We start from the raw sequence: 72,089 nt of genomic DNA, 5'->3' as shown, positions 1-72,089 counted from the left end.
GCCCCAGGGGCTCTGAACTGTGGAGCGTGGATTGGCGACCGCGGGTCCCCTAGCTGAGTCCCGGCATTGTTTCCACTTACTTGTGCCCGGATCTTCACTTTCATCTATCCTATCCGAGCACCGTTGGTGAACTCTTGTTCTTTTCCGAGCCCGACGTTGTTAGGTTCCAGAGGCCTACACAGTCGTTTATTTTCACGCTCTTCGTGGCCCTTGTCATCCTCTTGGCCGATACCTTCATTTTTCGAAATGTCGGATCCTTTATATTTCTTTTCTCTCTGATTAGTGTTATATAGAGGATGGTTGCCCAGTTGTACTTCCTCCTAAAACAATAATCACTACCACCCCGTTTGTTTACAGTCGCTCTTTATTGGTCTAATACGACAAACATCATTTTCCAAAGCATGTTTTTCCATCCGATAAAATGGCGTCGTTCTTCCATCCATTTGACGTGCACTCGCTGACTGGTTAGGAGTAAAAGAAAGGGAGGGACCACGAAGGCCGGAAGAGAACACGTTTTGACCAAGCGAGATGAGAGGGAAAGATTAACCTATAAGGAGTACGTGGGAGCAAGAAGAGCACCATGGGTATGTACCACAAGCAGGGGTGTACTCTAACATAGCCACAATGTCATGTACAGCTGCCCTGCAATGCTCAGCACTTTTCCTATGCGCTTTAGTTGCTTGTTGTGCATTCTCTTGGACAGGTGAGTTTTGTTACTTCTGCTCTGAAAGTTTGTTAAAGTGTGCTTTGCAGATGAACTCACTAGCATGTCTGCTTATCTCAGCTTCAGTATCTCTCTAAACGACTCCCTGTAAACTCGTGACTACGTGATATTTCTTCACGCTGAAGGTCTTGATCGAAATTCCATGCATTAACGTCTTACACTGGTTACTACTCTGCTATTTCAGTTGTGCATTAGGGGAATACATTTGAATCTGGGCGATTACGATATTATTTGGAGTGCTGTAAAATCGTATATTACACTGTGATTAATTTAAACCGGGTGGTGTCTACTCTTAAAAAGTAACCTTTCTTCCGGTTAACTTAAAATTCTGGATTGTTACAAACATTATTTATAGGCTAGAAGTGAAGAGTGAATTCAAACTCAGCTCCAAATGATGCGCATTTAGAGCGTACATGAGCATACATTCCCCAAGAACGAAGTGTAGAAGAATCCTTTGTCCATCCCTGTGGGTGAGAGGAGTTATGATGCATCCACGGTATCCCCTGTCTGTCGTAAAAGGCGGCAGGAAGGGCACCTCATGTAGTCTCATTTCGGGAGCGTGGGTTGGTGGGTGTCGTACTGTTTCTACTTACTTGTGCCAGTGACTTTCCTATCCGAGATACTTTGGTCAACACTTGTTCTCTTCCCACGGTGATTGTATTAGATTTGTGAGCCTAGGAAGTCTCTCATTTACACACCTTCCGTGGTCCTTCACTTCCCCCCCCCCCCCCTGATTTGTGTTAATAGAGGATCCTCCACTTTAATCATCTCCAGCGTCATCATAAGTAGCACATGCTCAGATTAGGTCTGTGAAATGTTTATGCATCAAGCAAATGGAATTCATAATTTGTCATCACCTGGCGACTTGGCCGTGCGGTTAGGGGCGCGCAGCTGTGAGCTTGCATCCGAGAGATAGTGGGTTCGAGTCCCACTGCCGGCAGCCCTGAAGTTAGTTTTCCGTGGTTTCCCATTTTCACACCAGGCAAATGCTGGGGCTGTACCTTAATTAACGCCACGGCCGCTTCCTTCCCACTCCCAGGCCTTTCCTATCCCATCTTCGCCATAAGACTTATCTGTGTCGGTGCGACGTAAAGCAAAATTTAAAAAGATCATCATCATCGTCATGATACTCATCATAGCGTTTTCCCACACGTGCAAGGCACCTTCAGGATGCAGGCCAACGATCATAAATCTTTACCAGAGGACGCGCGCCGCCTGTCGCAGTCATCTTGTTCTGCCTGTCCTTTTCAATAAGAAGCGCCTTATTGTCTTCCGCAGTTCGTAGCCAGAATTCATCCATTCTCACGTCATCATTTCGTCCGTTTCGTAACAATCTATCAGTATATTAGCGTTGTTATGCTGCAGTTCTTGATGTAAAGCTTGGTATTGTGTCGTAGAAGGCGATGGTGTTCATAATCGCAGTTCTTCTATATAGAACGGTTGTCTTGTTAGCTCATAGCTTAGTCTCCAAGGAGCGTTTTTTGCCGTTCAGTCTTTCTAGTGTAGCTAAGTTATCGCTCGATAGATGTTCCCAGATAACATCTGTATCAGACGTATGTCATGATAGTGGGGTCTGTACGTAGACATTCTTCTCTCAGCAGCATGCAAGCAAATACAGTAGAGACAATACGCGACACTCGGCGAGATATCGAGGGACAGCTATTAGAGCTCTCTCTAGCGGGTAGACCTGAAAACTACTGATTCTCTCATAAGAGCACGTGTATTTGTGCGTGAAGTTTTTGGTGTTATTTATGCGTTTTCAGTGAGTTGACATAGTGTGTGTCATTCCTTGATATCTCCTCTCAACATGAGGGGAAAGGTATGTGCTGTGTCTGGCTGCAGTAACTATGAAGTAGAGAAGAATGCGCGGTCTTTCTTTCGCTTCCCTCGTGACAAGAAAATGTAAGTAATATTGAGTTTGCATATATATTCTTCCAGTGACAAAGAGATTTTTATAGTAATTCATAATCTTCTGAGCTGCTCGACCAATATTTTAACTGGATTAAAATATAATACGCATATTTTATTGTATAGTGCAGCAGCTAACCTTCAATACCGATGTGTTGTTGTAGGTGTGATCTGTGGGTTTTGAAATGTCACAGAAGTGATTTGGATAAGGTGTTGATTTGGATAAGGTGTACAAGAAAGAAGCGACGTTACGCTTATATAAGAATTATAAGCTCTTTTCACATCATTTCCAGGCCAGCGACTTTAGAAATCCTCGACTGTACAACCAAGGGCATGTTACATTTTTACTCTAATTGTACGTAAATATTCCTCAAAGCATCACTATCGACAAAATTTACATACTTTTCTTTCTTTTATCCCTCTTCTCACATTAAAGCCGGGATTTTATAGATTTTCCTTCTGTTAGTAGGCTTCATGTCAAGAAGAAAATTGGCCACCTTTTAAATTTTAATTGAATGCATCATGTATGTAAGGAATGTGCCGATATTTTTATTGACAAGTGTCTTAATATGATGATACAATGTTTTTTAAATGAGAAAAAAGACCATAAAAGTTCAGGCAGGAATGCTAAAGCAAAAAAAAGTAATGCATAAATGAAAGATCAAGCCATTTCACAGCAATCCATTTCACATCTTGTTTATATATCTAATTTTAGTCTTTAAAATAACCCTTTAAATAATTCTTCATTCATTTATCCGGAATTGCTTTAGCAACTTCGAAGTTAATATCTCAATAATACTTTATTTCTGGACGTAATTTATTTATCCATTTTCGTATATGCATTTCCATTGATATTTGAATTCAGGTCAAGTCTCCAGGAGCGCCACCGTCCAATTGTGTCCCATTTTAACAAAGACAAATCCGTAAGTGTCGCGTATTCCCTCTACTGTATTTGATGTAAGCTATTACATCGCCCTCTACTATGACTGTGCTAATACGCCTTCTCATTCGCCCACTCACACATGTAAACGAGCGAACACGGCGCTTGGAGCGCTGAGAAGCTGGCATTAGTTTGCTTGACGAGACAATCTCGGTGATCATTGCTAAAAGTGCTGGTGTAATTTGAGCCAATGTTTACCTTATTTGGATTGTTTCTTAGATCGTGAACCATCTAAATGTGTAAGTTATGTGTATAATATTGTTTACTGATGTGTGCCTTAATGTAAGATGAAAAACAGATCGGGAAGTGGGGTTTCGTTTCATGAATTTCCTCACAACGAGCAACAACGACATAAATGGCTAAATATTATTTCAAGAAAGGATTTCTCGCCGAATTTCAATTTGAGATCATCGAAACGATATGTTTACCACACCGAATAAATACACACTTTCACGCTACGTAGGAGATATGAACTGCGAGACTGGAATAACTCTCTAATAAGTTAGTAAAGGAGCGCCACTTAGCAGAAAGTTAGTGCCTAAATGAATGTGATCGTTGGTAGTCCATCGAACAGCAGATGTTATATGATAAGAAACTCGATACCTTCTTTCAACAGAGAGACGCTTCATTCCATGTTGAGCGAATAAAAAACTATTCAAGATGACTGTCATGCAAGCGAAAGTAGAAATCGAATTACCCTAGTCAATAACCTTTTATGTTATTTTTATATCTGCTGTGACTACAAAATAAATGTTACACCAATATTTTTCTTCTTTAAGAGGCCTTTAGGTACAGAGCTACATATTTTAACACTCAAAGCAATAAGGAAGTCGAAGCTTGCGGTTTTTTCGTGTTGCGCATTGTGAGTGACAATCATAAGACTAATGTTAACAGGATAAGGAGAATGTCTTCTTCAAAACACGTTAAACCGAAAATCTGTCATCCTTTTGATAGTGTAATTCCTCTTCTTGCTTTCGAAAATGGCACATTCTGAAAAGTAAGAAATTATTTACTCACAAAATCTATGTTTGAAGGTTCCCAGGTTATAAATTGTGACTTTTGAAATCAAGAAACTGTATCAGATGCAATCAAATGAAAGTGTGAAATCGGTTCATTTTTCTTACATGCAAGAATATCGAGTCGTCCAAGTTTAAGAAAATGAATGTGTGGCGCGCGAAATATATTTTGGCGACAGAAGTAATAACCGCCCTAGAATATTTAAAAGATCATTCGTATGCAGATATGCACGCTATTTCAGTGCAGGTACCACTGTCAAATAGGCCTACATGTCATCGATAAAAAGTTGATTCGGCATACAAGCCAGTAGCACAAATGTAGCAACATTGGAGCTGGACAAGATTCTTGATTCTTTTGACTATGGGCGCGCAGCTGTGAGCTTGCATTCGGGAGATAGTGGGTTCGAATCCCACTGTCGGCAGCCCTGAAAATGGTTTTCCGTGGTTTCACATTTTCACACCAGGCTGTACTTTAATTAAGGCCACGGCCGCTTCCTTCCCACTCTTAGACCTTTCCTATCCCATCGTCGCCATAAGACCTATCTGTGTCCGTGCGACGTAAAGCAAGTAACAAAAAAAAAAAAAAAAAAGATTCTTTTGACAAGATCAAGGTGTTCGACAGTGCCTGCTATTCCTGTATTCTTAAATAATATAGCCACATAAATAGCATAGATCTTTGAAAGATTTGAACGCGAGAACGCGAAACATTTGAACAGGAAAGTGTGTGAAATAATTTATTTTACAGTATTTACTACCTACCGTTAACATTATTTTGTACGGTTTTTCCGCTGCAGAGGGGTACGTTATTCACTGAATTTATTTATTAAGGTGTAAGGTGTGATTCAAATATGTTTATTGAGTGATTAACTATATATTTGAACCTAAATATACAAAACCCTTAACGTGTGCTGTAATGCACAATCGTGTTTCAATGCCAGCGAAGCAGCGCTCGGTGGCAAAAATGGGAAGTAGGCCCATATCGCTCATATTACTGTATTAGCTGATGTACCCGTGCTTCGCTACGGGATTCTCAGAACGACTGACTTGGTGGTTTTCCTCATTGAATTCAACATAGGTCATTACAAAAACGTCAGTAGGAATGTAGCGATTGAAAGCAATGTTATCATATAAAATACTCGATCAAATGAAAAACCGCACACTTTCTCACTTTCAACGAACAGTACTACGGTGCCGATCTAAGAGTCCAAAGTTCCAGAGCTGGAATAACCAGGTCGCAGACTGCCGTGAACACTCCTCTGTCATTATTCCGTTAAATATGCACACTACTCATTCCAATCAGTGCCTCAGAGTAGGGATTGAATAGCTCGAATGCTATGATGAACCAGTGTGTTACGTACCAGATATATCAGAAAATGTATGAACCAGAGGAATGGCATGCTAAAGAAGAAAGTTATCTTACATCCCAACTACTTCCCGCCAATATACAGGCAGACTGTTACAGTCGGTACGACCAGGCGTGTTGCCCGTGTGGTTAGGGGCGCGCCGCTGTGAGCTTGCATCCGGGAGATAGTGGATTCGAACCCCACTGCCGGCAACCCTGAAGATGGTATTCCGTGGTTTCCCATTTTCACACCAGTCACACCAGGCTGAACCTTAAAGCCAAGGCCGCTTCCTTCACACCACTATTCATTTCCTATCCCATCGTCGTCATAACACCTACCTGTGTCGGTGCGACGTCAAGCAAATTTAAAAAAAACCTTGGTACGCTGCAGTAATCCTATCTATCGGGGATGAGAGGAAACAGAAGACAAAAAGCACATCACAACAAACAATGGCCAATGTAATGTTATTGTTGATAAAGTTTATGAGCTTTCTATATTGCAGCCCTTCACATTAGTTTTCTTTCGACTCTGCGATATTAGGGTGTCTTACAAAATTATTTATATCGTAGACTGTAGTTCCTTATTCTCAGACTTTACATACCGATTTTTAATAAATTCTGTTTACCCACTTTCTCGTGACCCGGCGCTGATATGGACTTAGTAACAAAAATCCACATTCATGTATACTGTATCTCTGATTATATGCGGTACGGTAACAATGTATAAGACATAAGTGATCGGAAAATTAATAACTTTTTACATAACTACTACTAACTTACGACATAACTAAAGTTATGTTAGTTATGTAGTGTTTATCGATACGACCACTAATAACATAAATAACTTATTTGAGAATTACATTTCAGGCCTTCCCCAAAACTACCATTTCACTCAACGTGAATAAAATAATTTGTAGCCTAGATTGCAGTGGTTCATCACCCGACATTACTTACCGATTTTCATTAAATTCTCTTCAGCCGTTTTCTACTGATGCGTGTACAGACAGACAGACAGACAGACAGACAGACAGACAGACAGACAGACAGACAGACAGACAGACAGACAGACAGACAGACAGACAGACAGACAGACAGACAGACAGACAGACAGACAGACAGACAGACAGACAGACAGACAGACATTACGGAAAAGTAAAAAATGCATATCCTTGTTACTGTGGACATGACAGATACAGAAATATCATTCATTTCAAATTCTCAACAATGTACAGGAAAAACACTTATTTTATATATAGATTACATTTCAGGCCTTCCCATAAACTACCATTTTTTCTCAGCGTGTATAGCCTATATTGTAGCGAATTAATTCCCATCTTTGTCTAGCGATTTTCATTAAGACACGGCCACTAATAACATAAATATTTGAGAATAAATTTCAGGCCTTCCCCTAAACTACCATTTCACTCAGCGTGATTAAAAGAATTTATAGCCTGGATTGCAGCGGTTCATCACCCGACATTACATTCCGATTTTCATTAAATTCTCTTCAGCCGTTTTCTCGTGATGCGTGTACAGACAGACAGACAGACAGACAGAAATTACGGAAAAGTAAAAAATGCATTTTCTTGTTACTGTGTACATGACCGATACAGAAATACCATTCTTTTCAAATTTTGAGCAATGTACAGACAAAACTCTTATTTTATATTTATATAGATTGGGAAGGCGTATTAGCGCAGTCATAGGAGAGGGTGATGGTTATTAGGAACGCTCTGCTATGTGTTGAATATATTTGGAAGCTGCGAATGAATAGAGAATCAAAGAGTATCTAGAAGGAAATATTAATCTTCAGTGATCAGAGGAATTGTACACTCTCTGACTCGACTGGTAGTAATCGAACATGCAGTGACATTAGTAAGGATGAAAATCACATTTATCACAGTATTAATGAAAGTGTCAGTCGATTAGCAATCTGCTAAGTGCAAAATGTATTGCGCGTTAGGGTAAGCCTTCGTCTGCAATTATTGGTGTGATTATTTAATGATTCGATTTTATCATTACTCAAAGTTGTCTGAACTTAAGAGACCTCTCATTCATCGGCAGGTCCTTCCAGAAAGAATAAAACAAAAATAAAGCCAATCGGTCCAGTAGAACGGACGGATGGATTTGTCAGAGCTGTTTAGAGTAAACTCTTTTAATATGCAGAACTAGATTAATGGTGTCCTTCCATTTCTGCCTCGACAATTATCGTAATCCCTGGCCCTCCTTTTCAGTGTGTTAAGTGGTTTTGGCAAGTTTGGTGGGTACTACGATCAGGATATGTTCGAATTAGCAAAGTCGGCTTTATTTCATCTTTTCTGTACCATAATTGTTTACGCACTAAATTGGTTCCAAACTTTGCTATTGGCTCTCGGCGTCCGTCCTAGCTGTCCAACATTCGGTGCCATACAGTGCAAAGATGTAGATAGCCGACCTGGAGACCACCGCTTTGAGCCGGATTGTACACCACAGTGCTTCCAAGCCACATTAACTGTAGCTGCCACTGACCCAATCACTTTGGAAATGCGAACCAAGTTATTGGAAAATGTCCGCCTTTTTCTAAGTGTTGTCAATTGATTTGAATGATTGCAGGAGTGAAGAACCTCTAACGATTTAGTTTTCCTGGATGTTCAGACGGAGACCAAAGTAACTGAAGTGGACAGGACTTGCCTCTGCATGTCATGTCTTGTTCTCGCAGGAAGCGTAAATCAGCTGTAAGTCCCTCGTGAGGGTGCCCACGACCGCAGTGAGCAGAACTGGTGGCAGTGCTGAGCCTTGAAGCACCCCAACCGTCACTGGGAAGGTCAGTCGACCATTGCACACGGCTTCTGATGTTCTTGTGGAGCATTTTGACCCAGACGATGAGTCTGTTGGGCAAACAATGTTCACGGAGGGAATACCAGATCTCTTGGTGTCGGATGCGATCAAAAACCTTCTTGGAGTGGCATGTGCAGTGGCTGAATCTTCTCCCGATGTTTCTCCGAGAGCTGACGGTCTCAAAAATGGCATCGGTCGGTCCACATCCCTTAACGAAACTACAGTGGTTGGTGGTGAGTTGAACCATGTTTCGAATTCCCTGATGAAGGTTTCTTTCATGGTAGAACACAATCAGCTGGTTTAACTTGTTCTTGAAGATGGGAACTGTTATACTCGTTGACCAATCAGCGGGTACGCACGCACTCATCCATTATGGTACTGAAGAACTCAGCCAGCCACGCAGTTCACACAGTTTCAAGGGATCAGTGGCCAGATCATCTATTCCAGGTACCTCCATGTTCTTCAGGATGTCCGCTATACAGGTGACTCCAGCAATAGGTATGGACAAGATCTGTACGATCGTTCGTTTTGTGATATTGGATTTTGTAATGCGTCTTTTGCGATAATTTAACTTATTTTGTAAGAGTTCTATGCACCCAAGTAGCATCTACTGTTCTTTGAATACACGTCATTTTCACTTACTAACGATAAATAAATCTACATTTTCTGTCGTTCGTCCTTTGCTGATTAAAGCAGGTATACGCAGACGGTAGAAATCACGATTACAACCACTTATTATATTTCGAACAAGCTCTAGTTATGCACAAAAATGGGTCTAAGTAATGACAAAGGAAAAATATGTTAACCAAAACAATTATTAAAAAACGCTTCTCCTTGTCTTGAAAAAACTTGCAAAGTGGAACTTATCCTCTTTTAGAAATAATCAAGTCAATTGATCTTTGCACCATCTACCAAAGGCCTTGCGCCTGTAACGCAACTCCTAGCAGACAGCATATGGTCATTCTTTTCTCGACGATATTGCACAATTCTTATAGGTGAAACGTGAAACTTGAGTTTTCTATTTTAAAAACAAGGATGCAGATCTATTTAGAGCGGAGAACAGGTGTAATTGTTTATGCCAACTTCAAACGAACAAAAAGGAATGACGCGCTTATTCCCAGAGGCGACTTAAACAACTGGCACGGTTTAACTCATAGCGAGATCTTGTCAACAAACGCACAAATTGGATTATATTGTCAAGTTCTGACAAGGCTGTGGAATATCTTTAGCCACGAACACTAGTCAGTCGTTTTAAGACAGCTCAACACTGGTATTTTCGTTAACTCTTCAGCTGATCTGAATCCAGTGTGTGTTGTAATTCACTGGGTGAAGATTATGATAAATCGCCTGAAAAATTGAAAGTAAACTACTTCGAGGATTGTTGCACCTGGGATTCAAAATTACATCTCTTCCATTTCCTAGGGATCTCAACTTGGCATCGTGGTATAGTGATCATGAGGCCACTAGCGGAGTCTAGTATTTCCTCCACTTGTGCTGGATCTCTCACTTTCATCTCCCCTCTCCAACATGCCTTGGTCAACCATTTTACACTTCTGTTCCAAATGGTATTAGATTTGTAAGACCTAGAGAGCAAGCGATTTTTTGGCTTTTTCTTTCTTTTGATAATACCGGTTCCTACGGCAATCGAGCGTTTACCGCTTTCCGATTACAGCTGAGACAGGAAAGTTCTCCTTAGAACTATGATGATCGCCACCACTAACCAACTGTTCTCCCATCCTGCCGCGGAGCTCGACCGAGAGCTCAGACTGTAAAGCGCTGGAGGCTTTGATGTCAGCTCAGTGTCATTGTAGTTCATTCGAGGGTCCAACTGCTATTCCGCTGAATGGATTTATGTTATCCTTCTTTAATTAAACGGTTTGGACTCCAGATCTATCACAATGGTTTTGACTGATTTTTTATTATATAAAGTATATCATAAATTACCGTTTTGACATAGATATGCCTTATGACTGGCAGTGATCTGAAATTAGATACACTGAATGTGTAAGGTGATGCTACCTAGCTATATCACATGTCTGGTGGTGATCTGAAATAAGCTACACAGAATGTGTAAGGTGATGTTACCTAGCTATATCACATGTCTGGTGGTGATCTGAAATAAGCTACACAGAATGTGTGAGGTGATGTTACCTAGCTATATCTCATGTCTGGTGGTGATCTGAAATAAGCTACACAGAATGTGTAAGGTGATGCTACCTAGCTATATCTCATGTCTGGTGGTGATCTGAAATAAGCTACACAGAATGTGTGAGGTGATGCTACCTAGCTATATCACATGTCTGGTGGTGATCTGAAATAAGCTACACAGAATGTGTAAGGTGATGCTACCTAGCTATATCTCATGTCTGGTGGTGATCTGAAATAAGCTACACAGAATGTGTGAGGTGATGCTACCTAGCTATATCACATGTCTGGTGGTGATCTGAAATAAGCTACACAGAATGTGTAAGGTGATGCTACCTTGCTATATCTCATGTCTGGTGGTGATCTGAAATAAGCTACACAGAATGTGTGAGGTGATGCTACCTAGCTATATCACATGTCTGGTGGTGATCTGAAATAAGCTACACAGAATGTGTAAGGTGATGCTACCTAGCTATATCTCATGTCTGGTGGTGATCTGAAATAAGCTACACAGAATGTGTGAGGTGATGTTACCTAGCTATATCACATGTCTGGTGGTGATCTGAAATAAGCTACACTGAATGTGTAAGGTGATGTTACCTAGCTATATCCCATGTCTGGTGGTGATCTGAAATAAGCTACACAGAATGTGTGAGGTGATGCTACCTAGCTATATCTCATGTCTGGTGGTGATCTGAAATAAGCTACACAGAATGTGTGAGGTGATGCTACTTAGCTATATCTCATGTCTGGTGGTGATCTGAAATAAGCTACACAGAATGTGTGAGGTGATGTTACCTAGCTATATCACATGTCTGGTGGTGATCTGAAATAAGCTACACAGAATGTGTAAGGTGATGTTACCTAGCTATATCACATGTCTGGTGGTGATCTGAAATAAGCTACACTGAATGTGTAACCAAGAGGAAAGACACACTTATGGTCATTTGACTTTCCAAAAGGGAACGTTAAGACCATTTTCTAATAAGAACGCATGGTACTCAGTTCGCCGATTGGCTGCGAGGTAAGGTAACCACCAATGAGTTTACATACATACCGATGTGCATTTAATTATTCTTTGCTTCTTCGAGAACTGCCGTGTAAACGAGTCATAGTGCATGTGAAATAGTTTTCAGTTACGCTTCTCCATTTTATGTAGGGATAATTGTTATTTGACAGTGTTTGTTCTTCTTTGTTCAGTACAGACAGTATGGTCATGACATTATGAATGGGAAAATTACGTGGACTTGATTTACAAAGCTATTCTTGCAGACTTCATGTTTATAGATCTATGGATAATGTAATAAATGTACTACCTTAATACGGTTCGTACGGTGGTAAAGTTGAATCACATTCCATTACCCAATTATTTTCAGATCGTTCATTTAGTTTGTACAGAAATTATAACAAAAAGTTTTAAATTTAGTGACATTCCTTTAGTTGGAAGAGCAATCGTACTTAAACGAGAGTTTAGACGTATCTTGCTAGTATTTCCACATGCCCTTAATCAAATTATAATTCAAATCTGCATTAAATATTTTCCATTTCGGGCAGATTTTAGGATATTTCAGTTGTTTAAAAACATGCTGGTTAAAGAGGCCAGATTATCACTTCAAATTGCTAATGGAGGTCCTGTCACCTGAACGAAGAATGTTCAGAAATGTCCAGTTTTGTTCATTTACCATCAAATATAGTAGCAGAAGAATATGAGGTTTCACAACATTTTGGAAGATAATGTATATCTTCAGATGATGTCTCAAACATTTTCTAAATTTGTTATTCTTGTTCAGAAAAAGTGAATTGCGGTGAAATCAGTGATTAAATTAAAAACCTTCTACTTGTAACAATAAAGACATACAGATTAATAACAGAAGAATAAAGTAAATTCTTCATTTACAAATTTGGAATTAAATAGTTTGGCCGTTGCAGACCGACTCATTGAAAGCTATTTTGTATAGTGAGTATGGGTAGTGTTGAGGACGAGATCAAATTACTTGATTCCCGTTCCTAGGTGTAGTCGATTGTAAACTCACACTTGCTAGCTTATAGTGTACATGAGTCTTAATACCGTGGGTATAGCCATAGGACTTTACTTTTATCTCTAAATCGAACAAGGTTAATGTCACTTTTCACTTTTGATAATCCCACGTGCATTAGCTTCGGTTCGAACTTCGCAAGCCAGCGAGAATACCACTCGACTATCAGTCCCCCCGCCCCCCACGTTCAATATCAGTGCATAGTCCACTGAAAATAAGAGGGAGAACGTAGGCAAAAATAAATGAAAATTTTTCTCTATCAAGATAAAACCATGGGTAACTTCAGATGCAGTCCCTGCTGTTAAATTACTCCGTTCCGTGCAGGGAAGGACTTGTGGTAGGTTCCCCGGAGCCGGTGCCCCACAGGCTCAGAGCTGTCTTTATCTGTGGCTCTCTACTAATTTAACTCCAGTTCGTACAACTTCCCTGGAGTCATCAGAAATCTCGCTATGGTTCTCGCTTACATGCAGATGAAGCTGGAAGAGGTGGCTGGCAGAAATTCTGTAGAGGGGTCGTACACAGCGACTGTGTGATGGTTATTGGCGAACTGCAATTATCGAGCAAAGCGCGGCATTGATATTCTTGAAACTTAGGTTTATAAACCTAAATAAGCACGGAGTGAAACTACAGAAATACGCATCCTCTTAATACACTATCCCGGATAATACGTCATACAACTTAAGTCCGAAAAGTGGGCGCCAGGAAGTGTTGTTTTGGGGTCTATGCAATACTCTTCAAGAAAAAGCGACACGTTTAACATAAATGTACCATTGCACATTGGACTATATGCTTCACAGACAATCTTACCGCGCTGACTTAATCCGACCGCCGGGGAGCTTCGTCACGATTATCTGATTTAGAATGGTTCATCACGATTCAAAGTGCTGCAGGGAGGCAATGGCTCATCTGATCGGAATTCTGATGTCACCGGCATAGAGAGATCTTATAGCGATCTTATGGTAAGGAGTGGAAAGGAAGCGACCGTGGCCTTAATTGAAATGCAGGCCAACTATCTGCGTGGTGTGAGAATAGACACCACGTCAAGCCATCTTCAGGTCTGCCGACAGTGGGGTTCGAAACCAATGTCTCCCGAATGGAAACTCATTGTTGCGTGACCCTAACCGCACGGCCAACTCTCTCGGTACTAACTAATAGAGTAGACATCAAACATTAGTAACAAACACATAACCTCGTCTGGGAGGCATCATCCGCCTGTCGTAAGAGGCGACTAAAAGGGGCTCCAGGGGCTGACAATTGAGAGCGTGAGTGGGAACCATGGGGCCCTAGCTGAGCATGGGATTGCTTCCACTTACTTATTCTAGTCTCCCACTTTAGTCGTTACTTACCCGGTTGGCTCCATCGCACGGCCATTTCGCTCGATATGAAAACTATCAACACATATATACCGGTAGTGTTTTTATTTGCTATTTGTTTTACGTAGCACTGACACATGGCGACGATGGGTTAGGAAAGGCCTAGGAATGGGAAGGAGCCGGCCGTGACCTTAATTAATGTACAGCTCCAGCATTTGCCTGGTGTGAAAATGGGCTGCCGACAGTGGGGTTAGAACCCACTATCTCCCGGATGCAAGGTCACAGCTGAGCGCTGCTAATCGCACGGCCAACTTGTCCGGTACCGGTAGAGTGGTGTGTGAGCTTTGAAATAACGCCAGAGCTTCATCAAGAGAAAAAAGACCTCTCAGTTTTAATTAGTGTGGTGATGAAGGGAGAGTACAGATCTCTTCATATGGGTATGAGGGTCTTAAGTGGACCTAGAAAGTATGTGCAGGAGGGAGCGAATAAGTCACTAGTAAGACCTCATTTAGGGAATGACTCCGGTGTAAGGGACAACCATTGGGAGTAACAGGACGAGCTGCTCGACTAAGCGGTATGTTCAGAGCTGTCAGTGGCGTAGAATGACTTTAGTAGACGAATAAGCTTGAATAGACTTTTAAAAGTAGGAGGATCATTATATGAAGAATTTAAGACGACAATTATCCGTTCGTGAGAAGAGGGATTACAGATTGCAATAATTTACTAAGGGATATGTTTGATATTTTTGAAATCACTTAAACTGCCGCCTTGGTGACAGCCGGGCAGATTAACTGACTGATTGTACTAAATAGCTAGCAATTTTTCGTTTGTGACCTGGAATCTTGGTTAATGCCCACCTATTAAAAATAACAAGTAAAGATGGGTGAAGTCCAATTCCTCAAAGTATGAAGGTACCGCCAAAGGAAAGAAAAGGGCACCGAAAGAGGTGAAAATGAAAACCTTCCAAGGCCTCCCAAAACCCTCGCCGTCGGGGTTAGAAGAGAATAAGAGTTGACCAGATAGGATAGGTGAAAATGAGTAACCCGAACCAAGTAAGTAGAAGCGTCAGCTATGAGCCCTGTGGTCGCCAATGGGCCAGGATAGCCAAATGGCATATTCATTGGTTTCTCAACAGGACGATCGCCATGTGATTCGCAGTTAATGTGTGTGGGATTAATGAAATGATATGGCCCAGTGCTCTGGAATTTATTTGGACTCGTGGCCATGACCACGATGTCGACCATCACGTAAATCTGGAGGTCATGTGGCTATGGTCACGATGTCGACAATCACGTAAATATGGAGGTCATGTGGCTATGGCCACGATGTCGACAATCACGTAAATCTGGAGGTCATGTGGCTATGGTCACGATGTCGACAATCACGTAAATCTGGAGGTCTCATGGCCATGGCCACGATGTCGACAATCACGTAAATCTGGAGGTCATGTGACTGTGGTCACGATGTCGACAATCACGTAAATCTGGAGGTCTCGTGGCCATGGCCACGTTGTCGACAATCACGTATATCTCGAGGTCTCTTGGCTATGATCACGATGTCGACAATCACGTAAATCTGTAGGTCATGTGGCTATGGCCACGATGTCGACAATCACGTAAATCTGGAGGCCATGTGGCTATGGCCACGATGTCGACAACCACGTAAATATGGAGGTCATGTGTCTATGGCCACGATGTCGACAATGACGTAAAACTGGAGGTCATGTGGCTATGGTCACGATGTCGACAATCACGTAAATCTGGAGGTCTCGTGGCCATGGCCACGATGTCGACAATCACGTAAATCTGGAGTTCTCGTGGCTATGATAACGATGTCGACAATCACGCAAATCTGGAGGTCATGTGGCCATGGTCACGATGTCGACAATCGCGTAAATCTGGAGGTCATGTGGCTATGGCCACGATGTCGACAATCACGTAAATCTGGAGGTCATGTGGCCATGGTCACGATGTTGACAATCACGTAAATCTGGAGGTCTCATGGCTATGATAACGATGTCGACAATCACGCAAATCTGGAGGTCATGTTGTTATGGTCACGATGTCGACAATCGTGTAAATCTGGAGGTCATGTGGCCATGATCACGATGTTGACAATTACGTAAATCTGGAGGTCTCGTGGCTATGATAACGATGTCGAGTCTCACACAAAATGGTGATGGCGACAATTATTGCTTTAAGGGAAAGTATAACTGAGTAACCATGTTCACTTAAGATTAATCAGAAAGAATATAAGAAAATACGAAAATGATAATATCTTGACGATAGTCTGTTGTTGTTATTGGAGCCATGAGCTAAACACTCTCTCTAACTGTATTTGTATCTGCAGACAAGTCAGAGGTCAGCCAAGCAACGAGGTGACCGACTTTTTCTGCTCGTCCAGTTTGTTCTTCAATTTACTCCCCTCCACTGCGCCAAGTGTTTCGACAACAACGCAACTCGGAACTTTACTCATTTCGAGTCGCCAGAGAGTATTAAATTTCACGTTATTAGAAACAGTTTTTGAGATAACGAAATGGAAGAAAAAACGTGAAGTACAAAATATATCCCAATATAAAGACTAGGGGGACGTAGGCGGACAAAATCCTCAGTTAACAGACTTCTGATGAAGATTTAGAGGATGTGAGGTAAGTAAAGAGTTGTCAGATGTCATTTAAATATTAGTCCCTATTTATTTATTTATTTATTTATTTATTTATTTATTTATTTATTGATTTATTTATTTATTTATTAGGAAGGAAGTGACTGCGCGATTTGGGCCACGTAGCTATCAGCTTACGTTCGGGAGGCAGTGGGTTCGAACTACACCGTCGGCAGCTCTAAATATGGTTTTCCGTAGTTTTCCATTTCCACATGAGGCAAATGTTGGGCTTTGACTTACTTGACTTATTTCCTGTTACTCCTCTTGGAACATAGGGCTTCCGTGAAACACTTCCATCTGTTCCTATTGTTGGCTAACCTCTTCACTTCATTCCACGTTTTTCCCACTGTTAGACATTCCTCTTCGATCGTCTTTGTCCAGGTCTTCTTCGGACGTCCGTGCTTTCTAGCGCCTTGGGGGTTCCAGTCGTGCGCTGTCTTTTCAATGGCTCCAGCGGGCTTCCTTAAAGTATGTCCTATCGAACGCCATTTTCTCTCCCTTATCTGCATTTCAATTGGCTGCTGGTGAGTTTCTTCCCATAGATCTTCATCTGAAATAACATTCGGCCGTCTTCTGTTGATGATACGTCTTAGATAGCGATTCACGAAGACTTGCAGTTGTTTAGTCGTCTTCTGGGTAAATTTCCACGTTTCACAGCTGTAAAGCAGAACGGACGTAACATTTGTGTTAAAAAGTCGTAGCTTAGTTTTTCTAGAAATGTTCTTATTTCTCCATATAGGATACAATTGAACAAAAGCACTATTCGCTTTCCTGATACGACTCTTAATGTCTTCTTCTGCTCCTCCAGTCGTAGTAACCATACTCTAAATATATATGAAGGAGTCTACTTGTTCTACCTCTTTATCATCTATAGACAATTTATCATCAATCATGGAATTGACCCTCATCTCCTTGGTCTTATTAATATTCATTGTAAGTCCAGCATCCTCTGCCTCCTCCTTCAACCGCTTAATCTTCTCTTACATATCTCTGAACCGTTGAGCCAGTAGGCAGATGTCATCTGCGAAAACAAGGTCTTCTAACCTATCTTGTAATCCCCACTGGATCCCCCTTTTCCGACCTCGATACACTCTCCTGAGCACACTATCCAACACAAGTAGGAAAAGCGTCGGAGAAATAATACAGCCCTGTCGAACTCCCGAGGTCACATCTGTTGGTTCCGTAAGATCTCCCATATGGAGAACCTGACATTTATAACCCTTGTACATATCCTTTATAATACTCAGAATCTTTTGTGATATACCATATTCTTCAAGTGTTTCCCACATAACTCTTCTATTTACAGAGTCGAAGGCCTTCTCAAAATCAATTAAAGTCAAGTAGAGGGTGTTCTGCCATTCTGCACTTTGTTCCAAGATGATTCTCATAGTGTTTATGAGATCGACACAGCTACAGTGTTTAGGGAAACCAGCCTGTTCCCTTCTAAAGCGCAATTCCACAACATCCTTCACCCGCTCTAAAATGATCCTTGAAAGAACCTTACTTGGTACCGACAACAATGAAATTCCCCTCCAATTATCACAGTAATATCCCCCTTTCTTTGGTATCTTAACAATCAGGCCTTTCTTCCGTTCAGCTGGTAGCTTTTCTTCATTCCAGGTCTCAATATCTGCTTTAAGAATTTCTGGCGCGATATTATCCATGCCGGGTGCTTTTCCAGTTCTTATCTGTTTCAAGGCCTTCTCTATTTCTGAACAGGTTGGAGGATGTAAATTTATTCTTGGGTCACTATCTACTGGTTCCATTTCTTGGTTACCATTCCGTTCTGTATCTCTATTGAGCAACTCTGAGAAATGTTCCTTCCATCTCTGTAGCTGTTCTTCCCGGGTGGTCAGTAGTTCACCTCTCTTGTTTTTAACGGGTTTATTCCTGATAAATCCTCTCCTTGACAGTTTATTTGTGATACTATACAATACCTTAGCATCTCTCCTCGCTGATGTCTCTTCTGCCATTCGTGCTTGTTCATCTACCCACTGTATATGATCTTTTCTTACGCTTTTCTTCACACTCTTATCAGCTTCCACATATTCCTTTCGTGCTGCGGCTTTCTGTTGTCGTAAAATGCGACTCGGGATTACATTTTCGAGCGTCGGTTTGCGATCAGTTTTCTGCCACTTACTTGTGTGAGACTCCTGGCTTACCTCTCCTTGTCAACTCTTGTTATCTTCTGACCCCGACGATATTAGCTTTACGAGGTTCAACGTTTCTTCTTTGCTGATACCTTCATTATTCGAAGTGTTTTACGTCTTCCATTCTTCCCTCCTTTTTGTGTTATTAGAGGATGGTTGTCCAGCTTTTCTAGGTGTTAAAACAATAATCACCACCACCGTCACCCTCCTTGTACTCTATGACCGCTGGTGCTTAAACTGTTTTAGTGGAAATTCTTCCGCACATAATTTATGACCCTAACTATTTCTTTCTGTATTCTGGACCTGTATGGTCACCTGAGATGCCACGTAGACGCCGCATGATTTGAGTATGCGTATTTATAAGGTGGTTAGGGTCCCACCTGACGGAAATTTACAGACCACTCACAGAGTATTTTCTTGTGGACCGATCGCCGGAAAACGTAACAGGCTATGACGTTACTTATTTATTTACTATTATGTGCCCGCGGCTTTGCCCGCGTTTATTAATTCAACCGTTAGATGTTCTAAACTCTTTATTTAAAAGCAAATTAAAGCATAATATTTATTAACTCACATCTTTTTGACGTAAATTGCATGAAATACATTATTTTATTTTTATTTTATTTTATTGTTACTTTCAGGGCTTAAGATACCGGGTTGATGGATGGTACAGATAATATTAAAACCATGTAAAAGACCATGTTATATAATACAAAATATATTGTTTCCTTAGAGCTTCGGAATAAAATATAATCATGTCCTTCCATTTGGATGTAAGATGTATACTGTATTGTGTTTGCCCTTCGAACTCTTGAACAATCCACGTACAGTTGACAATGGCAAAAGCACCGTTTTTGAAGATGGAGTCCTACGCCTTAAGCGATTGTCCTATGTCAAAATTTCAGATCACTGTGTGTCGTAGATTTGACTGGGCTTCGCACATATACACACAGACATTTCCGAATATTACGGGCTGATGGCTCCTCGTGTCGCGGACCGAAAATGGCTTCCTACTCAACAGATGCTCAGTCATGATGGTGGCTTCAATAATATTCATCAGTTTCAGAGCCGTGTTCATTGCAAAGGGAAGGATTCATATTCCTGAGAAGGATAATTGGTGCCACAATCGTCCACCCCAAGGTGTTCGAGGGTACTCCAGTTGACGTCAAATTGTTCAAAATCTCTGTCGCATAGTTGAGAGCCTCATCTGTATGACATGTCGTATCAATAGACTTTTCAATTTATAGAAAAAACCGGATAATTCTTGTGAGTGTTGCTTGTTGATGACGTTGACAGCTTCATGCCTTGGTGCAAGAATTGCTCTTAGAAAACCTGTGCCCACCTATGACAAACTTTTTAGATCTTTGTTTACCGTGGATTTGGCTGGGCATCGCACACATAAACACAGACAGACAGACAGACAGACAGACAGACAGACAGACAGACAGACAGACAGACAGACAGACAGACAGACAGACAGACAGACAGACAGACAGACAGACAGACAGACAGACAGACACTTCCTTCTTTATATATATAGATTTTTGTATACATTGTAAGTCGTAGGGAGGGTTTGGTATTAATTAATGTGTAAAAGGAATTTGTGTCATTTTATTCGGTAATCTCCTGGAGCAGGGACTCTCAACTCGCGAACGTGCTTTGGCGACCAGTTACTTATATCAGGATGCTCACCTTCATCTTCCACCTTGGTGAACTCTTGTTCTTTTCCGACTCCGAAGATCTAGGGAATCTTTCAATTCTCACGCCCTTCTTGGCTCATCCCTTTCTTTTACAGGTAGCCTTGCTTCATTCTTCGAAGTGTCGGAACTCTTCCATTTTCTCTTTGATTATTGTTAATACAGGATGGTTGTATAGTTGTACTTCTTAAACCAACATTCGCCGGGTTGAGTGGTTCAGATTGTTGATGCTCTGGGCTTCTGACCCCAGATGGGCAGATTCGACCTTGGATCAGTCCGGTGGTAATTGAAGGAGCTCAAATACGTGAGTCTCGTGTCGGTAGATTTACTTGCAGTCAAAAGAGCTCCTGCGGGACTAAATTCCGCCAGCTCGGTGTCTCTGAAAGCCGTAAAAATGTCGTTAGTTCGACGTAAGGCAAATAACATTAATATTACTAAAGCAATAATCACCACCACCACCGCCATCACCACTCTTAAAATTCTTACGGTTATGTCTACTGTACCTTCTACTGCTACGTTTGGTGTCAAATTTTCTTCAGGTCCACAGTATCAACATCCCAATAATTCTGAAGAAAACCAAATTATAAAAATTCGCAGAGTTATCGGGTCTGGGAATTTTACAAGCAAACATTTAGATTTAAAAAGAAGGGGAGTGTCGATGAAGATGACTACATACCCGATCAGTACTCGCTAGTCATAAACCGCACGTGTAGTCACTTGTAGGTGCCAGACGAGAAACTGCCGAAATGCCCTGTTCTTTCGCCCGTGGCGGCAGGAAATGACGGCCGAGATATAAAGCAGGGAGAATTTCCGGTCAACTCGGTGGTGACGTCTTCAACCGAGCAAGATCTGACGCTGCCTAGGAAATTGGATAGATAGGGATGAAAGATGTTTATCCTCAACAGTTTTGATATATGGATCGCATACATCTGAACAGCCTCAGAGAGATCCAACGGGTATATAACCTTTCAAAAATGAGGAAGTAAGATTCGAGAATTTATCGTCCCACTTGTGAGTGCGGTGTTACGAAAGGTCGTTCCACAGTGAACTCTTTTTGTGCATCAGATCCTGGGAACAATTGGGTGCGTGTGACAGAGAGATCCATTTCACCTTCTTCTTCTTCTTCTTCTCCTTCTTCTACCAATGCTTTTCGCACACACTGCAGACAAGCGGCAGGTTTGGTCTTGTCCCTGTTTTACGACAGGTTTCTATGTGTATTTTGATTATGCAGAATGGTCATATCAGACGAATCAGAAATTGGTAAATTTTGAAATTCAGAGCCACGTTAAATATTAACATTAACCGTTGTCTAGCTCAAACATGTGATCCGCCCTGTTGGTCGTCAACGAGAGACGCACAGAGACGTCACCATGCAATGCAGCTGTGAATGCTCCGATGGATACTGGCTATCTCTCTTCGAGACCAATAACACCGTTCGGAAGCAATTTAGTGTGTCATTAATTACAGAAAGATGAGAGAAAGCGGGCATATCCTGAGGGCTGTACCCTTCACAGTTGCAAAAACCACTCACCACCTGAAAATCAAAAGGCAAATACTTCGTGGGTGGCCAACACAGAGATGAAAGGACACCTTAATAAGGATTCACGGAATCGAGGGCTAACACACAGAATAGATATTTGATCGAACGAAGTGGCGTTCAAAGTTCCGAAAAGCGGGCCCTCTATCTGCGGGAACATACTCCAATGAAGGTTATTATTATTATTATTATTATTATTATTATTATTATTATTATTATTATTATTATTATTATTATTATTATTGTATGTATGTTGGGTATTCAGCCCGAAGGCTGGTTGGATCCTCAACAGGTCCACCATTAGCTGTCATAGATGGCCTAGGTGGCACTGAAGAGGCTTACTAGGAAAATGAGGAGTGAAGTAGTTTCCCGTTGCTTTCCTCACTGAGCCAGAAGTTGCCATTGCATATCAGTCTGCCAAGCCCACTGAAATGCGTGCACCAACCGACCCTATGAGCGACATTTTCACACCATTCATAGCAGGGACTGGCGGCATAAGGAATGGCATTACTAGCATCGCTCATACCTCAGTCACTTTCATATTGTCAAAGCCAAGGATAAGACAGAGACAGATCAAAATTTATTCCAGCTCATACCAGAAGACATAGTGCACTGTAAACACTACATCTTGCCAGGAAAGGCAGATTATTATTATTATTATTATTATTATTATTATTATTATTATTATTATTATTATTATTATTATTATTATTATTATTATTATTATTGTACCGGGCGGTACACCTCCACCCCGCTAATTCAAACCTTGCGCCAGTTGAAACTCCTCTGCTGGAGGAAGTCTGAACTTTATCAACTGTATTAATTTTCAAGTTTCTCAGAAGATGTCACTACTTGGAAATTTTGAAGTTTCTGAACTGGGTCGTTTTCGATGTATTTTTGTTTTACCTGTAGTAAGAAGTGTGAACTTTCTCTTCTAGAGGACACTACTGAAGAACTACAATCGTGCACCCTAGTGCGAAGTAAAAGAACTGTTTTTTGGAGAAAGTTTTATTTCAAAAGTTTGTTCCTTGTTAAATTTCCTTCTGTTATTGTTTAAGTTGGCTGTATACCCCTTTCTTTCCCCTTGTTTTGAATTTAGCCAATTCCGAATTTCTTTAATGAATTTATGACCAATCAGGTGTATCTTCTCCAACTTGAATATCTTGCTTAACCCTAGCCAATAAAGATTTTGTGGGAGGGTGTTCTCATTCCTGAAACGCCTCGAACTTTCTGCGAGAGTATATAAACTGCTGATTTTCGGGTCTCCGGGCCACTTCTGTAACATCTTTCAGTGTGTAAAGTACGTAGCAGGGGGCGGGAAGCGCCTCTTTCTTCGGGCAGCAGTTCATCCACAAGGTAATGGCCTTTTAATAACTTCTTTTCTTGCTAGCTCAGCAGTTTAACTCTCGGGGCGGGTCCGAAGCTTTTCCACCATGTAACATTTCCCTAAAATGTAAAGCCTCTTAGTATCTATTCTCTTTTAAGCTACATATTGGGATAGAGAGTGCTTAACCCTCTCGAGCTCCCACTCATATTGTTTTGAGGTGAACTTATTTTTCACAACCAATTCTTCCTTAACGTAATGTAAATTGTTTCCTTCTAAAGTCACCTCTTTAGTATGGGATTAGCCCTTGCATTAGCGGCCTAGAGCCAGATTAGGTTTTAAACAAAATGTATTAGGAGTGCAGATCGCCTCCTCTCAAATTGGTATTTTAGAGGCCATGTAATTAACCTTTTCTCTCTTAATATTCCTCAGTAGGTTGGGTATTTTACACCTGTTTTCGTGTCCGTGGAGGACAACTTGAAAGTGGAATTTGGTGTGGCCTTTGATAGGCTTAGGGTTTGAGAGCGAGTGGCTCTTTCTTGAAAATTGAGTGTTGTATGCCTGGAGGAGGCTTTTCTGTGTAATTTAGAGCAAGTGCTCCTGGGCATGAATGGGGTTTTCTGCCCCTCTGTTAAATCTTGTTTTGGGGTAAAGTTGGGCTAGTTGCCCAAGAATTGTGAATTTGGGGCTCGAAGCCCAAATCCTGTAAATACTGTAATTGTACTTTTGTTGCCTTGCTACTCTGTACCTGCCATGCTTGTTATTTCTTGATTTTGCAAAGAAAATATAACCTTGTTAAATTTTAAATTAACTTTAATTTCGTAGCCTGAGACCTGTTCACCCCCGCACCTTCTTTCACCTCTGCTGTTCCACAGATACCTCGGAACAATTATTATTATTATTATTATTATTATTATTATTATTATTATTATTATTATTATTATTATTATTATTATTATTATTATTATTATTATTATTCCGAAACCCAGGATCAGTACTTAACGTTTCCTCATTAAGATAAGGAGAGGTAAGAGTGCTTCTTAGGTCATTAGCAAGTGAAATCCCTCCAAAACCGCCATGGAGATGGGAACATGGAATTTACGTACGCTATTGAAAGCGGGAAAACTGGATGAAGTGAAAGACCAGATGAGGAAGAATGAGATAGATATATTAGGTATATATGAGACAAGATGGGAAGGAAATGGAGACTTCTACAGTGGTGAGTTTAAAGCAATTTATACCGGGCGAGTTGGCCGTGCGCGTAGAGGCGCGCGACTGTGAGCTTGCATCCGGGAGATAGTAGGTCCGAATCCCACTATCGGCAGCCCTGAAAATGGTTTTCCGTTGTTTCCCATTTTCACACCAGCCAAATGCTGGGGCTGTACCTTAATTAAGGCCACGGCCGCTGCCTTCCAACTCCTAGGCCTTTCCTATCCCATCGTCGCCATAAGACCTATTTCTGTCAGTGCGACGTAAAGCCCCTAGCAAATAAAAAATAAAAAATAAAGCAATTTATAGCGTTGGAGAAAAAAGAGGAAAGCATGGAGTGGCACTTGTAATAGGAGGAAAATGATCAAATGGTATTTTCAGTACCTACCATGTCAGGGACCGGTTAATGGTGGTGAAAATTAATACTGCACCTGTGGACTTGGTAATAATTCAGACATATTTCCCAACATCGGATGATGATTTGGAAGAAATGGAGACTATTTACTGAACCCTTGAACTTACCATTCCATCGTTGGTCGGCCACGGCTGCTACAGTAGAACAATCTAGAACTCTTAAATCATGGGTCGTTGCGGGGATAAATTCGGTCACGATCTTAACCAAACGATGGGGTTCAGAAGAGAGCCTAACTACTTGAAATGAGGAGCAAAATGTGCTTACTAACTTTTATTAAATTGAAATAGCACGATAACATCATTAATTTAATATGCATTCTTGCAAAATAAAAAAAAAAAAAAGATTGATTTTTGAATGTTCCAAACACAGTCACATTACATAACGTCAATTTGTTTCTTACACTATCGAAGAGTTGCTTCGGAGAAGTTAATATGTTAGTGGACAGCGAAACTGAAAAACTGAAAAAGGGAAGACCTGAAAAACGGGCACCTATTATTCCAAACGAGAACTGAGAGTTAATCCACACGATCCGTGGAAAATCTGACTTTCAACAAGTAGAACGCCTGATTTTCTCTCAATTAAGGTTATCCACCAGTCGAATACCCTTCACGGATACGGAACACCCGCCGAATGGACCCTTAATCGAACCAAACTGACTATCAGTTGCTTTGGATAGGTTGCGAAATATTATGTGAAAGCATGGTGTTCACTACGAATTTACAGCATCATTCACAATTGAAATAAAATTCCACCATGTATTTGTCATTCATGACACTCTTAAATGAGAAGGAAATCCCGATGCTAAATGTGCATCACCCAAAACAGCTGTTCGGAAGGAACCAACAACAACATGATCCATGAGGATCTTACGTTATGTCGTTCTAAAGGAACAAAACTGCGAAATGCAGGAAACACTTATTCATCATGCATTTAGAAGAAATGCCAAACACTGAAGTTAATTAAAAAGTGGAAAGTCACTAGAAAGGTATTATTATCGAACCGATTTTCAGGTTAGAAAGGGGTTTGTTGTGCTTAATAAAATTTACCAGTCCACGCTAAAATTTACTACAACTTTAAGGAATTCTTTCCCTTGAAAAACAATGCTACTCGTACAGATCTATCGATTTATTGTCTGTCCCAACACACTACTTATAAAATGATTACTTACTTCAACTATGAATAAAAATGAAAGTACGACAAGATTGAAAATAAAATATTGTCACTGGCTGACGAATCGAAACCGCATTCGCAACTCAAGTCTCACACTAATACACTGAGTGTCGATATGCACACTATCAAACGAAACGGACGTCAAAACGATAAAACAATTAAGTCCGTAAAAATAAATTAACATCTCGAAGTCATTAAAGCTTAACACGCACGGAGAATCACAGTAAAAATATTTAATCTATATCGGGCCGATATCCAACATTTGGACAACCCTCACTCGTCGATAGCGGTCCCGTTATCTCAGTGGAGAGCTACGCATTGACCCTCTTCATAATCATATCATACTGTAGATGCTACCTTCGTCCAGGCCACTTCAAAAAAAACAAAAGAAACATCTAAACTGAGACTTGAGTGTGTACAGCTGCCATCCCAGACCTATCGTCGGGCTCACTTGAAATCTGTACATCCTAACGCTAATCACTATGTACATGATGCCTTCCAAATTCTATCGTCGGGCGTGAACTAGGACGTCTCATCATCAGTGACACCAAGGATAACATGTGACGTCCTAAATCTATCGTCGGGCGTCAAAATGGGTCGTACCACGCATCCCTTGACATATCAGGCGAACTAGCAATTTCAAACAACTCCGACATTTAATACTAAATCTGGTCAGACAAATAACGCACGACGGAACCAACGTCTCTTACTATCAAATGAATGCAAGTCGAAAAATACAGTAAGACTCTACCTCATTAAAATACGTGAACTCAAAAATAAATATACGTGACGAACGATTCTCCACCTCGAACACAATCTTAGCCTGTGCATTGAAGTTTTAGGGAAGCAAATGAAAATTCCCAACACACGTCTACCATTTAGTGGATGTCTACAAAATAATAATCATCACTACCGCATTCAAAACTCACAAATCGCCTATCGTCAATTCCAACTATTTTTTATCAATGATCTATCCAGTGAACAAATTCAATACAACACCAACCGTGTGTCCAAAGTGCTCTTTTTATCCTTGAGGTCGCATCATTTTAATATCAAACGGGCTTTAAGTAGAAAATCGCTTTACGTTTACTACCAAGATTTAAACATTTTACTACAGTCGTTTTCACTTGGGATCTTTCTATAAATTTACGGTGCTTCACACAGTAGTCGTCTCAAATTCGGATTGATTGCGGAAAACAATACAGCCTGCCTCAGCACAGCCTGTTTCCTAAATACTTCCTCTGCAAAAATATAGCTTGTCTCAAACTCCTTCTCCTCGCTTTATTCCAGCGGTATCACTTAAAATCCAAGCTTCATTTCATCCATCTCTCTCATCTCCACGTACATATAAATTCGTCGCTCTCAATCCCCTTCTCTTATATTTCCAAGACCCTTTTTCATAATTCAATCCGCTGGTGAAAACAACCATTATTAAACACATCTCTTACTTTACTATTATTACGACTTTCAGACCTCGAGAATCCAAGAGCACACAGCGACTTCTCGTATCATTGATATACACGATGTCTCAAAATTTCCTTCCCATTAATAATGGTAACTATCAAATTTTACTGAAATTATCTAAATATGCCTGCGATCCTTGCAAACAAAAAAATATACTGGTTAAATGCAATTTTGACATAGAAAAATTTCTTTATCCCGCGGTAGACATTATTATTATTATTATTATTATTATCGACAAACATTTCTGAATTCAACTGACATTTGAGATTAAGATACTCGCCACGACTAATTTACACTTATAACTTTCCAAAAATCCACGTTTTGGACAATATCTCATCGAACATTTAACGCCAAAATTTAAACGTCGCATTTTACCGTTCTTGACATGAAATTTACACACTGAAATTTTCACACGCTGACCAAAAATTACATCACCTTTCGCCTGATAATTACGAATATCAACCCGACAATCATCTTGAAAATTTTGTTGGGACAGAACAATTTAAACTAACTACAACATAATATAAACATAGACAGACCTGCACATGGTACCATTCCCAGCATTCTGGTCACATCGTCACCAGCAGACCCCGTGCTTAGCCGTACATTTTCACAGATAACATTTTCATTTCCAAAATCTCACTCTTACAAACACTACCCTTCTCACACACGATATTAAAATTACCACATAAATCAGGCACTTTCTCTGTAATTTGCACCACGACTTCCCTCGTTCTGCAGTCGACTACAACTGTCTGACTCGTTCCCAGAGTCTCTCTCCGTTACTCCAATAAAACAGGTGTTCAACAGATAAAGGGAGCAGAACTACTCTGAATAGCTTCCCCAAACCCTCTTCACTTTCAAGCGTACATGAGATGATAGTAGTATAATGCAGGGATTCTGCCGCCTCCTCCGCCGCCCGCGGCGCGGGAAATTTGAATTTTGGCGGGAAATTTGAATTTTGGCGGGAGATTTGAATTTTGGCGGGAGATTTGAATTTGTAAACAAAGCCACGTGCATTTTGACAGCTGTCATTGACAACAACGCATCGCTAACCTCACTGCTGCCATCTTGACGGGCCTAAAACTCACTAGTGCCAACTTAACCTAACTAGCATGAGGTAAACAAAGCCACGTGTTTTTTGACAGCCACGTGCTTTTTGACAGACAACAACGCATCGCTAACCTCAGTACTGCCATCTTGACGGGCCTAAACCTCAGTAGTGCCAACTTAACCTAACTAGCATGAGGTTAACAAAGCCACGTGTTTTTTGACAGCCATGTGCTTTTTGACAGATTTGTAAACAAAGCCACGTGCTTTTTGACAGACAACAACGCATCGCTAACCTCAGTACTGCCATCTTGACGGGCCTAAACCTTAGAGGTACCAACTTAACCTAACTAGCGCGAGGTAAACAAAGCCACGTCCTTTTTTGACAGCTGTCATCCGCCATCTTTAAACCACAGAGCACTGTGCTGCCCTCTTTCATCACCTGTCATCGGCAGTGCTGCCATCTTGGCGGGCCTAAACCTTAGTGCTACCAACATAACCTCACTAGCTCGAGATAAACAAATCCACGTGCTTTTTGACAGCTACGTGCGGCTGTCATCCGCCATCTTTGAGCATCGTGCTGCCCTCTTTAGCTACTTACCTTTGAAATGTGGTACATCATCCGCCATCTTGCATCCGAAACCTCAGTGCTGCACTCTATGTAGTGACGACAAATTCCATGTGCTCTTGTTTGGAAACAAAGCCACGTGCAGCTGTCATCCGCCATCTTTGAGCACCGTGCTGCCCTCTTTAGCTACTTACCTTTGAAATGTGGTACGTCATCCGCCATCTTGCATCCGAAACCACAGTGCTGCACTCTATGTAGTGGCGGCAAATTCCACGTGCTCTTGTTTGGAAACAAAGCCACGTGCAGCTGTCATCCGCCATCTTTGAGCACCGTGCTGCCCTCTTTAGCTACTTACCTTGGAAATATGGTAGGTCATCCGCCATCTTGCATCGCAAACCTCAGTGCTGCACTCTATGTAGTGACGACAAATTCCACGTGCTCTTGTTTGGAAACAAACCTATGCGCTTTTTTGTCAGCTATCATCCGCCATCATTAATCTAGAGAGCACCGTGCTGCCCTCTATGTGGTGGTGGTAAATTCTACACGCTTTACAAACCCATGTGCTTTTCTGACAGCTGTCATCCGCCACCAGAGAGAACAGTGCTACCCGGTGGCGGCAAATTCCACGTGCTCTTGTTTGGAAACAAAGCCATGTGCTTTTTTGACAGCAGCCATCTTTAATCACCGTGCTGCCCTCTTTGTGGTGGCGGTAAATTCCACGTGCTTTACAAACCCATGTGATTTTCTGACAGCTGTCATCCACCATCTTTAATCTAGAGAGAACAGTGCTGCCCTCTTTATGGCTACTACCTTAAGCACGTAGTAGCGGGCAATTTGAAAAGTTCTGTTAGCTATCATCCGCCATCTTTGAGCGCCGTGCTGCCATCTTTAGTTGAAATGTGGTGGCGGATAATTTGAAAAATGCTTTTTGACAGCAGCTATCTTTGAGCACCGTGCTACCCTCTATGTGGTGGCGGAAAATTCTACATGCTTTACAAACCCACGCGCTTTTTTTGACAGCCATCTTTAAGCAACAGAGTACAGTGCGGCCCTCTTTGTTGTGGCGGCAAATTCCACGTGCTCTACAAATCCACATGCTCTTTTGACAGCTGTCACCCGCCATCTTTAACCAACAGAGCACTATGCTGCGGGCAATTTCGTTAGCTGTCATCCAACATCTTTAATGAACAGAGCACCGTGCTGCCCTCATGCGGGGCAATTTCGTTAGCTGTCATCCACCATCTTTAATGAACAGAGCACCGTGCTGCCCTCATGCGGGGCAATTTCGTTAGCTGTCATCCGCCATATTTTAATGAACAGAGCACCGTGCTGCTCTCTGTAGTAGCAGGTAATTTGAAAAGTTCTGTTAGCTGTCATCCGCCATCTTTGAGCACCGTGCTGCCCGGTGGCGGCAAATTCCACGTGCTACGCGCAGCTGTCATCCGCCATCTTACAGTGCTACACTCTTTAGATAATTTAAAAAGAAAAATTCTACAACAGCCATCTCTCGACGCTAATTGCACAAGATGGTGGCTATACATGACTCCTTAAAGGTTCTTATGCAAGATGATCGCTATACATAGACACCCTTGGGATGCTTACGCAAGATGGCGGTTATACAAGGCTCCTTATGAGGGATGCTTGCGCGAGATGGTGGTTGCTCTTATGAGGCGGCTTAAGGATCCTTGGCTAGAGACGCCCTAAGGATGCTTGCGCAAGATGGCGCATGCAAGATGGCGGCTATACATAGCTCCTTATGAGACAGCCAGTACTCAATACAACATGTGATCAGAACATTGATTGATGTGTTCAAAACACAAAATAAGTAGAATCGAACAATGTACTCGATACAACATGTGATTAAAACATTGTCTGGTGTGTTCAGAACACTACATAAGTAGAATCGAACGCTGTACAACATGTTAGGGGATACCTTTGTTTAGATTGAAACATAACAAGACTAGAATTGAACACAGCACTGGATACAACATGTAATCAGAACATTGATTGATGTGTTCAGATCACTAAACAAGTAGAACCGAACACTGTACAACATGTTAGGGGATACCTTTGTTCTAAGAAGATCAGATTGAAACATAACAAGACTAGAATTGAACACTGCACTCGATACAACATGTAATCAGAACATTGATTGATGTGTTCAGATCACTAAACAAGTAGAACCGAACACTGTACAACATGTTAGGGGATACCTTTGTTTAGATTGAAACTAACAAGACTAGAATCGAACACTGCACTCGATGTCGTTACATGTGATCCGATACAACATGTTAGGGGATACCTTTGTTTAGATTGAAACATAGCAAGCCTAGAATCGAACATTGTTTGATGTGTTCAGTACAACTTCAATGATTAACACACACTGTGCACATGTCGCATAGCTAAAAACACACTGTGCACATATCGCATACCTAACACTTCAAATGATTTGCTTAGTACGAAAATAAAAAAATCTATACCGCGTAGCTAACTCGTTCATCACACTGCTAAGACGCTTAGTAATTGTGAATACACTCATACGAAAATCAAGAAAGCACACTGCGTAGCCAACTCGCTCTGCTCACTCGCTTAGTAATGGCAACACTGATACACACACGGATAAGAATGTTCCGAGATACTTACATGTTTTTTAAGGGGGGCTGAAAGATCATAAATTATATGTACACATGTTGTCTCCTCCAAGTTGTAAGATGAAATAGACGCAGTACTGCGAGTTTCCGCTCTAGCTAGCGAACGGAAGTAGCATGATATCTCAGCAAAAAAAAAAAAAAAAAAAAACAAAACGCGTGAGCTTGCAAGTCAGACACAACGATGGATACCGCGATTGAAATCCTGGCAACTTATGCCGTCGGGAAGGGCATCCCGCGAGCATCTAGCTGTAAAACCCCGATTCTAGACAGATTCTTAATCCGAGTTCTTTGACGTCAGGAAGGGCAACCGGTCGAAAACAATAGTGTATGATGTAAGAGGCTAGATACTCCCAGTTTTGCATCAGGAAGGGCAACTCAACAAATTCTTGCGATTTAAAATCTTAGTCAGGAAGGGCATCCGGCTGTAAAACAATAGTTCGTGATACAGCGATTTACAATCTAAGAAGAGCATCTAGCTGTAAAACCCCGATTCTCGACAGATTCTTAATTCGAGTTCTTTGACGTCAGGAAGGGCAACCGGTTGAAAACAATAGTGTATGATGTAAGAGGCTAGATACCGCCAGTTTTGCGTCAGGGAGGGCAATTCAACAAATTCTTGCGATTTAAAATCCTAGTCAGGAAGGGCATCCGGCTGTAGTGATACAGCGATTTAAAATCTAGCTGTAAAACCCCGATTCTCGAGTTGTAAAACAGATTCTTAATCCGAGTTCTTTGACGTCAGGAACGGTAACCGGTCGAAAACAATTATCGAACACGCATCGCGAAGGCAAGAGTGTGCAGCGATATGCATGTTTAGACTTGCAGATTACGAAAGAAACATAACAAGACTTGAGTCTTAAAACAAATTCTTGCGATTTAAAATCTTAGTCAGGAAGGGCATCCGGTAGTAAAACAATAGTTCGTGATACAGCGATTTAAAATCTAGCTGTAGAACCCCCGATTCTCGACAGATTCTTAATCCGAGTTCTTTGACGTCAGGAAGGGCAACCGGTCGAAAACTATTATCGAACACGCATCGCGAAGGCAAGATTGTGCAGCGATATGCATGTTTAGACTTGCACCCGAGTTCTTTGACGTTAGGAAGGGCAACTGGTTGAAAACAATTATCGAACACGCATCGTGAAGGCAAGAGTGTGCAGCGATATGCATGTTTAGACTTGCAGATTACGAAAGAAACATAACACGTCTTGAGTCTTAAAACAAATTCTTGCGATTTAAAATCTTAGTCAGGAAGGGCATCCGGCAGTAAAACAATAGTTCGTGATACTGCGATTTAAAATCTAGCTGTAAAACCCCCGATTCTCGACAGATTCTAAATCCGAGTTCTTTGACGTCAGGAAGGGCAACTGGTTGAAAACAATTATCGAACACGCATCGCGAAGGGCCCTTCCTGACGTCAAAGAACTCGGATTAAGAATCTGTCGAGAATCGGGGGTTTTACAGCTAGATTTTAAATAGCTGTATCACGAACTATTGTTTTACTGCTGGATGCCCTTCCTGACTGAGATTTTAAATCGCAAGAATTTGTTGAGTTGACCTTCCTGACGCGAAACTGGCAGTATCTACCCTCTTACATCATGCACTATTGTTTTCGACTGATTGCCCTTCCTGACAACTCGGATTAAGAATCTGTCGAGAATCGGGGGTTTTACAGCTAGATGCTCTTCTTAGATTGTAAATCGCTGTATCACTACAGCCGGATGCCCTTCCTGACTAAGATTTTTAATCGCAAGAATTTGTTGAGTTGCCGTTCCTGACGCAAAACTGGCAGTATCTAGCCTCTTACATCATACACTATAGTTTTCGACCGGTTGCCCTTCCTGACGTCAAAGAACTCGGATTAAGAATCTGTTTTTTTTTAAGACTAGTTGTCCTTCCTGACACAAAACTGGTAGTATCTAACCTCTTACATCATACACTATTGTTTTCAACCGGTTGCCCTTCCTGACGTCAAAGAACTCGGATTAAGAATCTGTCGAGAATCGAGGGTTTTACAGCTAGATGCTCTTCTTAGATTGTAAATCGCTGTATCACTACAGCCGGATGCCCTTCCTGACTAGGATTTTAAATCGCAAGATTTTGTTGAATTGCCCTTCCTGATGCAAAACTGGCAGTATCTAGCCTCTTACATCATACACTATTATTTTCATCCGGTTGCCCTTCCTGACGTCAAAGAACTCGGATTAAGAATCTGTCGAGAATCGGGGGTTTTACAGCTAGATGCTCTTCTTAGATTTTAAATCGCTGTATCGTGAACTATTGTTTTACAGCCGGATGCCCTTCCTGACTAAGATTTTAAATCGCAAGAATTTGTTTAGTTGCCCTTCCTGACGCAAAACTAGCAGTATCTAGCCTCTTACATCATACACTATTGTTTACGACCGGTTGCCCTTCCTGACGTCAAAGAACTGGGATTAAGAATCTGTCGAGAATCGGGGATTTACAGCTAGATGCTCGCCGGATACCCTTCCCGACGGCATAAGTTGCCAGGATTTGAATCGCGGTATCCATCGTTGTGTCTGACTTGCAAGCTCACGCGTATTTTTTTTTTTTTTTTTTGCTGAGATATCATGCTACTTCCGTTCGCCAGCTAGAGCGGAAACTTGCAGTACTGCGACTATTTCATCTTACAACTTGGAGGAGACAACATGTGTACATATAATTTATGATCTTTCACCCCCCTTAAAAAACATGTAAGTATCTCGGAACATTCTTATCCGTGTGTGTATCAGTGCTGCAATTACTAAGTGAGTGAGCCGAGCGAGTTGGCTACGCAGTGTGCTTTCTTGATATTCGTATGAGTGTATTCACAATTACTAAGCGTCTTAGCAGTGTGATGAACGAGTTAGCTACGCGGTATAGATTTTTTTATTTTCGTACTAAGCAAATCATTTGAAGTGTTAGGTATGCGATATGTGCACAGTGTGTTTTTAGCTATGCGATATGTGCACAGTGTGTGTGTTAATCATTGAAGTTGTACTGAACACATCAAACAATGTTCGATTCTAGGCTTGCTATGTTTCAATCTAAACAAAGGTATCCCCTAACATGTTGTATCGGATCACATGTAACGACATCGAGTGCAGTGTTCGATTCTAGTCTTGTTAGTTTCAATCTAAACAAAGGTATCCCCTAACATGTTGTACAGTGTTCGGTTCTTAGGATAAAGGTATCCCCTAACATGTTGTATCGGATCACGTGTAACGACATCGAGTGCAGTGTTCGATTCTAGTCTTGTTAGTTTCAATCTAAACAAAGGTATCCCCTAACATGTTGTACAGTGTTCGGTTCTACTTGTTTCGTGATCTGAACACATCAATCAATGTTCTGATTACATGTTGTATCGACTGCAGTGTTCAATTCTAGTCTTGTTATGTTTCAAGCTGATCTTCTTAGAACAAAGGTATCCCCTAACATGTTGTACAGCGTTCGATTCTACTTATGTAGTGTTCTGAACACACCAGCCAATGTTTTAATCACATGTTGAAGTTAACGACATCGAGTACAGTGTTCGATTCTACTTATTTTGTGTTCTGAACACATCAATCAATGTGCAGTGTTCAATTCTAGTCTTGTTATGTTTCAATCTAAACAAAGGTATCCCCTAACATGTTGTATAGCGTTCGATTCTACTTATGTAGTGTTCTGAACACACCACACAATGTTTTAATCACATGTTGTATCGAGTACAGTGTTCGATTCTACTTATTTTGTGTTCTGAACACATCAATCAATGTTCTGATCACATGTTGTATTGAGTACTGGCTGTCTCATAAGGAGCTATGTATAGCCGCCATCTTGCATCCGCCATCTTGCGCAAGCATCCTTAGGGCGTCTCTAGCCATGGATCCTTAAGCCGCCTCATAAGAGCAACCACCATCTCGCGCAAGCATCCCTCATAAGGAGCCTTGTATAACCGCCATCTTGCGCAAGCATCCCAAGGGTGTCTATGTATAGCGATCATCTTGCATAAGCACCTTTAAGGAGTCATGTATAGCCACCATCTTGTGCAATTAGCGTCGAGAGATGGCTGCTGTAGAATTTTTCTTTTTAAAATTATCTAAAGAGTGTAGCACTGAGGTTTGCGATGTAAGATGGCGGATGACAGCTGCGCGTAGCACGTGGAATTTGCCGCCACCGGGCAGCACGGTGCTCAAAGATGGCGGATGACAGCTAACAGACCTTTTCAAATTACCCGCTACTACAGAGAGCAGCACGGTGCTCTGTTCATTAAAAGATGGCGGATGACAGCTAACGAAATTGCCCCGCATGAGGGCAGCACGGTGCTCTGTTCATTAAAGATGTCGGATGACAGCTAACGAAATTGCCCGCAGCATAGTGCTCTGTTGGTTAAAGATGGCGGGTGACAGCTGTCAAAAGAGCATGTGGCTTTGTTTCCAAACAAGAGCACGTGGAATTTGCTGCCACAACAAAGAGGGCAGCACTGTACTCTGTTGCTTAAAGATGGCGGATGATGGCTGTCAAAAAAAGCGCGTGGGTTTGTAAAGCATGTAGAATTTGCCGCCACTACATAGAGGGTAGCACGGTGCTCAAAGATAACCGCTGTCAAAAAGCATTTTTTCAAATTATCCGCCGCCACATTTCAAAGGTATCTAGCTAAAGATGGCAGCACGGTGCTCAAAGATGGCGGATGATAGCTAACAGAACTTTTCAAATTACCCGCTACTACATGCTTAAGGTAGAGGCCATAAAGAGGGCAGCACGGTGTTTAAAGATGGTGGATGATAACTGACGAAATTGCCCGCAGCACGGTGCTCTAAGATGGCGGATGACAGGTGTCAGAAAAAGCACATGGCTTTGTAAAGCACGTGGAATTTGCCGCCACCGGGCAGCACTGTTCTCTCTGGATTAAAGATGGCGGATGACAGCTGTCAGAAAAGCATATAGGTTTGTAAAGCACGTGGAATTTACCGCCACCACATTTCAAAGGTAAGTAGCTAAAGAGGGCAGCACGGTGATTAAAGATGGCGGTTGACAGTTGTCAAAAAAGCATGTTGATTTGTAAAGCACGTGGAATTTGCCGCCACCACAAAGATTGCAGCACTGTTCTCTCTGGATTAAAGATGGCGGATGACAGCTGTCAGAAAAGCATATAGGTTTGTAAAGCACGTGGAATTTACCGCCACCACATTTCAAAGGTAAGTAGCTAAAGAGGGCAGCACGGTGATTAAAGATGGCGGTTGACAGCTGTCAAAAAAGCATGTTGATTTGTAAAGCACGTGGAATTTGCCGCCACCACAAAGATTGCAGGACTGTTCTCTCTGGTTTAAAGATGGCGGATGACAGCTGTCAGAAAAGCATATAGGTTTGTAAAGCACGTGGAATTTACCGCCACCACATTTCAAAGGTAAGTAGCTAAAGAGGGCAGCACGGTGCTCAAAGATGGCTGCTGTCAAAAAGCATTTTTCAAATTATCCGCCACCACATTTCAAAGGTAAGTAGCTAAAGAGAGCAGCACTGTGATTAAAGATGGCGGATGACAGCTGCACGTGGCTTTGTTTCCAAATAAGAGCACGTGGAATTTGCCGCCACCACATAGAGGGCAGTACTGTTCTCTCTAGATTAAAGATGACGGATGACAGCTGTCAAAGGTAAGTAGCTAAAGAGGGCAGCACTGTGCTCTCTGGATTAAAGATGGCGGATGACAGCTGCACGTGGCTGTCAAAAAGCACGTGGCTTTGTTTACCACGCGCTAGTTAGGTTAAGTTGGTACCACTAAGGTTTAGGCCCGTCAAGATGGCAGTACTGAGGTTAGCGATGCGTTGTTGTCTGTCAAAAAGCACGTGGCTTTGTTTACAAATCTGTCAAAAAGCACGTGGCTGTCAAAAAGCACGTGGCTTTGTTTACCTCACGCTAGTGAGGTTAAGTTGGCTCTACTGAGGTTTAGGCCCGTCAAGATGGCAGTACTGAGGTTAGCGATGCGTTGTTGTCTGTCAAAAAGCACGTGGCTGTCAAAAAAACACGTGGCTTTGTTTACCTCATGCTAGTTAGGTTAAGTTGGCACTAGTGAGGTTTAGGCCCGTCAAGATGGCAGTAGTGAGGTTAGCGGTGCGTTGTTGTCGATGACAGCTGTCAAAAAGCACGTGGCTTTGTTTACAAATTCAAATCTCCCGCCAAATTCAAATTTCCCGCCAAAATTCAAATTTCCCGCCAAAATTCAAATTTCCCGGAGGAGGCGGCAGAATCCCTGCATTATACTACTGATGATATAAATAAAACCTGCTGTTTATATTTCAACCAGCCTACACTTTCCTAGTTCGTCGGCAAACGTTCAGAACCTTTCCAATCACTTTCTCTTCTTATCCGAGTATGTGGACCTTAGCCACGGACATGTATTTAATTATTTGTCGATCAATCTGGCGCGAATTTCCAATGACGACGGGCACAAGCTCCCGCGGCTTCAAGTTCCAGATCGACACTGAAAAATCTACGGTGGGGGGTTTCTTTTATAATCTCAGGAGGGACGCTATCCCCACTATGAGGCTTGATTGTGTAATCTGCCAATTTTGCGTCTAATAGACCAATTTTGATGAGACTTGTCCCAGAACTCCGGACAGACTTGCACTTATCTTAGATGTTAATCTTATAATTTTACTACACTCACAACAGGGGAAATAAATTATTTCTGCCCGTGCGTTTCGCGCGTTTTCTTCATCCCCTGACCTTGGCACGTGTAGCTAGTTCACTGATCTGATACTGATATGTACTTAGGCTTAACTGCATTTAAGTTTTTCCCTGGGGGCTCTGTCTTCACGTAGGGTGTACGAATAATTTTGCTTATTTATTTCCTTATTTGCTGTATTGCCAAAATCCCTCGTTATGTAGAATTCCATGAATTTAAAGAATTGTCGGGCGCTCGAGTTCCACCGAGGTGTCCCGGTATTTCACGAGCTTGCCGTCAGATCCTTCCCACGCGACATCGGGGCTCTTAGGAGCGCAACATGGCTGCCCTCAAACACAAAAGTAGTTTCTTGATATCAAATAAATATTGAGAAAGAAAAATATTTTTCTCTCCGTAGAATTATGGGTTCAGTATGAAGATACTAAAGAAGTATTAAAACTGTTAATCAAAGAAAAATATAATGTCGCAATAATGGGTGACTTTAATGCAATAGTGGGATCCCATACAGGCAATTAGACAGTGGGAAATTTTGGTCCGGGGGAAACAAATGAAAGAGGTTAAACTTTGGTAGATTTCTGCAGTCAAAATGATATGCTTATTACAAACACATTATTTGAACTTCCTCTTAGAGGAAGGTACACGTGGGAGCCGCCAGACAAAGGACGATTTCAGATAGATTATATACTAATGAAGCAAAGACACAGGAATCAGATAAAATCAGCTATCCAGGTCCTGATACCGATAGTGACTTGTGTTAGCCAAGTGCAACATTAGATTTAAAATAACGAAAAGATCTATCAAAAAGAAGTGGAGACTAGAAGGACTGAAAGAAGCAGCAACAAAGGTGGCTTTTGAAGAATGAACCAATAAAGCAGATAATGGAAGTGATGAGCCAAAGCAGTGGAATAATATCAAGATGAGGATAACTGAAGCAACAAATGAGCTTTTACGAAAAAAGGAACTTAGGGCCCAGAAAACCTTGGATGACAGAAGAAATACTAAACCTAATTCAAGAAAGGAATCAGCTCAGGGAGGAAAACAATGTAGATGACCACAAAATGATTAAAAATCAGATCACAACCAAATTCAGAGAAGAAAAAAGAGAAATGAACCAAAGCAATTGCAGAAGAGATAGAAGAAGAGATAAAAAAGGGAAAACAGGATCAAGTTTATAAGAAAATCAGTGCGCTTCAGTACAAAAATAGAACCAAATCTGCAGTAGAAAAAATAAAGAAGGAATATTACTGACAGAAAATGATAAGATATTTGCTAGCTGGAGAGAATAGATAGAAGAACTATACGATGATAAGGAGTTCAAGAGTGAAAATAATCTAATAAGAGGAATCGTGCCAGAATACTTCACACAATGCAGAACCATTACCATTCCTAAAATTGGAAGGGCAGTTGACTGCACCAACTATAGAACACTATCAATATTAACAAATGCCTCCAAGATACTCATTAACATAGTTAAGAACAGAATAAAAGGAAAAGTATATAAGTATGTTGGAGAAGATCAATTTGGATTTAGAGAAGGCAGAAGAACAAGAGGAGCAATTCTGGCCTTACGCATGTTATTGGAGAGAAGGATGGAAATGAATAGAACAACTTATCTTACCTTCATTGACTTAGAAAAAGCTTTTGACACTGTGAACTGGGAACAACTGTTTAGAACTATGAGGAAAATAGAACTCGACTGGAAGGATAGAAGAATGATTAATTAACTGTATCTGAACCAAAGCACAAAAATAATCATCAATCAGGTAGAAGAAACGGACAGGATTAGAAAAGGAGTTATACGAGGTTGTCCCCTATCACCATATTGATTTAATAAGTTCAATGAGGAAGCCATTCAGATCACGAAGGGAATAAAAGTTTTTAATGGTGAAAGGATACATTGTATCAGATCTGCAGATCACATCGTATTTATTGCAGGCTCAGAAAAAGAAATGAATAGAATGATAGAAGTCCTCTCAGACATTCTTAAACTATGGAAATTAAAAGTAAACAAACGGAAAACGGAAAGTTATAGCAGTACGGAAAAATATGGAAGAAATTAAAACCGATATAAAAATTGACGAAGTCAGAATTGATCAGGTGAAACAATTCTGTTATCTTGGTAGTATGATAACAGAGGATAATAGACGCTTCCTGGAAGTAAAGAGAAAAATAGCATCGGCAAAACAGGCATTTGTGATTAAGAAAAACATTTTAACCAGCACACACATGAATATAGATGTCAGAAAATCCTTTGCGAAATCATTTGTATGGTGTACACTTCAGTATGGAAGTGAGAGTTTGACTCTGGGTAAATTAGAAAGGAATCGACTTGAAGCTGCTGAAATGTGGATATGGCGGAAAATGAACAGAACGAGCTGGACGGGAAGAAAAACCAACCTGGAAGTCTTAAGGGAAGTTAAAGAATAGAGACGACTTTTAAACGAAGTGGAAAACAGGAAATTAAAATTTATTGGACATGTCATCAGTCACAACCCTTCCATCACTAAAGGAAGAGGAAGACCTAGGATGAAGTATTTGGACGACATCAAGAAGACAATTACATGGAACCGAAACGAACAGCCAATGAAAGAAGAGAGTGGTTGCTTCGACAAGGCATTAGCTTTTGGAATATTTATTGAGTTATTATTATTACGTATCGGCCCACAAAGGAGCACGTTATCTTCCCTAGGCTTTGATCTTTACCCAGTGCTCCTTCATTCGTTGCCGGTATTTCTCTTTTCTTTCCTTCGTCCACGTCTTTCCCGTCTTCAACTTTGGCCTTTCTTGAAAACCCGGGTGGTCTTTTAGTTTCCTTCTGAGTGGGTTGCGTTCTTGTATAGCTTCATAAGTGATCCCATCATATGTTGGCTGGGTCTTTTTATCTTTAATATAGGTGTTCCGTTCCTGATCCGGTCGGATGACTGGAAACAGGCTGTGGATTATATTAATAATAATAATAATAATAATAATAATAATAATAATAATAATAATAATAATAATAATAATAATAATAATAATTATTATTATTATTATTATTATTATTATTAAATTGTTTGTGTCATTTATCTCTGTTCTATATTTTTTGGACATCTTTCTTTCTTTCTTTCTTTCTTTCTTAATCTGTTTACCCTCCAGGGTTTTTCCCTCGGACACAGCGGGGGATTCCACCTCTACCGCCTCAAGAGCAGTGTCCTGGAGCTTCAGACTATGGGTCAGGGGATACAACTGGGGAGGATGACCAGTACCTCGCCCAGGCGGCATCACCTGCTATGCTGAACAGGGCCTTGCGGGGGATTGGAAGATTGCAAGGGATAGACAAGGAAGAGGGAAGGTAGCGGCTGTGGCCTTAAGTTAGGTACCATCCCGGCATTTGCCTGGAGGAGAAGTGGGAAACCACGGAAAACCATTTCCAGGATGGCTGAGGTGGGAATCGAACCCACCTCTACTCAGTTAACCTCCAGAGGCTGAGTGGACCCAGTTCCAGGCCTAGTACCACTTTTTCAAATTTCGTGGCAGAGCCGGGAATCGAACCCGGGCCTCGGGGGGTGGCAGCTAATCACACTAACCACTACACCTCAGAGGCGGTCTTTTCTGGACATACTGTAGTAAATTAATATTAATAGGCCTAGTAATAATAATAATAATCTTCTTCTTCCTCAGCTTTTGTCCCTCCTGCTCGCGGGGTCCGCTACATGGATTCGTTGTCTCCATTTAGTTCTGTCCTGGGTATATCAGAGTGGAGACTGACGCTCTTCAGATCCTTGTGAAGGGTATCGGCCCATCGCTGTTTGGTCTCCTACCGGTGACTTCTAACTTCGCGATAGTGTCGGCGCCTGACCTTAGTACATGTACAAACAATAATAATAATAATAATAATAATAATAATAATAATAATAATAATAATAATAATAATAATAATAATAATAATAATAATAATTGTACCGGGCGGTACACCTCTACACCGTTTATTTAAAAGTTGCGCCAGTTGAAACTCCTCTTCTGGAGGAAGGTTGAACTTTATCTACTCTATTAATTCTCTACTTTCTCAGAAGATGTCACCACGTGGAAAATTTTGAGTTTTTGAACTGTGTCACTTTTGATGTGTTTTTGTTTCGCTTGAAGTAAGAAGTGTGAACTTTCTCTTCTAGAGGACACTACTGAAGATCAACAATAGCGCACCCTAGTGCGGAGTCAAAGAACTATTTTGTTGGAGAAATTTTTATTTCAAAAGTTTGTTTCTTGTTAAATTTTTTTCTGTTATTGTTTAAGTTGACTGTATACCCCTCTTTTTCCCCTTGTTTTAGATTTATCCAATCCCGAATTTCTTTTAGTAATTTCTGACCAATCTGGTGTATCTTCCCCCAACTTGTATCTGTTGCGGGGTCCTATCCAATAAAAACATTGTGGGCGGGTGTTTTCATTCCCCTAACGCCTAGAAACTTCCGCGAGAGTATATAAACTGCTGATTTTAGGGTCTCCGGGCCACTTCTGTTCCATCTTTCAGTGTATTAAGTACATAGCAGGAGGCGGGAAGCGCCTCTTTCCTCGGCGGCGGTCAACAATAAGGTAATGGCCGATTAATAAATTCTTTCTTTTCTTGCTCAGCAGTTTAACTTTCGGGGCGGGTTCTAAGCGTTCAACCATGTAACCTTTTCCTAAAATGTAAAAACAACTGGTATCTATTCCATTTTAAAACGACATATCGGGATAGAGAGTGCTTAACCCTCTCGAGCTCCCACTCACATCGTCTTGAGGTGAACTTATTCTCTCAACCAATTCTTCCGTAATGTAATGTAAATTGCTATTACGTCACCTCTGTAGTATGGGATTAGCCCTTGCATCAGTGGCCTAAGAGCCAAAGTAGGTCTTAAAAACCAAGTGTATTAGGAGTGCAAGTTCGCCTCCTCTCAAATTGTTTTAGAGGTCATTTAATTAACCTGCTTTTCATTTAATAGACCTCAGTAGATTGGGTATTTTACCCCTGTGTTTATGTCCGTTGAGGACAACTTGAAGGTGGAGTTTGGTGTGGCCTAGGAGAGGCTTAAATTAAAGAGCGTGTGGCTCTTTTGGAAACGGAGTGTTGTATGCCTCGAGGAGGCTTTACTGTGTAATTTGGAGCAAGGGCTCCAGGGTTTGATTGGGGTCTTCTGCCCCTTTGTTAAAATTTGTATATCGGAAAGTTGGGCTAGTTGCTCAAAAATTGTGAACTCAGGGCTCGAAGCCCAAACTCTGTAATCCCTGTAATTGTACATTTCAAATTGTGTTTCGGCTACTAAGTACCTGTTCTTTGTTATTACTTAATATTGAAAAGAAAATATAACCTTGTTAACTTTTACATTAACTTTGATTCCGTAGTTTGAGACCCATTCACGCCCGCACCTTCTTACACCTCTACCTACCACCAAAACACGGTAACAAGTGGTAGCAGAGCGTGGTTGAATGGGTCTCAATTTAGCCCCTTTTGACGGCGAGACATTGTTTTGATCCGAACTCTAACCATTTTCTCAGTTGCTGGCATTTTTGAGTTTTCCAAAATTGTTCTGTCATCATGCCCGGCCCTCGCGATGTTCTCCTCCTTAACTATTTTCGCAAAGAGGAGTTGATATATGAGTTAACTATCAGAAACGTTCAGTCTGGAGGCACGGTTGCAATAGACACTAACAAGCTTAGAGAGTCCCTTGATTTGCCCATTTCCATCCCCAATTTGGGAGAGAAAGAAATTGACGACTCTCTTTCCACGATCACGGAGAATATTACTGGGCTAGCTTCCGTAGTTAGTTTTTTTGATGAAAATGATCCGTCTCCTAATCAAATTAAGCGTGTGCAAGGCAGGCTATATCATTTTTCGAATAGGGTTAACGATCTGTTGTCTCTAAAACTGAATGATGTTCAGAGGAAGGAAGCTAGTACGCTCCTGGAAAATATTTCCGAATTATCTAATAAGGTCACTCAATTGTTAACTGGGGAAGTTCCTCCCAAATCTGATCAACCCACCATAGTGAATCCAGGTAGTGAGGAAGCGCCTCCCAAGGGAGAAGTTAATAGGATAACCGTTGCTGCTCAAACTATACCTGCCCCATTGGACAACGAATCTGAACGTCGTGCATCATTGAGTAACATCCGTTCTGAATTGACTTCCTTGCCATTGAAACCTTTACCTACTATGTCACCCGGGTTTAGCAGCTTGCCTCATCCATTGGCAATGTTGCTAAGAGGTATCTCTAAGTTTTCGGTCAACACCACCAGTGAAGTTATTTCTTTCTTAAGGTTTTTAGTTGAATTTCAGGATCATGCCCTCGTATTTTCGCTTTCCCCTTGTCAAATTTTACAAATAATCTATCCTTATGCTATTGGTGTTCTCTCAGATAAAATAGTAAGAGCCATAGCTGAACAGTCATCTATCGAAGATTTCCATGCACATCTGCTTGCAAATTTTATTCCTGCCCGCGCGAGGTCATCTCTTATTCAGAAATACTATTATCGGGTACAGCGCTTGGATGAAAACCTGGCAGACTTCATCCAAGATATTAAGTTTTATACTAGGGTGTTTGCTCTTCACTTCCCTGAGGATCAAATTGTACAAGCTATTGTGGAAGGCATTTCACCATCTTATAGGTCATACTTGTGTTTTGCGGCGTGCCCGCAAACTTTCTCTGAACTTGAAGCGTTGGCCGTCTCAGCGGAAGGAGTTAGATACGCCGATTCTTTGCGTGTAGCAAAAGAACCCCCGCCTTCTTTTAGTAATACTCGGCCTCCACCTCGCCGATCAGTTACCCCTCGTAAATGTTATGCTTGCGGGTCGCCTGACCATCTGCGCAATAAGTGTCCTCTGATCAAGTCTAGTAGGGCAAATAATGGAGCTGGTTCATCACAAGGCTGTTTTAAGTGTGGGGCCTTCTCACATATCGCCAAAAATTGCCCAAACTCAAATAGCACCCCCTCCTGCTCAACTTCTGGTGCAAATTCCACCTATGCCAATAATAAAAAGTGACTAGTGGCTTCGGCTGAGTCGACTAATCCATCTTCCCGAGACTCAGCCCCTAGTAAACAGATTGTAAATGCAGAGAACGATCAGCCTTCAAGTTCATCTTTTGAATGCCCTAAAGAATGTCTTAGGATTGCGGCGGATACCCCCGCACCTGTTCCTTTTCTTAAGATTGAGGTAAATAACGAGCCTATAACAGCTCTCTTAGATTCAGGTAGTGTTTGTTCGATTATTGCGGCTGAATGGTATTCTAAATTGAAAACGGTTTGTAAACTTCCTGACTATGTCTCTTCTCCTGTTCAATACGTTTCGGCTAATTCATCTCCATTAGAAATTCTAGGTTCCTTACTGGTCAAAATTCGTGTTTTTAAGTTTACATGGAAAGTTAAATTGTTTGTGGCCAAGCAATTGTCTTGCGCCATTATATTGGGAGCTGACTTTATTTCTCACACTGGTCTTGTGCTCGATCTGCAGTCTAGGTCGTGCACATTCAAATTTGCTTCTAGTTGTAAAATCCCACTATTAAAGTGTAATTCTGTGTCATGTTCTTCTATGTCGCCTATCCAGGATGAGATGTTGTTAGACCTTAGACATCTACCTGAGAAGCAGGCTGATAGTATTCGCAAACTGTGTCAGTCGTTTCCCGAGGTGTTCTCTGATACTCTTGGTGTTACTGACCTTATTGAATACAAAATTGAGGTTACGGATTCGATTCCTGTCCGTTTTCCACCGTATAGGCTATCTCCACCTAAAATGAAGGCTCTGAAGGAAATCATCGATCAGATGTTGAAGGACGGTATTATTAGGCCATCTAAGTCAGCGTATTCTTCGCCTATTTTTCTAGTACCGAAACCCCAAGGAGGTTTCAGGCCTGTCATTGATTACAGGGCTCTCAATCGGAAGGTGGTGTTACAATCTGTGCCCCTTCCCGACCTTCATTCTTGTTTTTCATGGTTTCGTAAGGCCAAGTTCTTCACCATCTTGGACTTAAATCAGGCCTATAATCAAATTCCCCTTGCCGAAGAGTCTAAACACCTTACAGCGTTTGCTACGGACTGGAATTTATACGAATACAACCGCGTGCCTTTCGGGCTCCCCACGGGGGCAGCTGTGCTCACTAGGCTACTAGATAGGGTCTTCTCCGACATCAAATTCGAGTACTTATATCACTACTTAGATGATGTCGTAGTATTTTCAGAGACTTTTGAAGAACACCTAGATCATCTGCGAGAAGTTCTCGATCGCCTTCGTAAGGCTGGGTTAACTGTTAAGTTGTCCAAGGTTGCCTTCGCTAAGCCCTCTATGTCTTTCCTAGGGCATATTGTGTCACCCGATGGTGTAGCAGTTGATCATTCTAGAACACAGGTCATCCGTGATTTTAAACCTCCCAAGGACATTAAAGGTATCGCCAGGTTCATTGGTATGGTGAATTTCTTCAGAAAGTTCGTTCCTAACTTTGCTAATAGAGCGGCGCCCTTAAACCTTCTTCGTAGGAAAGGCATCAAATTCGAGTGGGGACCTTCTCAACAAGCCGCTTTTGAAGACCTTAAATTAGCTCTTTGTAATGCCCCTGTACTTGCTATGCCTGATTTCTCGAAGAAATTCATCGTCCAAACCGACGCGTCGTCGTCAGCAGTAGCTGCAGTCCTTCTTCAAGAGACTGAACTAGGGAGGCGACCCATCGCCTATGCGTCTAGGACATTGTCGGCTCAAGAAGCCAAGTATTCCATCTATGAGCTCGAAGGTTTGGCAGTCTTATTTGCCTTAGAAAAGTTCCGTCTCTATCTGGAACACGTTAAATTCGACCTGGAGACAGATAATCAAGCCTTAAGCTGGGTCTTAGGTAGGCCGCGTCGTACTGGTCGTATAGCCCGCTGGGCTATTCGTATTTCCGCCTTCCAGTTTGATGTTAGACATATCAGAGGTACCGAAAATGTTGTTGCTGATGGACTCAGCCGTATGTTTCATAACGACGTAGAGACCCACGAACCGGTCGACAGTTCATCACCTTCCGAGTCCATACTATCTGGTGTTAATGCCATCTTAACAGATGCTCCCATGCTTTTTAGGGATATTGAGAAATACCAACGTGAAGATCCGACGCTGGCTCCGATAATGGAAACCCTTTCTTCTGGGGAACATGCTGTCCCTTATGTTCTGAGGAATGGTGTTCTATGTTGCCCTTCGAGGCATGATAAGTTGATGAAAGTTGTTGTTCCAGCGGTTCTTGTACCTATGATCTTCAAATACTATCATGAGACCCCATTGGGGGGGCATCTTGGAATCTTTAAAACTCGTGAAAAGATTCGTGAAATGTTCATATGGAAAGGTATGGACGGTGAAATTCGGGAACTTGTAAAAGCTTGTAAATCTTGTTTGATCAGTAAACCCACCATGTCCACTAAAGTAGGCCTTTTGTCTTCTCATCAAGCGTCGCGCCCCATGGAACGCCTGTATATTGATTATGTGGGACCCTTCCCCCAGTCATAGGGTAATGCCAACAAGTTCATCTTTGTGTGTGTAGATGGTTTTACAAGATTTTCCTGGTTATTTCCGACTAAGCTGGCTACCGCTCAGTCAACTATTACTTGCCTAAATTCTATTTTTGCTTCTTTTGGTCCGTGCCAATACATTGTATCTGATAATGCCAAGGCTTTTACATCTAATTTATTTCGTAAATTCTGTTTTGACTTGTCCATCTCTCATGTAACTACTTCCGCTTATTACCCTCAACCATCTCTGGCTGAACGGGTTAACCGTAATCTCAGGTCCGCACTTATTGCCTATCATCATGAAGATCATTCTAGGTGGGACACGTCCCTGCATTGGTTAGCTTTTGCTTTGAATTCGGCGGTTCATGAATCACACAAATTTACTCCAGCTTCTTTGATGTTTAAGTTCGTTCCCAACACGCCGCTCTCTAACCTCTGGTCTCTGAATGACATTCTGCCCGAGACAATAGATCCGGACAACATTAAAGATCTTTGGAAGAAGGCTAAAGCTAATCTTAAAGTATCTCATGAAAAGGTTAGGGAAAGGTATGATCGTGGACGGAGACCCACCACTTTGAAGGTAGGTGACCAGGTTATGGTCAAAAATTTTGTTCCCGCGGGCAAGCTTGCCCCCAGATTTCATGGGCCTTGTATCATTCTCGATTTTCTTACGCCGGTTACCTTATTGCTAAGTAATCCAGCCACCGAGAGGATATTTAGAGTTCACCTGTCCCAGGTGAAACCGGTGTAATTTCTGTGTTAACTTGCTTCATATTATTCGGAAAGGATATGAAGGTTATATTTTTTTTGAGTTTCACTTTTAAGGCATTCTGCCCCTTCTATAATATTTTGGTTTTAGATGTAAGCCTTTTGTAAAACCCACCCCGATCCGTTAAACTGCCATCCTGTTCTTGCCACGGCCATTACCACGCTCCCGTCTCCTCCTCCACCTTACACTGTGGCTTCATAATAGTAAATGCCATGGATATCTACACGCCGCTGGCCCCTCAACCTCTCCACAAGCATGTACCCTCAAAGAAGATGATGGTCCAACACAATTCTGCCGCCTAGCTTTAATGTTTCAGCGCCCCCGCAGCCGCGCAGCGCCGTGCAGCGACTGGGGAGGGGGATGGGCCCCCTCCTCTCCAGCGAGGACGACATGTGCACGGCGAGCCGGAGCTCTCCTCCCGGCCAAGGCTGACGTGCGGCGCACGACCTGCTACTTGCCCGCAGCCTGTATATGTTCACCGCGGGCGCGGCGTGCTTCAACACCTCTGCTCCCCTCATAGTGCGGGCGAGCGGTATCTCAGGGTACTTGAGGGGTCCGAGCGGCCTCCTTTTGGACGCAAGCTGCAACGGCCGGTCCGGCCATCCAACTTCATCAACATCAACTACATGGACAGTTACTATAAGAGATAACTACATTTGGGAATTCAACAGCAATATTTGGTGGACCGTGCAAAAAATTTTTCTTCACTTCTAAGTATTAAAAGTTTATCTTCAGAAATTCAAATTCTACAAACTTAAAGACTTTCATTCACCTGCAACAACAACATTTTGAAACTGAATTAAGAAATCTTGTAAATGCTTCTGCTATCTATCTTCGTAACCACATCATTACTTGGACTTTGTTTCAAACTGATTTCATGTGTCACCCCTGGAGGAACTTTTGGGGGGGGAGGTCTGTACCGGGCGGTACACCTCTACACCGTTTATTTAAAAGTTGCGCCAGTTGAAACTCCTCTTCTGGAGGAAGGTTGAACTTTATCTACTCTATTAATTCTCTACTTTCTCAGAAGATGTCACCACGTGGAAAATTTTGAGTTTTTGAACTGTGTCACTTTTGATGTGTTTTTGTTTCGCTTGAAGTAAGAAGTGTGAACTTTCTCTTCTAGAGGACACTACTGAAGATCAACAATAGCGCACCCTAGTGCGGAGTCAAAGAACTATTTTGTTGGAGAAATTTTTATTTCAAAAGTTTGTTTCTTGTTAAATTTTTTTCTGTTATTGTTTAAGTTGACTGTATACCCCTCTTTTTCCCCTTGTTTTAGATTTATCCAATCCCGAATTTCTTTTAGTAATTTCTGACCAATCTGGTGTATCTTCCCCCAACTTGTATCTGTTGCGGGGTCCTATCCAATAAAAACATTGTGGGCGGGTGTTTTCATTCCCCTAACGCCTAGAAACTTCCGCGAGAGTATATAAACTGCTGATTTTAGGGTCTCCGGGCCACTTCTGTTCCATCTTTCAGTGTATTAAGTACATAGCAGGAGGCGGGAAGCGCCTCTTTCCTCGGCGGCGGTCAACAATAAGGTAATGGCCGATTAATAAATTCTTTCTTTTCTTGCTCAGCAGTTTAACTTTCGGGGCGGGTTCTAAGCGTTCAACCATGTAACCTTTTCCTAAAATGTAAAAACAACTGGTATCTATTCCATTTTAAAACGACATATCGGGATAGAGAGTGCTTAACCCTCTCGAGCTCCCACTCACATCGTCTTGAGGTGAACTTATTCTCTCAACCAATTCTTCCGTAATGTAATGTAAATTGCTATTACGTCACCTCTGTAGTATGGGATTAGCCCTTGCATCAGTGGCCTAAGAGCCAAAGTAGGTCTTAAAAACCAAGTGTATTAGGAGTGCAAGTTCGCCTCCTCTCAAATTGTTTTAGAGGTCATTTAATTAACCTGCTTTTCATTTAATAGACCTCAGTAGATTGGGTATTTTACCCCTGTGTTTATGTCCGTTGAGGACAACTTGAAGGTGGAGTTTGGTGTGGCCTAGGAGAGGCTTAAATTAAAGAGCGTGTGGCTCTTTTGGAAACGGAGTGTTGTATGCCTCGAGGAGGCTTTACTGTGTAATTTGGAGCAAGGGCTCCAGGGTTTGATTGGGGTCTTCTGCCCCTTTGTTAAAATTTGTATATCGGAAAGTTGGGCTAGTTGCTCAAAAATTGTGAACTCAGGGCTCGAAGCCCAAACTCTGTAATCCCTGTAATTGTACATTTCAAATTGTGTTTCGGCTACTAAGTACCTGTTCTTTGTTATTACTTAATATTGAAAAGAAAATATAACCTTGTTAACTTTTACATTAACTTTGATTCCGTAGTTTGAGACCCATTCACGCCCGCACCTTCTTACACCTCTACCTACCACCAAAACACGGTAACAATAATAATAATAATAATAATAATAATAATAATAATAATAATAATAATAATAATAATAATAATAATAATAATACTGACGTGGTCCTTAGTTGGCCGATACGAAACAAGAAGTATAATGTCACCTCAACTAATTACACTCACACTGGTGTCAGAATACTGCGTCTCTCAACATGGTGCAGGTACTGTGGGGCGGAGAAGCATTATATCACCAACCCCTCGAAGCGCTGGAAAGACAAAATCCCCGAACACGCACAGGGATATACGAGCTCCTTAAGAAGCCTTGTGCTAGGGAAGTACGGCTTCCTGGAGTGTCAAATGAGCGGACCTGCATTAACCTCGAGGGTCAATGGCGAGCAACAACAGGGCGCAACACTGGAATTACCTACCTGATGATTGGAAGAGTATAGAACAGAATACAATCATTTTATTGAAGCAACAGCAACAGAAACAACAAATAGACCGATTTCAATCGCGAAAAACCCACAATTTCTGTGGCTGGGAGCGGTACACCACACTCATGGTATCCCCTTCCTATCGTAAGAGGCGACTAAAAGGGGGACCAGTGGCTCTGAACTTGGGATCTTGTGTTAGTGACCACAGTTACGTCAGCTGAGTCTGGTATTGGTTCCACTTTCACCTTTCCTGTCTGACCTCGGTCTGAGAACACTTGTTCTCCTCCTTCCCCGGCAGAGTTAGGTCTGCAACGCCGAGGGAGTATTTCAATTTAACACCCTCCGTGGCCCTTCCCTTTATTGTGCCCATACCTTCTTTTTTCCAAGCATCGGACCTCTTCCATTTCGTGCTGCTTAGTGTTGTTAGATGATGGTTGCTCCTCTTAAAACAGTAAACACCACCACCATCTCCGCCACACCATGAGGAATATTCATTGGATTGTTTTCGTTATCTCTGTGTTGACGTTTACCAGTCGAACGTAACCGACTTGACCTGGAAGCAATTCTGTCACTCTCCCAACTGACCACCGAAGTCGTCTCTTGTCATCAGAGCCAATAAGTGCAATATCCCCAATTTTTAAAGCCTGTCTACATCCACTCCAGGCGTGCACTAGAGCACTTAAATTCTTGTCACAGGATTTTATCCTCAAACATTTCTGCTCTTGATATATGTATGCCTATATGGCCAAGATCGGGAACTCCACTGACAGACTGTTGAATCGTCAGGATCTTCAGACTGGTATGTCAGAGAGTCATCCTGAGAAGTTTCTTCACTAATTCTATAACACTCTCCTCTTATCTACCCCTGGGGGGGGGGGGGATATAGAATAGCAGCAACAGTATCCCCTGCCTGTCGTAAGAGGCGAGTAAAATGGGTGCCAACGGCTCTTAACATGGAATTGTTTATTGGCCACCACGGGGCACTTGACAGAGTGCTGGCATTGCTTCCACTAACTTGTGTAAAATCCCTCACTTTCATCCATCTGATCCGACCTCCCTTGGTCAACTGTTGTTCTTTTCCAACCCCGACGTTATTAGGTTTGAGGCCTACGGAGTCTTTCATTTTCACGCCCTTCGTCGTCTTTCAGTTTCTTCGGCTGATACCTTCATTTTCCGAAGTGTCGGACCACTTCTAATTTTTCTCTCTGATTAGTGTTAAAAGGGTGGTTTCCCAGTTGTAATTCCTCTTAAAACAATTATCACCACCACCTCAAGTATTTAGGCTACGTATTTTCTAACAATGATAGTAAAGTAAGTTAAATCGAATCTAACTGCAGCAAAGCTAATGCAGTGAACTCGCAGTTGCGATCAATGTTATTCTGTAAGAATGGGCTGATTGTTGGGGGAATCGCTCTGTTTTCAGGCCAAATTTATTGCAGGGAAGTGAAAGCTGGTTGGACTCGGGATATCTTATTCGTAAGGTTGTGCAACAGTCATGATTGCACCTGATTTATTGTTGGTACAAGCAGGTGGTTGGAATGACTGGAGGGTGCTGGGAAAGAGCAGATAGGCCAAGTTCGGAGAGAATTCTGATGGATAAAAACTGGCCTAATAAATGAGCTTCGTTGGTGAGGTCATGTGAGGCGAATGGAGGGCGATGGGTTATCTATTATAATAATGGACTCAGCCATAGAGGTTATGACAAGCTGAGGAAGGGCAAGTCAACAAGTTATGTAGATGATGATGATGCTTGTTGTTTAAAGGGGCCTAACATCGAAGGTCATCGGTCCCAAGTTATGTAGCGTCTTGACCCTATGAAATAAAATATAGAAACTCATAGAACTCGTGAGATCAATGAGGCAGAGAGTTAAAAAAAGAAGAAGAATAGTAGAATAAACATGAGAGCACGCATTTATATTCTTTACTAAATTGAATGTTGTGTATTTAACATTGTTTGTATTTACTTATAAATGCATTTAAAAATCAAACCTGCATCAATGATATTAGATTTTTAATAATTGATCATAAAAATCTGCTTTACGTCACAGCGACACAGGAAGGTCTTATGGTGGCAATGGGATGGCAAAGGCCTAGGAATGGGAAGTAAGCGGCCGTGGCCTTAATTGAGGTACAGCCATAGAGGTTATGACAAGCTGAGGAAGGGCAAGTCAACAAGTTATGTAGCGTCTTGACCCTATGAAATAAAATATAGAAACTCATAGAACTGGTGTGAAAATGGGAAACCACGGAAGAGCATCTTCAGGGCTGCCGACAGTGTGTTTAATGATTTAAAGGGGTAACTAGAAGAGGTAACAGAGTTGGTAGGATTGGTAGGATTGTCGACTTAATTCACTGAACCTTGTAGACCAAAATCTGAAATTCATAACAGTCTGTATTTAACATGTGTGTTTGTAACTACTCAGCTACTGAGTCGTACAGTACGGCATGAGCTGTTGTCTCAGAGTTGCTATAGAGCCATATGTATGTGAATCAAAATGGTGTTAAGTTCGTTTCCTGACAAAGGATGTGCGAGTTTTTCCTTCTAACTGGCAGAGTTAAGCTGGACTTATCAGTATGATACAACCGTGCCCCATCATTCATTCCGACTGCACAAGGAGCCGACAGTTTTAGATAATGCTATAATGAATGCGCTGGACACTCGCATAAAACTCCATGCATGTCTGACCGGCGTCGAGTACGCTGGGGGATGGAGGGTGCTAAATGCGCTTATCGCAAAGTGAATGAGCGAGCGAAGATGACTGGGAGGTCAAAGGGGTGGGGGTGGATCAAGTAAATGCAGTATAATTTATACAACAGAACACATACAAAGCTCGCATCACTCCATGCACGTGCAATTCGAAACAGCGATGATCCTGCTTTGGCTACACATTGTGTTCGGGCGTCGGGGCGCAGCGTAGGGAGGGCGGCTCGCATTCTCCTCTGCCCGCACTGGACGGATCCTATTCCACATTCATGTGGCATTACTGTGTCCCTTAAAAACTTCACGTTAACGATCGTGATTACGGCTGTACAAAGCTACCTAGTGCGAGTTCCCTTCATAATGGAAGAGGCGGTCTCCAAAGCCGGTTAAGGTAAAATTCTACCTTTTCAGTAGAGTTAAAAGTCGAACTAATTACTTTGGAGCTGATGGTAAGAAATATATTTCTTTTTCTACATTCACCTTAACAGTATTATAAAGTTTTATGCTGTACATCCTCCAAGTTATAATAAAGTGCAGTAAATCTTATGACTTACTTTGATTTGCAAAACATTTTAGGACATTTCACAGCATCGACTAAATGAAATGCAGTACATTAACTGAGAATAGTATTCATATATGTGTTCCGGGTTATTGTGGATCGCAGAGGTGAAAGAAGGTGCCGGGATGAATGGGTCTAACTACAATGTCAAAAATTTAATTTAAAACTTAAACTGAAGGTTAGATTTGCGAAATTTTCAAACATAACAATTTTTACAGGTATAAGTAGCAATCATTAAACAAGTCTAGGAAAGACAAGATTAGTGGTTTTAACATATCGTGGGCTTCAAGCCCTCGCTTTACATTTCCTGACATCCTAGCTCAAATTTTCAAAAGAGCACAAATTTATACAAGGGCAGAAATCCCCTAATTCAAAGAGCACTTGCTAAGAGGCATACTGTAATCTTACTTTGAAAAAGAGCTAGCAGGCTCTCAGTTTTCCAAGCCTACTCAAGGCAACTTTGTATGAAAATATAATAATCTCTGTCCTTACAAGGCTCTATTTACAAATAGAAATCTCATTACACAGAGGTTTCTAGTACCCAACCAAAAAAAAACCAGGTTAAATAAACAGCCCGAGTACAATTTGAATGAAGTCGAAGACTGAGCTCCAAAAAAACCAAACTTTAAAACCTATAGGGCGCTTGGCCGACGAAACAGGGCTATTCCTAAACTGCTGAGGATGTTCGGATGGAAATAACTTTAATACATTACAGAAACGAAAGATTACAAATACGAGCCACCTTAAACCAAAATGAAGGGGAGCTCGAGAGGGTACTTCACTCTATCCCCGATTTACAGTTAAAGGTTCTATGAAGATTTTACATTAGCCGGCAGAGAGTTACATTTTTAGAAAGTAGGTTACATAGTTAATGATTCGGACCTTTCCCTCGGGTTAAACTGCGGAGCTAGCAAGGAATAAAGATGTTATGTGGCCATTACCTTGTAGAAGTTCTAGCAGCTGACGAAGAGGCCGTCCGTCCCCTGCTTGACACATACACTCTCCGTAAGATGATGATCAATTGGCCAAGAGACGTGCAAAGCCGCAGTTTATAAACCTTCGGGGAAGGTTCGAGCCCATTCAAGATTAAACCAGCCACACCCTCTCATGTTTATTGGTCAGCTTAAAAGTTACACTCAAAATCGAAGAAGAAGACTGTGATTGGTAGAAAATTAATAACAGAAATTAGGGATTAGCTAGATTCAAAACTGGCGAAAAAAAGGAAATATTGCCAACCCAAAAATCAATCAATAAAAGAAACTTATGAATACAAAACTTCTTTGAATTATAAGTTTTCATTCCTCGCACCAGGGTGCATAATCATAGTTTTTTTGGTGGTGTCATCTATGGGAGAAAGTCCCAACGTCTTGATGGATAGCAAACAAAACAAGTAGAGATGCATACGGTTCAGGAAACTTCACAATAACAAAATTACATCATATTTTAGTGGTGACATCTTCTGAGTAAAGTTCTAAGTTTGTGTAGTTTCAGTTTCACTGTTTCACCAACAGAGGAGTTCATTTAGGCGCTAGATTTAAATGCGCGGCGTTGGGGTGTACCTCTTGGTACAATATGTATCAGTAAATGTTAACAATTGTTGTTAGATATAACAAGAAATTTTACATTTTCTGGTACAGAAACGAAATTGTCTAGCAGGAATATCGTACAAACTGAAAGAAAATATTATACAGCTGTTATGTGAAATTTCTCAACTATTTACGTGTTAGTGTTATCGCTTACTTTTCAGTCACAACATGTTAATATCTCGCATTGAAGAAATGCTCATTTAAGTTTTTTGTATATGCATCGACTTGTTTTGGTTTCCAGGTATGATAATTAGCTGGCTTTCGAAGAACTATCGTTGTTGGTATGTGAAATAAAAGTAAGTGATTATAAGATGGATTTGAAGTACATTCTCTCGTTTCACTGATGCATCATCAATACTATAGGGATGTGAATGAAATAAATGATCTTGGTGTTACAGTCCTTCCTTCGAGAAACATTTAGACAAGATTTCTAGGAAAGAGTTTAAATTACTTGGCTTTCTGAAAAGAGACTGCACCCGATTTTTTGCTATTACAACTCTGAAGACTTCGTTTTGCACTGTAAGCAGGCCATCGGTAGAATATTGTTGCGAGGTGTGGCTACCTTCTCAGCAGTATTTAATACAAAGCCCGGAAAGAGTTCAAATAAGGTTCATGAAATGGTTCAGCTACAAAGGTTTGGGTATTTCTCTCTCTTCGTCCGATTACGAGTCTTCTTGTGAGACTATGAGTATGAGGACATTTCCCTGGCGCCAACGCCCTCTTTCTATATAAGTGTCTGACGAGTAGAGTGGATTGCTCAACATTGTTGGAGTTGACTCCATTACATGTTCCTCGTCACAATACTAGGCAGAGGTATAATTTCCATCTGCCTAAAGTGCGAACCGTGCCTCGGGCAAACTCATGGCTGCTGAGGGCGCAAAAGTCACTTAACGACGTGAGTGAATCAGTGTATCATTTTCACTCACTCATATCTAAAATTAGATGTGCCCTAACGACCGGTATCGATACCGGTATTATACAAATATGTGAATGAAAATGTATATAGATGTAGTTAAATCATGTCAATTATTTAAGGATATTCATTTTGTATTCACCTATTTCATTTATTTATTTATTTATTTATTTATTTATTTATTTATTTATTTATTTATTTATTTATTTATTTATTTAAGGTGTTATAAATATATGTACATAAACGTCTCTAGGTTAGTTTAAACTTAGATATTATTTTAGGAAGTTAGTGTTATTTATTTAAGGTGTATTTGTTGTATATAATAAAAAACCTCCAGATATTGATTTAACAGGTTCTGGAATTCGCCTCTTCAGTAGGAAAACGACATGCGATCATAATTGAAAACTGTGCTGTTGAAACTTGTTAAGTCACACTTGTCATATTTTATAGGAAAGCAGAATTAAGGACTCTCCTTCAGTAAGCGTGTAGTAAATTTTGCAATAATCAGTATTAATATGATGAATGTTTGGATGTTTCTGGAACTATCAGGCCTGAATAACTTGGATGACATTTCACACAAAATTGAGTCGATGATTGTTAAATGGCACCAAGTGAGTTTTTGACGAAAGTTGCGTTTTGGCTGACATTCATTTTATGACGATAGACGCATCGGGTCGTTTCATGAAACTGAGTCTGCTTTTTCTTTAGTGTTGAAACCTGTAGCTGAATTTAACGTTCAGTGTTAAGAGAACTATGACACCCGTATTTCACAAATATAACCTGCTGAACCAAACTATTTCAATTTTTGATAATAAAAAGCACAGACAGAAAAGTTTTGTTTGTTTGACATATAAACAGGGTTACTTCACGTGTATGTCAGTCCTTGGAATACTCACAGATGTAAATGCATTCTACACTCCCCGTATGTTACCGATTGTCGAATACGCTTCTCGAGTCTTGTCTATATATTCTTCTTCTTATTATTATTATCCTTTTTCTCCTTCAAATCTTAGCCGTCTTCGCCATGTACAATCACTCTTCTGTGCAGTTGTCACAGCAAGGGTCCCTGTATGTCGCAACTTGAGGACTAACCAAATGGTTGGAAAAAACTTTAAAACCGTTTCTGCTCAGAGGAAAGTAGGCGAGATAAAGCAGCTAATGGTTTGTTTTGGTCGGTTTTGTCTTGATTGCGAACAGTCCAGATTGCGGGCAAGAGATTAGTGTTGATCTGGGATACACAAAACAGATACAATTTTCAAAACAGTCTCATATATAATTTTTGTTCCAGTAATATTAGCATTAACATTGGGATGTTTTCGATAACCTAACCATATTTAAAAATATTTTTCTTATTGAAAATGTTTAATAATTAATTTGAGGTAATCTTACCATTTAGAAGAATATCCTTTTTATTGTACTGTACAACATAACTAGAGGGGTAGTTATTTATGGTGGATTAGAGAGAGTTTTTGTATTAATAGGTTAATATTATTATTAATATTAGTATTCAAAATAATACATAAGAAGTGAAAGAGTCAGTTTATTTGGTAACAGGTGAGTTTTTCTTACAAGCTTTTAACTTTTTTTTGATGCTGCCACAATCCACCTAGGTAAGTAGCATCATATATATAAAATAGCATATTACATTCTCGCTTAAGCGCCTGTACTTTATGCCTGTCCGCAATCTGGACTGAACTAATTTATTCCCTCTTCATGACCCTTCCTGTAGTACCAGAATGAAGACCCTCTTCTACATTTTCCCTACTCGCGCCTTTCTCTTACACTAGATATATTACTATCGTATCGTTTCGTTTGCCATTGTATTTCTCATGTAACTAAATTTTCCTTCTAGTTCTTTTCTATCTGTTCTCTTCTATTTAAGTAAATTCCTCTTTGTTTATGTCATTGTTTATGCAAATGTGTAAAATATAGGATTGTAGAGTTTATGTTGAAATTTGTGTCCTTTTTAAATGTTTGTATATTTTTATTTTAGATTGTACATATTATAGATTTTTATAATTCGGTGTTATGCTTTTTCTGATCCTAAATGAATGAATTAATGAATAACTAAGTATATAAATAGGTGAATGTTTGTACTTATTTTTATGTCATTGCATGGGAATATAATAATATACAAGAAGACAAAAAAATTACGGACAAGCACAAGCAAGGAAGGCCTTTGTTAAGAAAAGAAATCTGCTCACTTCGAATATTAATATAGGAATTAGGAAGACTTTCTGAAGATTTTCGTCTGGAGGGTTGTATTGTAGGGTAGACCACGGTATGAATATGACAAACAGATTAGAGTAGATGTATGATGTAGTAGTTTCGTAGAAATGGAGAGGTTAACACAGGATAGGGTGGCATCAAACCAGTCTATGCACTGATGCCTCACATATGCATTACTCTAAAATATAAATGTTTTCATTTTATTATCAAATATTTTCTACTTATTAAACGTATGTTTCATTATTGAAAATGTATCTGAGTCAGAATATTCCGTATTTATTTCAAGAAGGATAAAACCAAGAAAATTCACCTTCCGAAAGTAGTACTCTCATTCTGATATTTGATTACACAAAATAGCAATAAATCTTTAAAATTAGCGAGATCTTTTTTTTAATTATCTCGATACAAAATAAATTGACTTGGTGTCTTTTAACAATGACCTATTAAATTGGAGTAGGATACGACCTGGGATAACCTATAGGCCTATAGACTACGCTCTTTCTTAAGGAGGGCATGCAGTGGAACAAATTATGAAGTCAGAGTAACCTGTACCTGTAAACCTGCGACCTGTAGGCCTAAAACTGATTGCTTTTTGCTAGTGGCTTTACGTCGCACCGACACAGATAGGTCTTATGGCGACGATGGGATGGGGAAGGCCTGGGAGGTGGAAGACGCCGTGGCCTTAATTGAGGTGCAGCCCCAGAATTTACCTGTTGTGGAAATGGGAAACCACGGAAAACCATCTTCAGGGCTGCCGACTGTGGGATTCGAACCCACTATCTCCCGGATGCAAGCTCACAGCCGCCCGCTCCTAACAGCACGGCCTAAAAGTGAATGAGCTGCATAAACTGTTAGTCCTATAAATTCAGTTTCATACAAAAAATTGTAAATCAATTTCCTTCCTGCAAAATGTGCGTTTATGTATTTTGGTGCATGTTTTACCCTATAAAACCATGAAAATCGGTAGTCTTAGTATTATCAGAAAAGGATAATAAATACACGATTTAGAATCAACCTCCCTGTAAAAATATTTGAATGTTTTTCTTCGTAGCTATCTCTGACCCATGAGTACTTCTCTAAACGAAAATTCGGGAGAGAGCGAGATTAGTACAGTAGTGATGTGACATCGAGAGACAATGGTTTATTAGAGTAGAGTAATACGCCTTTTTATTACATTTTTAGAATATATTTTACGTCGCACCGACACAGATAGGTCTTATGGCGACGACGGGAAAAGAAAGAGCTAGGAGTGGGAAGGAAGTGGCCGTGTTGCCTAGTGTGGAAATGGGAAACCACTGAAACCATCTTCAGGGCTGCCGAGAGAGGGGCTCGAACACACTAACTCCGGAATGCAAGCTGATTGCTACGTGCCGCAAAGAGCGCATGCACTTGCTATCGATATGTCGGAATGTGGTGGAATATCTCTTCAGTTCTTGTTTCCTTTTAATGTTAAGTACGGAATAAATATGAAAACCAAACCAAACCCAATGGCACTACAGCCCTTGAAGGGCCTTGGCCTACCAAGCGACCGCTGCTCAGCCCGAAGGCCTGCAGATTACGATGTGTCGTGTGGTAAGCACGACAAATCCTCTCGGCCGTTATTCTCGGTTTTTGAGACCGGAAATAAATATGAACTAAATATAAATTTTAATAAGAGGTAAGGTTGTTGAATTGTTAAGGAAGAAAACGTGATTTATTTTATTTATTTATTTGTAAAATGTAAAATATAATTGGTATAATAGCAGAAGTATAACAATATTAATTTGGTGGATAATGAATATATATACACAGCATATCGTTTCGAATCAATTGCGTATTTATGCCTTTAGTATTCTGCGTGGTCATTTGAAAACTTTCTACCTCGAGTAAATGTATTTCTTCTTATTAATTTGATCCTGTTCTGATTTTATTGACGAAAAATGTCCGTCAATTTAGTTTTTAAAGGGGGATAAGTTGAAAATCACCGGTGATTGAATGTTGTGTGTTCTCTATAACTATGTGATTGTCCAGAATCACAGAGAAGTCTGAACGATGTTCGGCTGCCCTAATCAGTCTAATACACTGACTGACAGTGACAATGCAACACCAAGGAGGAGTGGTTCGAAAGGGATGAAAGTTGGGGAAAAAACAGAGACGGCACGGATGAATAATTGATGTTTATTTCAAACCGATATGCAGGTTACACAATGCGCACGGCATCGACTCAGTAGGATGTAGGACCACCGCGAGCGGCGATGCACGCAGAAACACGTCGAGGTACAGAGTCAATAAGAGTGCGGATGGTGTCCCGAGGGATGGTTCTCCATTCTCTGTCAACCATTTGCCACAGTTGGTCGTCCGTACGAGGCTGGGGCAGAGTTTGCAAACGGCGTCCAATGAGATCCCACACGTGTTCGATTGGTGAGAGATCCGGAGAGTACGCTGGCCACGGAAGCATCTGTACACCTCGTAGAGCCTGTTGGGAGATGCGAGCAGTGTGTGGGCGGGCATTATCCTGCTGAAACAGAGCATTGGGCAGCCCCTGAAGGTACGGGAGTGCCACCGGCCGCAGCACATGCTGCACGTAGCGGTGGGCATTTAACGTGCCTTGAATACGCCCTAGAGGTGACGTTGAATCATACGCAATAGCGCCCCAAACCATGATGCCGCGTTGTCTAGCGGTAGGGCGCTCCACAGTTAATTCCGGATTTGACCTTTCTCCACGCCGACGCCACACTCGTCTGCGGTGACTATCACTGACAGAACAGAAGCGTGACTCATCGGAGAACACGACGTTCCGCCATTCCCTCATCCAAGTCGCTCTAGCCCGGCACCATGCCAGGCGTGCACGTCTATGCTGTGTAGTCAATGGTAGTCTTCTGAGCGGACGCCGGGAGTGCAGGCCTCCTTCAACCAATCGACGGGAAATTGTTCTGGTCGATATTGGAACAGCCAGGGTGTCTTGCACATGCTGAAGAATGGCGGTTGACGTGGCGTGCGGGGCTGCCACCGCTTGGCGGCGGATGCGCCGATCCTCGCGTGCTGACGTCACTCGGGCTGCGCCTGGACCCCTCGCACGTGCCACATGTCCCTGCGCCAACCATCTTCGCCACAGGCGCTGCACCGTGGACACATCCCTATGGGTATCGGCTGCGATTTGACGAAGCGACCAACCTGCCCTTCTCAGCCCGATCACCATACCCCTCGTAAAGTCGTCTGTCTGCTGGAAATGCCTCCGTTGACGGCGGCCTGGCATTCTTAGCTATACACGTGTCCTGTGGCACACGACAACACGTTCTACAATGACTGTCGGCTGAGAAATCACGGTACGAAGTGGGCCATTCGCCAACGCCGTGTCCCATTTATCGTTCGCTACGTGCGCGGCACAGAGGCGCATTTCACATCATGAGCATACCTGAGTGACGTCAGTCTACCCTGCAATTGGCATAAAGTTCTGACCACTCCTTCTTGGTGTTGCATTTGCTCTGTCAGTCAGTGTATAATCTAGTCGTATCCAGTGCCACATGTTCCTGAGTCAAGAGGGTTATCTTAGAATGCGAGCTCTACGTCGATCAGTTTTTCCCTGTATCATCAATTTTAGGAGATTTCACTTATCATTCCTCATAATATGCCCAAGGTAGCTTCACTTTCTTTCCTTGGCTGTACACACCAACATGCGTTCCCTCTTCACGCGCCTGAGTACGACAGCAGTACTTCAGAAAACCCGCATCTCGAACTGGAGTCCATGTTTCAGTGCCGTACAGGAGAAAATATGGCCGCGGGTTTAACGCAGAATGCCCTTCCTTGACTCTCGACAAGAAAATTGCAACCCAGAATAGGTCTGGATTCAAACCACAGCCTTCGAGTGTCCGAGTGAAGCCACTGAGCTAAACACGCCCATTGTAGCGTTGTGAGCGTTAATAGCGCACTTTATTGCACCTAATCACTTGTCAGATTAATATACAACTTTGTCCGCCTCTGTGGTGTAGCGGTTAGCCGCCAACTCCGGAGACCCTGGTTCGATTCCCGGCTCTGCCACGAAATTTGAAAAGTCGTACGAGGGGTGTTCGATTCCCACCTCAGCTAACCTCGAAGTACTTTTGTGTGGTTTCCCGCTCTTCGTGGCCCTCACCTTTCTTTGGCCGATACCTTCATTTTTCAAAGTATTGGTCCTTTTACCTTTTATTCTCCGATATCAGTTAATGATAGGTGGCTGTACTTCCTCTTACAATAAATGCAGGCAAATGACGGGATGGTACCTAACTTAGGCCACGGCCGCCTCCTTCCCTCTTACTTGTCTATCACTTCCAATCTTCACATCCCCCAATAAGGCCCCTGTTCAGCTTAGCAGGTGACCCTGCCTGGGCCAGGTACTGGTTTTCCTTCCCAATTGGATCCCCCGACCCAAAGTCTCACACTGCCCTTGAGGCGGGAGAGGTGGGATCCCTCGCTGAGGGAAAACCAACGCCTGGTACCGGAAACCCAGACTTCCAGCTTACCGACCGCCACGATGATACCATCGCCGCTAGCGCCCGCTAGCTGCGCCCAACCAAGAAGACTAGTGCAGCCACCAGCCACACTGGTGGCCCCTGAGCAATTTGTGAGTACAGCTTGGTGTCCTGAGATCGTGCCTTGCCCGTGGCGTAATCTACGTACAAAACTAGCCTGAACGACTCACGTAACAAGTTGAAAATACCCACCTGCGTTTGACCGTTCCAGTATTTCATCCTTACCCCTTCCAGCCTCTACCCAACTAAACCCTACCAAGAAAAATCCCGCCATGCCAAACAAGACAAGAACCCTGAACAAGCCTGGTGGACCGAGTAGCCGGCCCCTGTTCGAGTCCCCTCCAGAAACTACCCAACCAGAAGGAACACTGCCCTCACCGACAAGCCCACCAAAGTAACCCAGTTAACCCCTTTCCAAAGCCTTCCTATCGATTCCCGTCCCCAGCTTCCAATCTTATGTCAGACTCCTCTTGTAATTACGACCCTGAAATGGACGAGGACGATTACTTCTAAGGCTCATTCTTCCATACTTGTAGCAGTTCCCTTTTCCATATCTCCCCTAAATGCAAGGTAGTCGTTATCCCCCGTAACGTCGTAGCAACTGTGCCCCGGAGTCGGGTCGCAATACTCGGTGCCATCAAACACCTCATAGACACCCACATAGCCATAATAGAAGAAACCCAGAATGATATCCTAATGACTACTCCCATCCAGGAACATTTCTCAGATATCTTAGATCGACTACTTGCACTTAAAGACGTCCCTAAAGCCCTGGTACTTTACCCACTAGACTCGCACCCTGACCACCAACCCTGGAGAGTAAACGGATTAAGAAAGAAGAATTTTAAGGTTGAAAGAATGACATATTTTTGGAACGGCCTTGTTCTCCTAGTGTTAAAAGATATGTGTGCTGGTGGTTACCATGCTGGAGGTAAGCAAACGAAGTAGACCAGCACCACTAACGCGCATTACAGGACTTTCCTCCCCATGATGCAATACCCCAAGTAACGGTGCTCGGCCCAAAGACCTGCAGGTTACGAGGTGTCGTATGCTCGACACGACGAACCGTCTCGGCCGTTATTCTTGCGATTCTAGACCGGGGCCGTCATCTCGCTGTCAGATACCTCATCAACTGTAATCACGCAGGCTGAGTGACCCTCGAACCAGCCCTCAGATCCAAGTAACAATCCCTGACCTCACCGGGAATCGAACCCGGGCCTTCGGGTAAGAAACAGGCACGCTAACCCTACAACGGGAGTCAGGCATTACAGGTTTACACATCTTCCAAAATTATAAGGGGCAGCAAGTTCACCTCAAATACAGAGTCAAATTTAGAACAAGGGTGAAATAGGTCTTTCTTTCTTTCTTTCTTTCTTTCTTTCTTTCTTTCTTTCTTTCTTTCTTCCTTCCTTGATCTGTTTACCCTCCGGGGTTGGTTTTTCTCTCAGACTTAGCGAGGGATCCTACCTCCACAGCGTCAAGGACAGTGTCCTGGAGCGTGAGACTTTGGGTCGTGGATACAACTGGGAAGGAGGATCAGTACCTCGCCCGGCAGGCTCACCAGCTATGCTGAACAGAGGCCCTATTGGGGGATGTGAAGATTGGAAGGGATAGGCAAGCAAGAGGGAAGGAAACGGCCGTGGCCTTAGGTTAGGTGCCATTCGGGCATTTGCTGGAGGAGAAGTAGGAAACCACTTCGAGGATGGCTGAGGTGGGAATCGAACCCGTCCCCCCCCCCCTTCTCTACTCAGTTGACTTCCGAATGCTGAGTGGACCCCGTTTCAACTCTCTTGCCACTTTTCAAATATCTTGGCAGAGCCGGGAATCGAACCCGGATCTTTGGGGAGTGGCAGCTAATCATACCAACGACTACACCGCAGAGGCGGACGTGAAATAGGTCAAAGGGCTCAAATCCAGGCTCCAGTGATCAGGCACAGAAGCGCGGTGATGCTGTGACGAGATAGAAAAGAACAATATAAGTGGAGTGTGACCCATTTCATAAGAGCCATTTATTCTGTTTACAGCTTACAGTGAGGTCACTCAGCAAAGTCCCTTCAAAATGTACATTACAGAACAGTTATTGGAAAAACTCTTGTTATGTTTGACCCAGATGTGAAGGAAAGTACAGTAAATCATCGTAAAACGTTTCTAATACTGCCCAACTTCCTTTACAGGAAATGTTTCATGACCGTCGTGGGAGACGAGACATTGTAAGAGAAATACGTGCTTTATGAAATACTTACTCTTTGTTTAATATCGGCAGTAATGGGATCTACTGGGGAGCAGTGGCAACTGAAGGGATAGATGACGTCCCAGGTAACAATACGCAGTCTTTTGCCAGCACTGGTCAAGGCGACCCATCTTCATATACTCCAGTCATTTCGTGTCGAACTCCACCGGCGACCTCCTGTTTCGTTGCTGGTCGGTGATGTTAGGGTATCGGAAGCGTTGTCGTTCCATAACCTGCACGGCTTTGAGTGGCTGCTCTAGCTATGGCCTTTCTCCTCTTGATTTTTGGCACATCCTCCTGTAATACAAATAATGAAAGAAAGGAAAAAAGAGTGAGAGAAATATATTTATATAAACAAAATCCTTAATTCTGTCTGTTATTCACAGCGATATTGAGAAAACCTGAAGGTTTAAAAAGCTGATTGGTACCAGTTATAGATTGCTGTGTCATTGTTACCAAAAATAAAAAATAAATACAATGAACCTCTCACGACCACGACTTTTCTACTTTTTTGAAGAAAAATACATTTAATCGTTGTTGTATATTAGCCATGATGTCGTAGGTACACAGCTATATCTATCGGCATGATGTCGAACTGCGTATATCCTGGCTTCTATTGCCTTCCACAGATATATTCAATGGCACCCGATAAGGATGATAAAAGCAATGCGATGATGACCATCATACCTGAACTGTTTAGTGAAATGAATGAAAATGAAAATCCACCGCCTGTTTCCAGTCATTCGACCGTGTCAGGGATGGAATGAATGAAGCCCCCATCTAGCAGCGAGGATAGGAATTGTGCCGGCTGCCGAAGCCTGTCGCACTCCTCTGGGGCAATGATTAATGAATGACAGATGAAATGAAATGATATTGGAGAGTGTTGTTGGAATGAAAGATGACAGAGAAAACCGGAGTACCCGGAGAAAAATCCGTCCCGCCTCCGCTTGGCACAGCACAAATCTTATACGGAGTGACCGGGATTTGAACCACGGAACCCAGTGGTGAGAGGCCGGCGCGCTGCCGCCTGAGCCACGGAGGCTCAGCGAAATGAATGAGTATTTTTTTCCATTCCTATGTTTATATCTGTGAATAAACACAAGTTAGACCAGACCGCCCGGTGTTCGTCGCCGTTAGCGTGTCAAATCTATAATTGTAGGATCCGTGGATAGACGGTTCGAGTCCCATTCATTGAAAACGTTTTTACCATCAGTATAGTAGCTGGCAGATTAGGGAAAATTTCTAATCATTAGAATGAGTGCCGAAAAGGTTGGTTTAAATTCCAAACCTCTCATATGGCGTGAAATGAAATGGCGCATGACTTTTAGTGCCGGGAGTGTCCGAGGACAAGTTCGGCTCGTCAGATGCAGGTCTTTTGATTTGACTCCCGTAGGCGACTTCCGCATGCTGATGAGGATGACATGACGATGAAGGGGACACATACACCCAGCTCCCGTGTCAGCGAAATTATTCAATGATGGTTAAAATCCCTGACCCTGCCGGTAACTGAACCCGCGACCCTTGTGACCAAAGGCCAACACGGTAACCATTCAGCCTTGCAACCGGACGTACAGGAAGAATGTGAACGGGACGAGACCAGAATAGACATCGGAATGAGAGCTGAAAAATTCGAAGTAAAGATACGCAAAAATACTTCAAACATAATACTGAAGGAATGCTTGATAGCAACAGATGGCAGGAAAGTAGGACTATCGAAATGGAAGACGAAACAGCCTGTCCCCAGAAGTCAGAAGGAGGTGGAGACAAGACGAGACGAAGGCTTTCTTCACAGCTTGCTCACGAGGGATAGAGAGCCTAGTGCTGCCAAATATACAAGAACATTACAACAACGTATTGTGTCTACCGCAATACCTAGGCAAAGAAGGCACAACCAAGACCAAATCATCATTGCCAGATTCACGGGCGAGAACGAAGCTCTGGCCAAGAGGTACTGAGTTAAAGAAGATAAAAAGAAGTAGAATTTGCGGAGTGTATCAGTATATGAGTGTATGCGAGCAAAGGGCGGGTGGAGCCATATTTATAATGATGGCAGGAATCTTCAACCAACTAAAAATAACTATCGGATAAAATATTTTCATTTCAAGTATACATAAATATTGTAAATGCCAAAATTCATTGACTGTACACAAAGATAACATTGAAATTGAAAAATGTTCAATTCCGAAAGGCAAAATCCAGCCCTTCAGGCGAGTAACTCAATGTTAAAAATATCCTAGGGATATAAGCTACGAATTTTAGGCAAATAAAATAGTATGAAGCATGCGAATATATAATTTTTTAATTCCTAAATATTACAATCCTTTTCGTAATCATCGTTATCCGCTCGATTAGATTAGCAGTTTGCCTTTTTCTGCCACTAGAACCGCTAATGTGAGCCAATACTTTCATATTTGGCCTATAATGAATATTTTATTAGAGGTGATAAATAGATGGTATCATTCTCTTATTAAGTGTAATATGTTACAAGTTTATTCTGACCCAGTTGTGTCTTTGCGCAGAGATCCGGTTTGAACAGGTAGGGTGGACTGTGTACTGATTTATCAGTCGGCCCGCTCGCCGTAGTCGTGTGACCAGCCGGGAATATCTCAAGGTTACTCCAAATGCCAGCACGTGGCGAATGTTCTCGAAGTAGAACTTTCTCGAATTATGAGAACCTATCAGGTGAAAGTGCGATGTCCAATTACGAGGCAATGTAAGGTCACATCTCCAAGTGTAAATGCATAAATACCTGTCCGTTAAGAATAAACGCTCTCTTATCTTCGCTTCTACTTCGACGTGACTTTATATTACGACGTTCTCCGAGTGAAGTAGATTTTCGAGGACAGGTTACGTATTATTCTACGATAATTTCCACGTGGTCGTGTCGTGTGTGTGATCACATTCTAAAACTTTTGTGTCAGTTTTAGCTCTCATCGAGGAAAGAAAGAAGAGGAATTTTACATACTCAATTATCTCCACAAGGATGTATCACCCATCTTCTGGAAGAGCGATCTACGTGAATCTGGAAATGGACTTGGCTGTCAACATGCAATGTTAAAAATATAGGCACCATCTGACGTGGGGGAGATAACGACTGGACGCAGATTGCCATGTAAGCAGATCAACATGTGAGCAGATTCCTTCATCGACGGGGAGATCCAATTTCATAAGAAATTAAGTACCTTTTTATAATAATTTCTATGTTCATCTTTGTAGAAGTAGTACGATCCTATTCATTGATGGTAGTATTTATGTTAGATTAGAGCCTTTTTGGCAATATTTCCATTCTTCTTTCCTGTGGGGTAATGGTAGTGTTTTTACCTTGTGTGTGAATGATTTGTTGGATTCTGTTAGATTAGTTAGTCAGTGAATGTCTTCTAGTATTGTTCTAAATGTACCTCCGAATGATATACCTCTCCGATAAACGATAATTTTTTGTTGTGAAGTAATTTCAAATGTGTGAACTCGTGTAGGACAAATTTACGTCGTATCTGACATGTTGAATTTCAGAGTAAATTTCACCTTACGTATTTCAATGGATTTGTGCAAGGTAAAGTCATCAGATTCAGTAACGAATTCCTATTTTTGGCAGAATTAATAATCAGCACTAATAATAATAATAAAAATGTAGATGGTCGGGTTAAACTTAAATTTAATGGTCATGAGTGTTAAATGTTATTTGCTATTATTGTATTATGTTTGATGTGTGCTCTATTAGTGGATTATGAGCCTGGAATACGGCGGATCCTGAGGGATTAATTGTGTAATTTTATTGGTGAAGCATGTGTCTAGGGAACCATGTCTTCTGTGAATTTGGAGCACGTGTTAAATCATGTGGATGAGATTTAGGAGTAATAATAGTAAAACGGGACTCATGTCCTATGACACTAAGGTTTAACCAATATTTATGTGCGTGGTATTTGTCGACCATTTCTTTTGAATATTGAATAGCTGATTTTCTAGATGATCAACGTTGTGATAACTCTGCTATTTTTCTTTCCACGTGATTGCCCAGGTTCTATCACATTTCTATGAGCGTCGAGTGCAATGATTTATCAGATACCGTCATCTGAATATTCCATGGCTAGGAAGTAAAAATCAAAACTTAAATTTAAACTCCAGAATCCGACTGTAAAATATGTAAATAAAAATAATAATCGTGTATCATTTGTGTTAGTGTGGAATGAGTGCAGTAGTTAGTGATATTTTTCTGTGATTTATTGAAATGTGGTTCTGGCCTGGCCACGTGTTCATCATGTTGGGCCCAGGTTATTCCGGCGTTGTTTGTGATGGCTTATTTGGTAGGATTAATACCATTGATACATTTTATTTGAATTTTACGTAAAGTTGACACTAAAGTACCAGTTAAAAATGAATAGGTGCGTATTATTTGAAAATCGTATAACCAAAGTACCAAAATTGTAAATCTTGTAAAATTTATTTTCAAGGCGTCGAGTAACATAAATTAATTAATGTTATACATTATTCAGAGCAGTTTAGAAGGATTTTCATGGAAGTAATAATTCTTGTGAACGTAATTAATTTTGTAAGGTCTTGAATAACAAGTTTAATAAAATTACGTTAATGGAAATATTATCAAGAGTATAGTTCAGTGGAAGTCGACACCAGAAAGTCGAAATAATATTAATGGAATTTGTCCATGAAGGAGAAAGATAATAATGTAATATTTCTAATAATATTTGCGAAATTTAATGCCGCCATTATCAATTAATTTTCTGCATTAAACTAAAATATATGAATTTTCTTATGTAAAGGTACATGCTATCGCGATAGCCTAGGATAGTTTAAGATAACATGGGATAGCTTATTGTTGTTTAATTTTCGGATTTGCTGATAATCCAGCCAGTGTTAAGAGGAGGTTCTTCCACGATAATTTTTATTTTTTATTCAAGCCAGATGTGGGCTAATGGTTATTTTATTTACATTGCAGTAAAATGCAGGCCTCGTTATGGTTGGAGAATGAACCCTTGGAGGAGACTCCTAACCAATACCAGCAATATTAAATGGTTAAATTTGGTTATTTTGTGTTATGTGAAGTGCTAGTTGTAATAAATGTCAAACCTATTGTTTTAAGTGTTTGTTTTTCAATTGTCATCAGTCCTTAAGTCTTACCTGCTCTTTTAAAATAAGCAAAGCCTTTCAGCGAACAGTCCACGTCTGGGACTCTCGCTCTCCAGCTGATCTGACCGGGAATAAAGGGGACAATACACTGTTTCATTTAAGCACCACTACGAGCACTAATGTGAGTCAAGCAGAGTTTCACTTAAGCCCTTATAACTATATTCGGTGTGGACATTTTTCAAAAAATCTAAGAAAACCTGAGTGTGTTGAACCAGGGAACACATTACAGAAAGAATTATGTAAATAAGTTAATTTGGCTAGGATTTGAATAAAAAAGAAAACGGGTAAAGAAACAAGCGATTTTAAGCTGTTTTTCCGAAACTGAATTTAGGCCGGAAATGATTTTCGAAGTTTGTTTTTTAGTGTGATAGAGCTCTTCAAGACTCAAAATTTGAAACATTTCAGCGCC

The sequence above is a fragment of the Anabrus simplex genome, chromosome 7 (assembly GCF_040414725.1).
Source record: "Anabrus simplex isolate iqAnaSimp1 chromosome 7, ASM4041472v1, whole genome shotgun sequence".
Taxonomy (NCBI): Eukaryota; Metazoa; Arthropoda; class Insecta; order Orthoptera; family Tettigoniidae; genus Anabrus; species Anabrus simplex.
This window is presented reverse-complemented; position numbering follows the sequence as displayed.